At 32.1% G+C, this 72,089-nt stretch overlaps 3 protein-coding genes and 2 long non-coding RNA genes across 5 annotated transcripts; all 5 read left to right on the top strand.

Annotated features, from left to right (window-relative positions):
- Positions 1-1,492: 1,492 nt before the first annotated feature.
- LOC127708900 (uncharacterized) lies at positions 1,493-14,462 on the top strand. The gene is made up of 6 exons (XR_007985429.1): positions 1,493-1,546; positions 2,592-2,885; positions 4,791-4,874; positions 8,388-8,480; positions 11,784-11,862; positions 13,734-14,462. It is a non-coding gene; the product is annotated as an uncharacterized LOC127708900 (long non-coding RNA).
- A 1,158-nt stretch (positions 14,463-15,620) lies between these two features.
- On the top strand, positions 15,621-24,624 carry LOC127708282 (carboxylesterase 1E-like). The gene is made up of 3 exons (XM_052213126.1): positions 15,621-15,668; positions 21,699-23,236; positions 24,159-24,624. Exons 1-3 carry the CDS (start codon positions 15,621-15,623, stop codon positions 24,313-24,315), a joined length of 1,743 nt encoding a protein of 580 aa, XP_052069086.1. The 3' UTR covers positions 24,316-24,624.
- A 7,669-nt stretch (positions 24,625-32,293) lies between these two features.
- LOC127708405 (uncharacterized) lies at positions 32,294-52,744 on the top strand. Its single transcript, XM_052213278.1, has 12 exons — positions 32,294-32,469; positions 36,553-36,621; positions 37,501-37,712; positions 38,808-38,873; positions 39,761-39,844; positions 40,617-40,730; positions 45,598-45,726; positions 46,518-46,667; positions 47,814-47,898; positions 49,671-49,768; positions 50,469-50,955; positions 52,533-52,744. Exons 1-12 carry the CDS (start codon positions 32,418-32,420, stop codon positions 52,559-52,561), a joined length of 1,575 nt encoding a protein of 524 aa, XP_052069238.1. The 5' UTR covers positions 32,294-32,417; the 3' UTR covers positions 52,562-52,744.
- On the top strand, positions 41,898-43,904 carry LOC127708406 (uncharacterized). The gene is made up of 3 exons (XR_007985268.1): positions 41,898-41,935; positions 43,123-43,214; positions 43,658-43,904. It is a non-coding gene; the product is annotated as an uncharacterized LOC127708406 (long non-coding RNA).
- Positions 52,745-57,803: 5,059 nt separating the features above from the next.
- Positions 57,804-71,833, top strand: LOC127707868 (uncharacterized). Its single transcript, XM_052212614.1, has 11 exons — positions 57,804-57,880; positions 59,809-59,880; positions 60,338-60,543; positions 61,350-61,406; positions 65,103-65,180; positions 66,166-66,276; positions 66,854-66,988; positions 67,513-67,647; positions 68,251-68,335; positions 69,990-70,087; positions 70,937-71,833. Exons 1-11 carry the CDS (start codon positions 57,829-57,831, stop codon positions 71,540-71,542), a joined length of 1,635 nt encoding a protein of 544 aa, XP_052068574.1. The 5' UTR covers positions 57,804-57,828; the 3' UTR covers positions 71,543-71,833.
- The last annotated feature ends 256 nt before the right edge of the window (positions 71,834-72,089 follow it).

The raw sequence follows: 72,089 nt of genomic DNA, 5'->3' as shown, positions 1-72,089 counted from the left end.
GATATATGTAAATTTAGGCAAATAATTTAACTTGAAAATTGGAGACAACACTAGTGGACCAATGTTTAAATCTCATAAATCGATTAAGAAGAGATCATAAACTAATACTAAGAGAATCGCATGAATTTATAAAGGAACGATGCCGAGTGCATTGACCGGGTAAGCGTCTTCTGCTTTGCATGCATCACCCGTCAAAATGTCATAATCGGTAATACGACACAATCGGTAAAATTACAGATCCGACTTAACCTCAACAATAATCATCTTGAAACATTAGTTGATGGCCCAATAAATATTCCCGGCAACTTATTCATGTTATTACAATATCTAAAAGAACTTTTTATTAGTCAGCGAGTGAAGAAAATGATTAATATGAAAACTACTTATCATCAAATATTTTGATGGTATATCAAAGGAAGTCCAACTAAAAATCTTTCATTGAAATTCTTTTCCACAGTAAATTTTCTCTTGCGATTTTTTTTAACGATGATTGCATGATATAAATATGGATTATACCACTGCATCAAGTGTGCTACGATATTTCTCCCACTTAAATTTTAAAATTCAAAACTTGAGGCTCGCCGTGCGTTTTAAATATTTCGAATTTTACTGTCGAGAGTGGAGAAATATCGTATTACACGAGGTTTGGTGATAGAATCTCTTTTAGACGATACGAAGAAAAACGTAATGCTACTTTTCCAATGATCTGCAGAAAGATGTGTTCTTTCTGTGTTACGTTATCAAACGTCGTCGCTTTTTTTCGTGATAACCTTTTCAAAAAATGAAATTCATTCGAAAACATGAAATTTGACGTCATAATTGAGTTTTGATTAATGAAAAACTGAGTTCACACGAACTTCTATTTGCTTAAATAAAACAAATTAGGTTAGAAAAGGAAAAATCGGTAAAGAATTAGAGAAAATCTATTATAGAATTTGTTTAACACCTGTAGATAATTATGCAATATCAACATTTTATCAGAGAGAAACTGGTTCAGGGGATCATATGAACCAAAGGGATATAAATGCAAAGGGTAGTACCGATACGGCATTAATGATGACAACAGGTACTTGCTTTAAATAAATTGGATACAGGTAATTGAGAATTTTACATTAAATGTGAAAAGTATAAAGTTATACCTTAACGATGAATAATCGGAAAACAAACATAAGGTTTAATAATCTATAAGCCAAAAATGTATGAATTATGTACTTGAATTGGATTATTAGTGGAAAAGGCAACATCTATCAATTCAACAGTTTGAAAATGATAGACTTTTTTATCTTTAAGCAAGCTGCGTGAATACATGACACATCTGAATGAGACTGATATAATATACAAGAAGATCAATAGTAAACAGAACATACATAGATAAATATGAATATTTCAACTACCTGTAAAAATGACATTGTATGAAAATTAAGAAAAAAAAAACCAATACAATAATGATTAATTAATTGAAAAAAATATTCTCATTAATTTGTAGATCATATTACAAAATCTACAGAAATCCTGTCAGATGAACATGTAAATCCAATAACAAAAGGTACTAGTATCAATATCATTTACTGATAAATGTTAGGCGGAATTAAGCAATGTAAACAATATTTGGCTGTAATAAAACTTTTACTTACTAGTAATGGTATGCAGTAATAATGTTTAATTGTGTTGAAGTTCAGTTACCGTGAGTAAAATTGAGGCGAAAGATACCAAACGGATATTGAAACTCATTCGTCGATGACAAATTGAGAACGCCATGGAAAAAAAAAATGACCAAAATACAAACAACAGTATACAATAATAAAATGAAATAAAATATAGACTGAGCAGCACAAACCTACAAATAACCGGGGGTGACCTCAGGTGATCCGGAAGGGTAAGCAGATACTGCATTATGGTTGTCATTGTTATTGTCAATTTCAAGATTAAGTCAAGATATGACGCAGACTTAGCTGTATCCGTTGTATCCTTTATTTCTATTACTAGTATTGGATAGATGCGTTTAAATGTAACATAGTCACCAAATGAGTTATTCATATAGCGGAATGTGAAGTGAAAGGATAATGCTAGCTTCCTGTCATTCTTCTGAAGAAGGTCATGTATGCAGTCTACCTCCCATAGGAATGCCGAATGTTTTTTTTAAACACGTTCTCTTAACGTAACAAAATAGGACAAATGCTGTCGGTTGTTTTAATAACTGGAATAGGAAATGCTTGTGTAAAGGATAGAAAAGTCATATGTTAAAATACTATTGCAGGTGAGAAGAAACTAAGATAGTAGGTACTCTAACATATCTTTGGAATATGTTAGTATCCACATCTGATTCAAACCGCCTATAGAGAAGGCAGATAAGACAATATATAAATATACCTTTATCCATCTCACATTAACTAGCATCTAGGTTGATGCGAATAACAAACATGTTTGTAGTAGAAAACAGTTGTTCTTATTAAACGAAACTTTCTTAGTTTTATGTTCCTCAAATCTATAATTCAATGATATGACAAGTTTGAAGACATGTTCCTTAAACCTATAGATTTATGATGTAATAGATTTAAATCGAAACTCAAGAAATAAATGTTTAATTTTAGTTCTATGTCAAGGTAATACGCTGAATATAGCATGTCCAAACAACTCTGTAATAGTTTTTGACTATGCAAACTATGGACGTAAACATTCAGACAGTAAGCGATGTAGAGAATTCTTTGGTACTGAGGTATTTGCTTGTGACAGCCACAAGAGAACACTACATGTTCTAAATAATGAATGTGGTGAATCACAAAGATGTGTTCTCGTTGTAACAACGGATAAGTTTGGAAATCAATGTGTGGGTGTTACAAAGTACCTGGAAGTTAGATATCACTGTAAAAGAAAAATATACCACGGTATGTGCAGTTTTTTTTTTAAATTAAAAATGCACACTTGTGTTGCCTTTGTGAGAACAATACTTATAAGTAACTTGTTTTTTTCTGTTGTCAAATTGAATTAACCATTACCTCAGTACTGTTCAGATGCAATAAAACCATAAATGTTTTTGTACAAAGATGTACAAAAAGTTTGTATTGTAAGTCAATTAAACAACAACCCAATGACATAATAAAAAAAGTAAAATAACAAAAATACCGAACTCCAAGGAAAATTTAAAACGGAAGGTCCCTTATCAAATGACAAAATCAAAAGCTTATACACATCAAACGAATGGAAAAGAACTGTCATATTCCTGGCTTGGAACAGGCATTTCCTTAAGTAGAAAATGTTGAACATTAAAGTAAAACACTTTAGAAATTATGTGTGTCCGATGCACTTCATGGATTTAACTTCATCAAGAACTCTCAAAACAAACTTGTAAAAGCAAATAATGCGCTTATATTTTAGGACCTATATGATGAGAGATCATAAAAGAAAACAGAACACCTTCTGTTAACTTTGTCTTAGGGAATTCATCATCGAAATTTAAGAAATGTTTTTTTTTTTATTAAATATGTCAGTGGCGAATAGGGTTGGCAAAATCCGAGTGTTATGAGCATTGGCCAGGCCAGTGGGAAATTCTCGGAAAAACCCGGGATTTACTGGGTTTTACTGGGTAATAATGGGCAATATGAAATACAGGCCTAAATCTCCAAGAGGATTTGCCGATCAATTAAAAATGCAATGAAAAAAAAATATATACAGGAAGACTAAATATTTCAATTTATTAGTTCACTTGTTTGAAATATATATATTCATATAGTGTATTAATTGTTTGAGAAAGGATTGGTCCAGTAACATTAAGACATACATGGACAAATGTAAACAGTTGTTTTTTTTCAATAAGATTTATAGATATATCTCCAAAAAATATATATTGAATTTCCATTCTGCTTAAATTAGTATAACTGTTAACTCAAAAATAAATAGTTCTTTTTAATGATTCAATGGAGTAGAAAATTATTTGACTATATATTGAAAATGACAATTCAAAACTTTTCGTTTATTGCTTAACAGCCTAAATGTCTACACAATTTTAGCATACTTACATGTACATCACGAATATAGATGTAATTATTCATATGCGACTATAACACAGATTTGGTTTCTTTGCATCAATTAGCCTTTATATCTTTACAAGTGTAGGTGACATGTCCCCTTAGGGTGTTTATTTAGCAATATATAAAATTGCAAAACAATTACATTTCACAATTCACTTAAACACTGCACTAATAAAAATGTTTTTTCTTTCAAACTTTGGTTTTTAAACAGCTAGGTAGTAAGTATGGTATCAAAGCATGTGCAAAACTTGTATTCTGCCTACATGTATATAGAGCAATTTTGATAGTTTTTGCTGTTTTGCACTACATGCAAAACGTTTGAAGTCCTTGGGAACTATATAACACAAAATTCAAAATATGATTACTGATGACTGGCAGGCTAATATCGTAGGAACATCTGAAGGATCTTATTTGGTAGATTTATATCACTTTTTGATTTTTGAATTGAAGGAGTCCAAATATGTAGCCAGATTAGGTAATAAGTAGGGTCTTGTTCACATTAGTCTGGCCTCTGTTCTGTAGATTTTTTTACTTTCTTTTGAAAATATCTTCTACAATGTATTTGCCTAATCTCAATGTAAATTTGTCACAAATTACCTAGTTCGAAAGATTTCTTTCAATTCTCTTTAAATTCATTAATAAAGTGAAGCTAGTTTATTATTATCTCATCTACTCTCGAACATAGCGAGGAAAAATCTAGTAATAATGAATAGGAGAAAGTCGTACCTTAACTTAAATGTATTTAAATAATATGTTTTTCAGAGGCGACTGGGGTCCCCCATGACCGATTTATTAGTGAACATCAGAATGTAACGTCTATCTGGACCAATGCTACTCAGACTACAGGTAACGATCAAAACAATATAGGAAACATGTCACAATCATAGAAGACGTCATGTCGTCTTTTTGTATACGTTTATAGGTGATCATGGGTAGAAACATATCAAAATCACTCAAAAAAGCTTTTCTATACTGAAATAAGTTCATTTCAAATAATTCCAATGTTTTATGTTAAGTCATAAAATTATATTTACCGTAGAACGTCATGGCAACTACAAAAGGATATCCGTATAAATCCGTTTCATGACGTCAAAAGTGGGAATTCCTTTATAGACTAAATAGGACGGTATGTGTTGATGAAAGTTTTGATATGGACATAATAAGCGATTTTTGTTTTACTAAACCATAAGATTAATATTGGCTTTTCACTCAAAAACTTAATATAAACTGGTTCAGACTTAAGGGCATACGATACAGTTTTGATCCCGTAATGAAATTTTGATGAAAATTTGCATATAGGCTATTTTTTACCTGATTAAATCAAATATGCAATAAAAAATATACCATCATGTGCTACTTTTTGAGTAAATTGAGGTTGAAATTTCAGATATTTCCTCAAAATTCGGATTTGTGGACGTATTTTTCCTTTCGACAGAAATACATAGCTTTTTTGTTTTAAAAGATATACACAAGCTGTTTTTTGTTAAATTATTTGTAATTTCTGTTTTATATAAATGTTTTATAAATTTGTACATTTTATTTTTACAAATAACTCATATTTATCAAATGTTCATGAATGTAGAAAAAAACGTCATTTTTTGCTATATATTTATCAAATTTAAAATAATTGCACTATTGACTTTTTCATGAAAATTGGTACACATAATCTTCATACGTAATCAAACCAAATGTCATTTTAAAAAAGAAGGGTCCATGAACTCGTTTTCAAGTTAAATCAGTTTGAATGATAAAAATCAGTCGAAAACTGCATCTTTTCCTAATAAGTCACAGTTTGACGTCGCGAAAATAACAATTTACGTTAGCAACGTCATAACTTCTCCTGTAACTGTATCGTATGCCCTTAATTGGATCTGTGAATCAGTTGGTCAAGTTTAGAAATCAATAAACCCCTTTTATCAACGTCATTCAAAATTTTGCACATAATTAAATAAATTTTTTTTATCACTATACAGATTATGGTTTTGAACAAAAATGTTCAATTCTCCTAAGACATTGTTCTGTAGAATATTTTTTTTTGTTGCTTTAGTAACCATGATAGTTTGTGTTTACTCCGTGAGTAAATATCAGAAAATTGACGATTGGTACCACTGTTCTGGTTAAATTCTGACAATACGTGTTTAGTATGTACATGTTTCTACATTGTTGTAACAGGTCGGGAAACTACCTTTAACGGATGAGCATACATAAGGATAATAATGTTAACGCTAATATAATTGTTTATTTCTATAAAAAGCAACTCTTTTTTCATTACCTCATGGACAAATCCAGGAAACACGTTGCACAGAATGATGACAACTACGTGTTAACGCTTTACAAAGAAAACGTGTGCTTACTGACCTAGAAAACAATCACAGATTACCGGAAAAAATAATTCGTCTAACTTGTCCTAATTTTATGTTTACACTTACAGACCGCGGTCTTAAAATAGTGGCGAAAGATACCAAAGAATTTCAAACTCATTAGTCGAAAACAAACTGACAATACCATGACAAAAAACGAAAAACGAAAAACAACAGTAAACAAAGACTGAGCAACACAAACCCCACAAAAAACCGGGAATGATCTCAGAGGTTCTAGAAGGGTAAGCAGATTCTGCTCCACTTGTGGCATCGGTCGTGTTGCTCAAATTAATACAAAATCTGCGATAAGTCTAATTCGGTAGGTCACGTTCGAGGAAAAGGGGACGGGATTGTAGTTACGACAATTGGAACATATCCGTCGTTATCTGTTGAAAAAATATTCCATAGCGGTCAACCAACTCGTGATAGAGTCTTTTAGCATCCCAACTTTGAATTATTTTGTGATAACATTAGATATATGCTCAGATTTACGAAAAATTGTTCCTGTCGTTTGAATTATTAGAACTATAATATTATTTCTATAAAGAAATTTTCAGAAAATCTCGTAAAATTTCTTTAAAATGTGCATAATAGATGTTATGGTATTAAACCGACTTCTGTCATTTCAAAGGTCAATTCCTTAAAAGCAAATTATGACCTTGTGAGAAATTTTTTTTTTTACTTTGTTTCATAATTCATTCTATGATTTCATTCATCCTCAATTTGTGTTTTTGCTACTCAGGGATTCACAACATCTTTACAAAGGCCTGACTGGTTTTGCGATGAAGAAACAATAATACTGGGGCTGTTCCTTTTTTTTTTCACGAATTGGTTCTGTGTCTTGTGTACGTCAATGAGACAGAAACCCATTGACAGAAATACTGTAAACCAACTAAGTTCGCTACTTTGGCAGGTGGAAAAATAACGTGAATATGTAAAATGTTGATCTTCCCTTAAATAAATACATCAGGGAAATTGCAAAAAAGGGATCTGTACAATTTGTCAAGTTCTTAGACTTAATCGTCATGAGTCTATTAACATAAGAAAAATTAGAATACTAATTTACTTGCACTTACTTTCATACCAAATCCTGCCTGTCTTAAAAACCATACTGCTTTGCAGCCTGTAACGCCGCAGCCGGAACATGCTCTATATACAGGACTATGACTTCACGGTGTTCTTGATGCAATGTTTTTGGATAAGCATACACTTACATATGCATCATACGAAATTTTTAATTTCACGTGAAATGAATGTACAGTGCCTCACAAAAGACCACACTTGTTCAATCACTTTGACAAGACGAAAAAAAAAAGTCATATACTGAAATTGGTGAACGATGTTCTTGAATCTGAGCATACAAATTGAAGATTGTAAGCTATATACATTATATTAATTACATTAGCTAAATAAATTAAAGACTATTCTACAAACATTATTGCTTCGCATCACGATGTCAAGCTGTTAATTGTATACGATATACACAACATCTTGAAATTATAACGAAACAAAAGTTAGTTCTGATCGGTTTTCTTGATAATGTTGCTTCTAAATAGATTTTATTGGCTAAAATGGGTTTTAGAAATGGGAATGCCTTACGGAAAGGAAACAAAATTATAAACGAAAGTAACATTATGAGCATTCTAGACCGGATCGATGAGTTATATTATGGGATCACGTCGGATACACATTGTTTGATAAGCGCACGGGGGAAGGGTCTCTTCCTACATAAAGATGTACAAAGACGTGCCGCTGGTATGGGCCACTTTTTTAAATGTTAAATAATTTCACGGAGATAATATAACAATTGGTAGAAATGGTCAAAAATATTATTCTTCTGTTAAGTTGTCTGGATATAGCATGTATAATATATTGTTCTAACCTTTGATACAATAACTGAATGACAATTTGGTCGATTTGGGACTTACAAACATCACAGTTTTTACTCTTTAAGTTACAATTTGATCTTGACTTGTTAAATCTTATTTGAAAATTACAGTCATAAGCCTTGTAAGTGCCGAAGACAAATCAGGACAACTTGCAAAAGAGACAGAACATGTAATGCAAAACGATGAAGAAAGCACCAGTGACGGTATACTAAATTATGGTTAATGATATTGAACATATAATCATATAGCACAACATTGTCTGTAGTTGGTCGAACATCTTTAATTTCTAACTGAATGATATTTACCTAGTTAGCAATTGTCTATTCAGCATTAGAGGACATTTGATAAAAATGAATTGAACAAGAACTTAATGCTAGCTTGTGTATGTCTTAAATATTGTATATTTAGCATTCCTTGTTCTGTTGATTAAACAGTTGACGTGTCTTAATACTAGCCATCGCTTGTTAAATATAAATCATTTTCAAATTCTACCCGTAACTTTTGCATGTAATTACATTTCGTTTAAGCCACGACCCATCAGATGAAATGTATCAGTAATCAACCCTAATAAAAATTACAGCTTGCACTTCTACTCACGGGGATGATTTCTGAAGCATATGAGTTTACACGATGATGGATATATGATTTGTGGAACAGAATGAAGCAAAACCAATCATAACTCTTTCTATATTTGTATTTTAATATTTTTCTGTTTTTACCGTATGTGCTATCTTTAAGAATTTAAAGTTCTATTTTGCAGAGGTTTTAAAGGGGCATTAGCTACGAGATATAAAAAAAAAATTAAATATGTTTTTGTTTTGTTCAATCATTAATGAAAGTGATATAGTGAAATAATAATTCGCTTTTAACAGCCAGTTTGGTTCAGTTTTGTCAAATTAAGCAAAGAAACATCGCTAATGAAGTATTCACTTGCAAGTGAATAGTTCGACCTCATTGAATCCTTATTCATGTGAACTTTAATAGATCCCTATAGCTAGAGATGAGTTACGCATGAACTAGGCGTGTTCAGATATTAAATGGAAACGAATGTAAACATTGGAAGCGAAACAAGGGTAAACCATTTGGTTGACTGATTCGATCTAGAAAAACTCGTTCTTATACAGGTAAAAACGATTGTTAACATATTTTTTTAATCTATTATATGAAATCAAACAGACCTAGAAAAATCCAATTGCACTAGTTCGCAATCTATTTATATCTATGTTTATGTTTATATCGGGTTATGTGACCGTCGGCAGTCTTCGGAGGTCACCTCGATGGTTAATTAGATGGCGTCTAGACTAAAATACACACGAAATGATGATACATACCATCGAGTCTATGCATCGTAAATTGTTTATTTTAGACATTTTATAATTTTGATATGTGTTTTAGTATGTTATTAGTCGAATATAAGAATTTGAGACAAATCGGTGAACATGAATTTGACAGCTAATGCCCCTTTAAGTTGTATTATAATTAAGTTACTGTTTACCCTACGAAATAGAAAAATGAGTGCTACATGAATTAATAAAAAAAACCAAACATGTTCGATAAGATAGTAACCCGAACAAGCGCGGAAAAAATGTTGTATGCTTATATTTTTGTACAGTAATGGTGTATTTACTTCGAGAGATAACTTTTCTTATGTTAATTTCTTCATTTTCTCTTGTTCGGACCGATTGTTTTCCAAAATTATTATCTAGCCGACCCGAATTTATTACTTAATTCATAATTTATGTCCTGCCAAGTTATCGTAACATTTATCTAAATATGGTTCATATATGAAGATTATTCAAAAAAATAATTTTTATATGATTTGAATATCAGGGAAAATACTTATATGATTGGTCGAGAAGGCTTCCGGTAGTGGCTCTTGGAGTTATTTATTTTTGGATAGACGACGTTGACGGAATTACTTTTTGCAACCAATGTAAACTAGTTGGTGGCGATAATGATAACACAAACCGGCTCGACGTTAAATTGTTTTTAAAATGTTTATTTTCACTTCGCGTTCATCGTTAAATTAAAAAGATAAACACACAATATTCATTTGAATAATATATTGATTAATTTATTTTCACCTCAGATATCAAATTTCATGGAGTACATTTTTTTTTTGCGTTAACTATAAAATATATGGGTTGACGTAGATAGAGATATATGGTCACGTTGGATTCTACCATTCGGCAGTAAACCTCAACTGAAAAAAGGTGTTCGTTAGTCGTCTTGGAATATATAAATGCACAGTCAGGTTAGGTTGAAAGTAGAGCAACGCCTTGATGCTTTACAGAGAATGTGGTTCGCGTTCCTGTAGGGACCGCGTACTAGTATGATACAAAAACATATCACCCCTATTACGACTAACAGAATTATCTGCATAAGCAACCGTTAATTGGATACATAATTTGTCTATCAAATTGAAATCATAATCCCATAAAAATAGCGTCAAGCGACAGGCCAGTAGAAGATTTTCCAATAACTTATGTCTGAACACAATACTTTTCTGACACAGACACTAAAATTTTCGTTTTTTATCATTCATAAATTGCCTCGTGTGAGTGTCCTTCATTTCAACATGTGAAGTATTTAAATGGTAAGAACATATTTTTGACTTCCTAGAACAGACGAGTTCATCATGTTCATTACGAACGTAATTGGTATCGTTTATACGTTTAACAACTTCAAACATACAATAGTTGCAACGTGTTGCTCAAAGTAACGCGAAAGAACTACAATGTGTTACTCTAGGGTACGCGAACAAACTTAAACGTGTTTCTCAAGCGAACGTGTCAATATAATTGCATGATCACCCGAATGGCCCTTCATAGTTTAGAGGTCCGGTGATGGCCTGTGGGAATATAAATTATAGCTTATCGTATATTTTTGAGTGGCAGTCAAAGTTTCCTAACTTTTTTGTCACACGACCACTTGGTAGAACCTAGCTATTGCATATATTGCAGCTCGTCTTGAATGCAATGTAACCACATCTTCTAATATCTAAGCACGAATAGTTGGCAAACGAACGTTAATCAAACAACACTCAATAAATCATATAAAACTAAATGAATAGAACTTAGATATTATATATTATCAGAGAAGAGGTTAATATCTTGACTGATTAATTATAACAAAAATACAAAAGCTATGACCTCCAAAGATGCCTTATGATTTTATCTTTTCTTCTATGACTCATAATTACTATAAAAGAATAGACCAAAAAGTTATGGTTTACTTTCATCTATTATTTATTCAAGATCCCTTTTTATTGCAAAAAAATTAAATAATCTATTTAGTTACATTACATAACAGTACACAGAAAGAAATTATAAACATTATATATTCCATACATTTAATTAATGTATAAAAAATAAATAACATGTAATATTGAGTACAGTAATTAATTGACTAGTTTGCAGGTAACCTTGTGCGAGCAAAATATAAGATGCATTATTTTACACTTTTGGCAATCTTTATGTATGTGCAACTCACGCTTTTTGTTTCAGAATTAACCATTGTCGGAATTGTACTCGGTGTTGTTGCAGCCTTGATTATCTTGGTGATAGTGACTTTACTTTTCAAAAGGTTTGTTTTAATACAATACTAAACTTTTATTAATTCAATAGCCAATACATCGGAATTTCAATGATATATAATAAATGTAAAGGAGATGTAGGTAAACCACGATTTTCCATTTGATTTCAGTTAAATTTAAACTTAATTTGCCTGTTGCTGTCACTGCTACGTCATCCTCGTTTCATTTCAACATTGATATATTCCTCCAAAAATGTCAATTTCAACATATGCAAATGTAATTCAAAATAGATATCTAATATTTTTAATGTAGTTTATAATTAGTATCTGACAACCTCTCAGGATTATAAATCTATCTTTTTCAGATGATCACAAGTTTGTCAAACATCTCTTTTTTTCTTCTTCATATTCGTTTGTTTTTCTTTCAAGGATCTTGAATTTTACAAAAAAATAAAAAATTCGTCAAGATAATCCCAATTCAAAATTTGCATATGAGCAACAGCTTTTCGCATATAGATATGTAGGAGTTATACGTCTTATATAAAGATGTTTCAATATGTAAAATATGTTTTTGGGTTAGGCTTTTGGACATATTTAATTTACCTAAAACTACATTAAAATTAGATATTTATGGGACGAAAAATCAAATTTACTTTCAGCTACAAAAATTGTTTGTTGGCGTGTTTGCTAGATTTATTTGTATGTTTGTTTGATTTTTTTAGTCAGCTGTTGTGTATGTTTACACAGTTTTGGTTGCTGAATCCCAATTATTATCACATTAACTTATGTCTGTTTTGGTTGCTCACCCAATTTTGTCAATATAACGGAACTATGAACAATTGTCATACAAGTTGGAGGTTTAGCTAGCTATAAAACTAGGTTTAACACACCATTTTCATCGAAGAGGGCTGCGCCAGGTCGGGAGTATGACAGTTGTTTTCCATTCGTTCCGTTGGTTGATACAGTCTGGCGTTTGGTTAAGACAATTATTATGGACCTTTTTGAGTATGCCTTGGAGTTCGGCATTTTTGTTATACTTTTTTTATATATAAATGTTGAAATGTGTGGCAAGGTACATAGCAGTGACGTCGACACCAAAAGGCAATGAAACTACTCCTTTTTTCAGAACAATCACCTGAATTTACCAACATATTCATTTATAAAACAATGTTAATATCGTTTTGTTCGTGTCGAATAATGTTATCATTTTCGCTGTTTCAGAGGCCAAATTACACCTTCCTTTAAATGCATACTCTACCTACGCTTAAAAGTTAACAGTATTTATCTAACCTGTTTAGAACCTTTTTACCTTGAAAAATTGTACCCGTTTGCTGTGCTCTCTCAAAACATTAAACAATATTTTAACACTTTTAAAAAATATTTTTAAGACAAAAAAACAAGAATTACATTTCACCATACTTATGCTTTATAACTAAAGCGTAAACTTCTCAAAAATTTGTTTGTGTAATCTTCTCTTAACCTGTAACACTATTTGATGAATTTTTTCGAAAAGTAGACGTTTTAAGCACCCATGCAACAATCAACCAATCAAAAAATGTTGTGTTTAACGGCATTGCACATATTCACTTATTATTCCAATGTTCATGATGTTTTTTTGGTTTGGCATAACAATGCATTTTGAAATATTAAAATAAAAAAATAATCGGGTATCGTATTTATTTTGTTTTAAATTTAATATCAGTTATACAGCAGTTTGTATATTTGAGTATTATGAAATACAGAATAATTATTGTAAATATAAGAAGTGGCATGATTGCCGATGAGACAACTCTTCACCAGAGACCAAATGAAATAGAAAATAACCGTTACAACTTAACTATGCTTACTTTTTGTCTGGATTTTGCTATTTATATACATATAATCTAATTTTAAAAGTATATACACATGACTTGATTTTACAGATATAGGAAATCAAAACAACGAAAGGTTACAGTACGTACTGAAGATATTGAAATGAATATAGAATCAGAAAACCGGGATCAGTATGATTATTCTGAAGTAAATGCACAATCGATGGGCAGTAAGGAAAACCAGACGGCTGACAATGGTGTTCCAAACAGACAGAACCAGATGGAAAATGACTATGATGTTTCTGCACATGTGCCTTCAAGAGCAGAAAGTGAACCGTTAACATATGACGTCCATTTGTCCGACAATACATATAACGTAACAGAAACTTCCGGTAATGAACCCAAAGATGATGTAAATAATACTTACGATCATTTTTTTGGAGAACAAACCGAAGATCAGTATGATATAGCTGATAATAAAGTAATGGCTGCAACCCAATGTAAAACAAATGAGGATTTATATTCTTAACATAGTTCAATAAATTCACATTTTTGAATTAAAATAACAACTGGTTTGTTTCCTTTTTTCTAAATCTTATTTATGTCTCTTAACCAAGAACAAAAAGTAAAAGAAATGCTAAACCCCCTATCATGGAACATGTTAAAAATATTGGCTCCTTTAAAAAACAGTCATTAGAACTGAGGGCAGAGGTCTTACTATTTGTTTTCCATGTGTTCATTTATAATAAAAATGTTATTTCTTTGCTATATTATGTTTTGTTTTGTTTTGTCACAAACTAAATATGTATATATGACAATAAAGCTATTTTTTTATGGTCAGATGTATTTATTGATCAAGTTTTGTTTTGTAGAATCAGATTAAAAATTTCTCCTAGTCAGCAATCCATCATTAGGATCAATCTAAAGATGAAGTTTTTAAATTAAATATAAATAGTATTCCATTCGATCATTTTGACGTTTGCTCTTTTCTCTTTGGCTAATAAGCTGCTTCGTATTTTTACCACTCTTATTTCATCATGAACATATTCAAATATTTAAAACAAAACCGATATACATATTGATAGTTACTTTCAGTCCTCGGCTTCTATTTCCCCCTCTAATTCGTGTGAGAATCTGTAGTTTTTTGTACAATGTACAGAGTTCCTTGATAGGTATTGTTTTTAATTGGTTTGCCTACAATGGGGTTTTAATTATATATTTGAACATATTACAGAGTCATTTGTTTTTCTCCACAACTCATTTTGTTCAAATCAACTTATTTCAACTAATATCTATCTTCCTCTCATCACATTAATAAATAGTATGTTCGTCTTCTTTTAGGAATACTGAAAAATGTGAAAATAATCAATTTTAAGCATGATCAATAGAAAATATCATCATCAGAAAAATCAGTTATGAATGAGATTCCCATCATTAATGTTTCAGATAATATATCTATCTATTTGTCTATTTGTTTATTTTTATATGTGCTTTTATTTATGGAATAATTTGAGAAACCAGTTCGACTCATTCACCCTTTACGAAAATATCAACTTTTAATAGACTATTGTTTAAATAGTAATCCTCGGAGGGACAGACATTTAACATGTTTAAATATTCGAAAATATGTGTATATCGAATTGTTAAATGAAGTATTGTACGGGGTGTTCTGGTAGAATACATACAATTGTGCTGATAAGTGTTGACTTTTTCTCATATACCTTAAAAAATTGGAAATTAGCGTTAAATAATTTAGTAAAAGCTTAGGTTACAAATTTCTCGAGCAAAGATGACCTTAGACAGGACTCGGAACAAATATCATACGTGTTTCAAATGTAAAGGTCCGGTCATAACTTTATGATTAAACCTGATGTCGTCTGGACAAATCTCGCCGACGTCCCAAAGCCGTGATATGGTTTTATAATAAATAGGTGGAAAATATGATAAAAGAAGTACTAAAGTCAATAATCCTTCAATATCTAACATTTCCTTTGTGCAATGGTATCATATTCCAAAAAGCAAACAGTAGACACAATTATGGCTTTGGTAGGTATAGTATTCAACCAACAACTGCGACTACCTTAGCTAGCTTCCTTTAGTAGCGAGCATATTTTGATCCTGTTTTCTCCAAGATATGCCATGTTTTTTCTTCGAATTTCCTTATTCAAGATCAATCTCCGAAACAGTGGTAATGTCGTCCTTGCTACGATACGTTAATACGTGATAGTTTAGTAGAGCAACGTCACCGTTGTTTCGAACTTTGGTTAAAGTTAGTTGTCATCCTGTTAGTACCCGGACTTTTCAGTTTATTTGTTGTGTGTTTTACATTTACAACAGATAGCCAAAAGTGGGATAGAGTTGTGCAAACGTAATACTGATCCCACGCGAATACATTTTTGCAGAGTTACAACAAATCCCAAGTTTCCAATTCTATACTTCCTAGTAGTAGCCGTATTAAGTGCATGCATCTTCCAGTTAATGCTATAATAGTTTTCCTAACCAAATAAGTATATTAGTTCATATATGTAAACTATTGGTGCAAGAGTTCTCAATGGCAAAAAACGAGGCAGAAATACCAAAAAGGCAATAAAAAATCATTATTCAAAGAAATAACTAAAACACCTTTACAAAAAACGAAAAAATGACAAAACTTTAATTGTATCTTCAAAGAGAGGATAGGTGCGTTGTTTTTATTTTTTCAATATACAGATATTTTTGGCTTTCAAATTTCAATCCGACGCAAGAAATTTGTTTAATGCTTTTTCATTTAATGCACATGTAATAAAAAGCGCATTAAGTTATAAGATGTATATTTTAATGGTTTTTCCAATCGCTATATCGATGCCTCTTCTGGTAGACGTTTATTGTCCTAGAGTATATCCAGTCTAGTAGTCAGAGCTTCTGAGCTGATGTGAAATATCATTAAATATGCACACAGGAAAGATTGAATAGTCCAAAAAGAAATGCACTGATTATAAAGACTTATATGAATGATAATACGTCCTTTAAAACAAGATATTTACAGCCACTTATCCTTTTATTCATTTAACGTAATGAACATAAACAAATAAATCTTCATTTAACATATACATTCAGATTGTACCAATTTAATTGCTACACCAGATACGCGTTTCGACAATTAATATCTCATCAGTGATGCTCGAAACCAAAATATTTGCAAATTTGAATTTAATCCAAAATTTGAATAACTTTACCTAAAATAAGCATTATGAAAATAAGGAGATGTGGTTTGATTGCCAATTTGACAACTATCCACCAAAGTTCAAATGAAGTGGATGTAAGCAATTATAGGTAATCGAACGGCCTTCAACAATGAGAAAAACTCATACCGTATGGTCGGTTATAAAAGCCCCCCCCCCCCCCCCACACCACATGAAAAATAGAAAAACAATTCAATTGAGAAAACTAACGGCCTAGTTTATAACAAAACAATTAACGAAAAACAAATATGACAGACATGAACCAACGACCACCACTGAACTACAGGCTCCTGACTTGGGACAGGTAAACAAAGAATATGGCGGGGTTGAACATGTTTGTGAGCGCTCAATCCCCCTCCCCCCTTACCTGGGACAGTGGTGTAACAGTACAACATAAGAACAAACTATAAAAATCAGTTGAAAAAGTCTTAACTCATCAGATGGATGCAAATAGAAATTCATCTGATAGTACTCGCAGTTACTGACAGCTAGTTCAAAGCCAATAACAACTAATGAAAAAAATCATGCATCTAAGACTAAAATATCAATCAGTACACATCCAACATCCAATGGATTTAGTGTAAAGACGTCATTATCAGTCAGAGAAAAAAGATGACCTTGTGCAATGCCAAACTATAGGTATCGACAGATTGTAGAAGTTTTGAACTGATTTGGTCATTAAAGACGCTCAAATTCAAGCTTAAATATGAAAAATCTATCAAAATTGCCAGAAAACGTCACTTTTCAGATGGTTTTTGTCTAAATGGAAGTGACCGCATTCGTGTTCAGTCTCAACCTGTATATATATTATGTTTCATCATCAAATACAACATATATTTCAGTATAAAGACTGAACACAAATGCGGCCACTTCCATTTTAGACAAAAACCGTCTTAAAATTAGCACAAATTTCCGGGCTCGGTTTACAACATCACCGTAAAATTTAGGATGTGCTATTCCGTTTAAAATAATTTTTCTACAGGTACAGTCAAACTTGCAGACCAAATCTTTGTATCTATGAAAGAATTTAGTAAAGGTTTTAAGTGATTTGTGGTAACGAAATCCATGACTTAATAATTTACTAGTAATACATAGATTACGCTCATTAAAATCCAAAACGTCACTACAAACACGAGCATAGCGAACGAGTTGGGATCTATAAACACCGTAGGACGATGACAAAGGAACATCACTGTCCAAAAAGGGAAAATTAACAATAGGGAAAGAAAAATCATCCCTTTTGTCGTACATTTTTGTGTAGAGTTTCTGATGTTGGTTTGATTAATAACATTTGTTATCTTTATTGCATAAACATGAAATGTTAAGCCTGTGTTGATTTAAATGATGTGTGGATTTTATTGAAGGCTAACCACACACATGTACCTGCAAGTACACAATACAAATGAAAGTCTATAAGGAAACAAAAGTCATGTAATATCCTATACATAATAAAACAAAAAAAAAGGACAAAAAGTAGAGCCGAACTCGGAAAAAGAATCAGAGCTATGCATGATAGAGATAATACATATTTAAAAATGACTTCCAAATTTCACAACAGAAAATTTCATATAACTATACCCGTATTTTCATTGATCCCCATTTATCATCATTGTGGTTTAGATAACATTTACTGCACCAATATTACTGCACCATATGTGTATTTCGACAAATGATGCCAAAATATTCGAAAATCAAAAACCATAACTAAAAAAGAAACCAACATACTATTTAGATAGCTTCGGGCGTCCCTTATGTCTACCTTGTATTTAATTAATATTATCATTCGAATGTATGACAAATACATGTCAGTCTATCTATCTTACATTGTTTTGTTTTCATGCATACGGACAATGGTGTTCCACCTTAATTATAACGAGTGGTGCTAGTAAGGTCGCACTTATGGTAAGACGATTCCAAAGTCTCACGGCATGAACCAACGACAACCACTGAACTACAGGCTCTTGACTTGGGACAGGCACATACAGACTGTTGCGCGATTAAACATGTTTGTTAAATTTTCATGGTTAATGTATCAAAGCCTTTTTATGTTGGATCTACAGGACACATAAATTTTACATTGTCAGATTATAAAAGGAGATGTGGTATGATTAGTTGATCACCAATGTTAAATATCCACCAAAGACCAAAGGACATGGATGTTAACAAATACATGTCATTCTATAGGGTTGACCTTATATCGATTTGTTTTCATTCATACACACAATGGTAGTCCTCCTTAATAATAACGTCGCGCTCATGGTAACACGATTCCAATGTGTTACGACTTTGAAGTAATTATTTTTTTTATTAAATTTTGTGCTAGTCTTATGAAAAATTTAGCAAAGCTTTCCCTTTATGTAAAAACATAGATATCAGTTCAGACGTTTCGTATATTTTTTTTCATTCTATTTACTTACCTCTAACCATTACGTTTTCCTGTCAATTTATCGTTCATATTTTATAATAAAATTGTAATGTTCATTCATGTCCTATTAAACTAGAAACCTAACTAAATTGAATATTCCCATTGACTAAATTTTTTACACGTCATATTGATGAAATAATTTTAAATATTAAATTTAATGATTATCATTACGTCTTACCGTTATATCATTTGTTTTGAAACTGTTGTTTAACTGTAATCATAATCACAAACAGTACGGTACAAATGTACATGTCAATTAAGCTGGTTATCTCCCTTGCAAAATACGGGTATCTGAGTTACCCTTGTTACAGGGAACCAGTCTGCGTTTCAATGAGACAGGAGCGACACATTAACCAAAAGACTTTTAAGAGTCACTTTACAGTTTTCATAAAAATATAGGTGTCTTAATATAAAATGTCAACTTCGATGTCCTTGCAACCACGCGAATATCGAACCAAATGAGCTGATTGTAAATGAAGTTAAAAAGTTCTAAAAAAAACCTACTATTTTGCTGAACGTTCATTTTAAAGGTCGCCGTATGATGAGAAATGATCAGAAAAAGTTAGTCACCAACCACTCATCATTTGTTTTTGGCATGTTTTTTTTTTCTCTCAGGAAATATTTTTTTTCCAACTTGAATAAAAACAAACTGACTTTTTCAATTAAATACAGGAACAAGCATTTGTTTTTGAAACTCAATATTGAATTTATTGGGGGGTTTTGTTTGCTAAATTTTTATGGAGGCGAATTAATTTTTTTTCACTTCCCTTCGGAATTTTTTTTTCTAGCATAAAACAATTTATCAAAAAAACCCATTGTCCTCCCACAAAAGATGAATGGTTGGTACCTCACTTAAGACTGTAGTCTATTATTGGCCCCTTTTATCACAAAGGAATACGGATACACATGTACTGATAGTCCTATTTATTAACAGATAAACCATATTAGTAACCCGATGATAACGTCTTTATCACCTAATCATATGTGCAATTATACAATTGATTATAATTGTAAACGTTTCACAGACTACATTTGATCTTTGTTTATATGTATAATAATGGTAAGTAAAATCGTTGAATTTATTGGTTTTATTTATGAATTACCAACATATAGAATTAGAAGAGAATTTACATCATTTATTACTTAAGCTTTAAAACAGCTAGGCTAATTAACGTGTTTGTGTCACTATTTTTTAATCGAGCGTCACTGACGAGTCTTTTAAAGACGAAACGCGCGTTTGACGTACAAAATTTTAAGCCTGGTACTTATGATGAGTTTGTGTACTCAGATATGTCACGTAACTGAAAAATCATCTCATGTTTTGATTTTTTTCCTAAAATTACGTTTACGGCTTTTACTGCAATAGTACAAGTTTAAAATGAGTAAATATTGTATTTCATAGACGTAAATACAGGTTTGTTGAACAAATATAATTTTATGTGTCATACAAAACAGAGACGTAGTGATTAAACATTTCGGAGCTTCGATGGGCGACTCTAAATAGTGAATAAAAATAACACTTTGAATGTGGTGCGTTCGAAGCGATTTTATGGAGAACCTAAAACCTCCAAAAATAGCCCGGAATAGTACTGAAAATGGCGTTAAACACCAAAAACCAATCAATTAAATAATCTAGAATAAGTGAATGAGTTATAGATAAATATAATGAGAAATTATATTTTGTGTAACATGTGTTCTGCTGAGAGTTATGCACTAATTCTCAAGAAACCGAATCGACAAATAAGTATAACCTTTCCACGAATTTTCATCTTTGGGTAAGATTTCGCGCGTTTTGTCTCTCATCCGTTCATCTAATATTGCGTCTGCCTTTTTAATGTTATCTCATCACTTGCAAATTTTATAATTTGTTTCTAATATAAAAATAAGGAGATGTGGTATGATTGCCATTGAGACAACTATCCACAAAAGTTGTAAGCAATTATAGGCAATCGTACGGCCTTCAACAATGAGAAGACCCTTATACCGTATAGTCGGCTATTAAAGGCCCCGACATGAAAAATATGAAACAATTCAATTGAGAAAATTAACGGCCTAATTTATAAAAAAAAAACATTTACGAAAAACAAATGACAGAAATGAACCAACGACAACCACTGAATGTACTTATCTAACATGATGAACGAATTAATATAATTGCTTGCTTAAACATAAAGAATTCTTTCTTACCTCAAAACAAATTATTTCATTAACTAGTTTTACCATAATGTATTCCAATGACTCTCATTTTTCCTACCTAAAGCAAAAACTATAAAAATAATTAAAAAAAAATTGAAAACAACACTTTCTAAATTTGATCCGTCCGAAGCACTTTTCTGGATTTACCTTCATCTTATGCTCAAAGCCAAATATTCGAAAGCCAAAGATGAATGAGAACCGAAACACTATAATATTCATGTTTTTCCTTTAAAGGCCAGACAACTTCTCAGTTTAGCTTGTCTGATATGTTTCTTCTCCGATGAGATTTCCAGTGTTCCTGTTACAATCAAAACACGACTTGGCAACATTACTGGCATAAAGGAACCGACACCAGACTATACAACATCAGTCTATAAATTTTATAATATACCATATGCCAAACCACCTGTTGGAAATCTACGATTTGCCAAATCGGAGCCATATGGTCGATGGAATGGAACACTTAATGCCACTAGCCTTGGTCTTGCTTGCATGCAATCACCAGAACCATACCCTATGTTTACTTATAACGGATTCTCAGAGGACTGCTTGCAGTTGAACATATATGTTCCAAATAATATATCATCTAATATTAAACGTTCGGTAATGGTTTGGATACACGGCGGTGCCTATCAATTTGGATCCGGAACACTATATAACGGTACAATGTTAGCTGCTAGGGGAGACGTTGTTGTAGTGACAATAAACTACCGACTTGGAATATTTGGCTTTCTTTCATACAATGATACTTCTGCTCGGGGAAATTTTGGTCTATGGGATCAAATCTTAGCTCTTCAGTGGATTCAAGAAAATATTGCAGATTACACCGGTGATCCGTCTTCCGTTACAATATTTGGAGAATCAGCTGGTGGTTTTAGTGTGTCTCTTTTGTCAGTTGTACCAAGCATCAAAGGATTGTTTAAACGCGTCATTGCCGAGAGTGGTGTTGCAGATTCATTCTTTGCTCTAACTGACGACTCAAAATTAGTGTCTGTTGCTTTAAGTGATGCTGTTGGGTGTATTTACGACCCAATTACCAAAAATTATAATGCCCTTTTGAATTGTATGAGATCTAAAAATGCTGGGGACATACTGAAAACTCTTGATACATTGGCCACGGACATAGAGACATCCATACGAGTAGCGATTCCTCTAGCACCGGTTATTGATGGTGAACTGTTTAATGACTTGCCCTCAAAAGTTCTGTCTAACAAGAATTCGCCTGAGTACGCTATGTTTCGGTCTCTAGATATGATAGTTGGAAACTGTAATATGGAAGGCTCTCTTTATCTCTTAACAACAGTAAAAGAACAAGAAAAGTACAAATTTAACATTACAAATGGAATTCCAAATTCGTTTCTATGTAAACATTTTGCGCCCTCTTTATCTGGATTATATTATCATCATAGCCTAAAAGTTTCTGAAGCCATTTGTAATGAATATAGCGTCCAAGACAACATTGATGAACAAAGTCGGCAAGTTTTAGAAATGTATACAGATTTGTTCTTTATAGCGCCTTCATTTTCTATATTAGAGTCGCACTCGAATAATAATACATATTCAAAATCATATCAGTATGTGTTTACGCAAAAAAGCCCTCTTCCATTTGGCCCAACCAGACCAACCTGGTACAGAGGATCTGGACATGCATCGGAAGTTGTCTTCCTATTTGGAATTGAGGATTTGCACTATTCCCACCTTCCAGTTTCTACCGATCAGTTTGACTTAGCCTTACGTATGAAAGATTATTGGACAAATTTTGCAAAAACCGGGTAAGTCGTTATTTTGAAATATATTAATTAATAATATTAAACTTATTCCATTTATATGAAAGGTTAGACAGACACTTGCATATATAACAGGGCCAACATGTGAACCATTAGACTATAGGCTCCATGCCTACAACAAAGGTATTAGGGGTCTTAACAAGTGTTTTGCGTCCGAAGTGCTTTTCAGGATTTACCTTCACACAGAACACTCAAAACAAAGTATTTCAAAGCCATGGATATAACTACTTGATTACCTAAAAGACCAAGGGGACCTTTAAAACTCTTGGCCAAAGATAACACTCTGAAAACGATAAAAGACATCAGGTGTCAGGAGGATATGATTTTCTGCTTCTCCTGCGACAGCTGGCGCATCGTTGATTAGTGTAAATAATAAGTTAGTATGACAAAAAATATCCCATTCTATCATTTGCCTTGTTTATAATTACATTACATGCATGTTTCATTAGAATCTGTAATTTTGATTATCTGACAACAATCGCGAGACACTCCAAGATCATATTCTATTTCCTTATAAAATACAACAGCTATGACTGCACGTGCTATCCGTGACAATGTTAAAACAGTGCATTGAAAAACAAACAAAAAGCTTGATATAATTCTTAATTTTACGGTTGTAGCATTAAAATGTAATCATAAGAATTGAATAAGGTTGTAAAAGCGTTGATCGTGTGCATAGTTTTATTATGAAGCGCGGAAGCTTCATACAAAATGTGCTTCGGTAAACGCTTTTACTCCCCTATAAAATTATAAAAAAGAAGCATTCAATTCTTAAACAAGAAGATGTTTAGGTATGCATCGATTTGACATAAGGAAAAATCAAAATAGAGTGGACTTTTATTTCTTCGTGGAATGTTGTTTTTTCTTTCTCAATATTATAATATTTTTATAATCTTTCATATTTCAGAAATCCTAATTCCAAAGAAACCGATGTTCATTGGCCGGAATTCAATACAGAAACTAAATCATATATGCAGCTGAATGATAACAATTTAACACGCAATACTTATTATAATTCGGATAGGGTTAAGTTTTGGTTAGTTACTATCCCAAACATGCTTTAGCGTGATACAACGCGGCGTGACGAAAGTTTACACAAAACACTAACAAAGCGGAAACAAATTTTTTTTTTTTTTTACTCATTGCTCTGGATTCCTCTACCGATAAAAAGTACCAATGACAAAAAAATCGTATATTCGCCAAAGACGCACAACCATGCAGCGTCATCAGTCGAGCGTATGATATTATACGTGTTTCATCAGACCTGTATTTTACATGTGTTTCAATAGATTCGTATAGTATACATTACTGTTTATGGAAAAATTAAAGAAAAATGTATGTTGATCTATTCTGATTAAATTGTGAACAATTTATACAGTGGTTTGTTTTTCAGTTACAAAGCAATCATAAATGTTTTAGAACTTCATATTATAAAACAAAGAATACTTGCTGGACACATTTTGCAGAATCTTTCATTTTTTTTAATTTGATCTCGATCTGAATCAATGTCTCAAAAATTAAAAAAAAAAAGAATATATTTCATTGAAATGATCCATCGTGTAGATAAATGTCAACGAGTTGGAACCTGATAATCCGAAATATGATATGATTGTCATTGAGACAAGTATCCACCAAATTCCACAATAGCCCAAATGACCAGTATGTAAGCAACTAAAGGTCATCGTACGGCCTTCAACAATGACCAAAACACATACCATAGAGTAAGCTGCAATGTATAAAAGGTCCCGATATGACAAAATAAATTGAAACAATTGAAACGAGGAACCCAACGGCCTCATTTATACAAATTGAAACTAACGAAAAGCAAATATGACAGACAGCAAACAATTAGAACAACTGATTTACATGCTCATGAATTGGGACTGACACATTAAGATTGTGGCGTGTTTGAACATGCTTATGAGCAGCGCTGAATCCTCCCCTTACATTGGACAGTGATGTCATGAACAGCACAAAATAAGAACAAATTGTAATAAACTGCTTCGCCGAGCGCAGCTGGATACGACCGCAGAGGTCCAACCCTGAACAGTTGGGGCAAAAATGGACACAATATTCACGCTTGATACAGGTCTGAATTTGGATTGTAATTAAATATTAGACACATTATAGGATTCTGACACAGAATAAATGTAGTCAAAGAACTTGAAATTGGTTGTATGATTTGAATTTATATTCAATTGAAGATTTCTTGCTGTTATGCAATACACTGTGCTGTTGCGCAATACTTAGTAAATCTGTTTTCAGACTATATACAAAGAATTAGCAAAAAAAATTGTGACCCCCAATTTTTTCTTTGGAAAATTGACAATTCCTTAAATCTTGAAGGAAAAAAATTGACCCCCCCCAAATTTTTTTTATCCCCCCCCTTTTCCAAAAAAAATAATATTTGAAGAGAATATTGTTTTGAGGAAAAAAAATTGCCCCCCCAAAAAAAAATCCCCCTCCCCCTTTCCAAAAAAATTAATTTTGAAGAAATTTTCTTTTTGTAAAATGTGGTACAAATTAATAGACATCCATACACTTAAACAAAAGTTATTGTCTGAAAACTAGAAAAATGCTCGTTTTAGACCCTTTTTGGCCCATAATTCCTGAACGGTTTTGGGCAATTACCCCCAAAATAAATCCCAACCTTCTACTAGTGGTATTGAACCTTGTGGTACAATTTCAGAGCAATCAAAATACTTATACGCAAGTTATTGTCCTGAAACTAGAAAAATGCTTGTTTTGGCCTCTTTTTGGCCCCTCATTCCTAAACGGTTGGGACCATCACCCCCAACGACGACGACGTGATACCAATATGCGAACGCAAAAATTTGTTGTGGTCGTATAAAAATTAGTTGTAAAATGGCATAACTCAACAGATTGGTACGACGCACAACAAACATTTTAAATACAAATATACCGAACTATGATTACTCTCAGTAACTGAAAGTTAGTTCAAAACCAAATACAACTAATGATTAAATGTCTCTGGCTTGTCTAAACGGCTTAAAATATGATAATACGTTATGTTTGTTATTCTGCACATGCGTATATTCACCTTATTCTAGATTAGAAATCTTTATCAATATTCAAAATAAACTTGTACAAATTTACAATAGTACTTGAATAGGTAATAAATCTGAGTATCCATTGAAGGACCAATATAATACAGCTTATTAAGTATCCAATAATGCAAGTATTAAAAGTAAAAGTTGCTCTTGCAGTCATGATACTCCTCGCTTAATCCGTATACATTTGAAAGGTGTTCGCTTTTGACTGATGAATGGAATATGTTGAATTGAAATATAACAAATTTGTAAAAAATCTTTTCTTTAATGTTTGTGTATGATTTTGTATGCAAGTGTTCAACGAAAGGTCGTTAGTAAAGTTTATTAACATTATACAATTATTTGCACAAGAGACGTTGTATGTAGTTTCGGACAAACGTTTTGTAATCTTCCGGATATATTATCAGGTCGAAGCTGTCAAACTAAATAAACACTTGTAGAGTGTAGGATCTAGATAGCTCTGTTACTAGGATTGTAAAGCAGTTTAGTTTTTATCAAAACATTTTTAGCTACAAAACAAACGGATAATTACTTGTAGTGTTTGTGACTAATATTTTTGTTTGGTTGTACCTCTATAATTTAGGAAATAATTACAGGTATGTATTGAATTAGTTTTTTTTTTAAATAAAGGCTCGTTGTCACTATCAAAGTTTTCTTGTACAAGTTTTCTTGGTCAAAGTTTTTGATGGATTTGTTAATAATGACAACAGTCAAAGAAATCTTTGATCAAACACTTTGACGGATGGACTTTTACAGAATTGTCCAATAACAGTGCAGTTTTTTCTTTTACCAAGTTTTTGATTAAAAAAAAACTTTGATAATGACAACCTTTGACTTTGACCAAGTTTTACCTGATCAAAGAAAACGTTGATAGTGACAACCGGGCTTTACGTAGAATTTAAGATGTTTAAAAAAAAAACTTACGCAGAAATTCAGATTTTGTATCCGTTCGCGTTACTCAGCTATTGTGTACGTGTTGTAAGATGTATCATTACAGTTATATTTAAAGAGAGTCCAATAAAAACAGACAACACCACGGCCAAAAAAAGAAGAGAACAAGTCAAACAACATTAACAATACATGTATACAGAAAAACTAGATATTGAACAATAAGTGCTCCATTAAAAACCTGGGATAATCTCATTTGCTCCTTAAGGGTAAACAGATCCTACTCGACTAGTTGCACCCGTCTGTCGCCAAAAAATATAAAAAAAAAACAATAAGGAGATATGTAGTACTTCTTAATTTGACAGGGGTCACATTGACGGAGAAGTTGGGATAGTTCGTTGACATGCATTTGTTCAAATGACTTCGGTCAATATCCGTCACCTGTACAATAAGGGTGCGAAATTGCCTTCGAAAAGTTAAAAACCATGTCATCTATTTCAATGGTTCCTATGGCAAGCCGTTTTACTATTTATTCTTACTTCAAGATATCTCATATAATATATAAGATATCTTATATAATCTAATTTTTATTAGGTATCTTATATACTTTATAAGATATCTTATATACTTTATAAGATATCTCATATAATTCATAAGATATCTTATAAAGTTTGTTAGATATCTTGAAGTTAGAATAAATAGTAAAACGGCTTGCCATAAGTTCCTATTGAATACACCTTTGGAGTCGTATGTTTATTTTCATTTGTTTCAAATGATTTGAAAATGACGTAAAGCTCAATCAACCAATCAAAGCAAAGAGACGGGCAGCACAAACCATATGACCTATCGAAGTAACCGTAATGCTTCTCTCTTTAAAGTTCGTCATACAATCCATGGAATTACAGTACAATGAATCTAAAAAACAAACACGATATAACAAAGTATACAAAACTTATTAAACTATAAACTTTGAACTTAACTAAAGGTACATTGTACATAAAATTGAGAATGGAAATGGGGAATGTGTCAAAGAGACAACAACCCGACCATAGAGCAGACAAGAGCCGAAGGCAACCAATGGGTCTTCAATGTAGCGAGAAACTCCCGCACCCGAAGGCGTCCTTCAGCTGGCCCCTAAACAAATATGTATACTAGTTCAGTGATAATGGACGTCATACTAAACTCCAAATTATACACAGGAAACTAAAATTAAAAATGATACAAGACTAACAAAGGCCAGAGGCTCCTGACTTGGGACAGGCGCAAAAATGCGGCGGGGTTAAACATGTTTTTTGATATCTCAACCCTCCCCCTATACCTCTAGCCAATGTAGAAAAACAAACGCACAACAGTACGTACAGTAAAACTCAGTATATATGAGAAGTCCGAGTCCGATGTCAGAATAGGAAACAAAAGAAAATAAACAAAATGACAATAATACATAAATAACAACGGACTACTAGCAGTTACTGACATGCCAGCTCCAGACCTCAATTAAACTGATTAAAAGATTATGTCTTCATCATATGAATATCAGGCACAATCCCTCCTGTTAGGGGTTTAGTATTATACCGTCATAAAATATATGAGAAGAACATAACCCGTGTCATACCAACAACTGGTTTTAGAATAAATGTGTTTAATTCCGATGCAAAGACCCTATTAGTGAATTAATATTAAAGCCTAAATATGCAATGACCTGACAACAGTATCGTAACTATATCCCTTCTTAATAAGTCTGTTTAAAGGTTTTGTTAGCTTTTGAGGTGAATACTGACATTTTTGTGCTTTGTAAAGAATATTACCATAAAAGATTGGATGTGAAACCTGAACGTATAAGATATCTGCATGTTGAGTTATATTTACGAATAATGTCCTTATACCGATGATAAAATTTAGTTAATGTTTTGACTAGTTTATGATACATGTATCTTTAGTGGGTAAAGCTTTCTTTATCTTTGATACTTAAAGGTGCATTCGAGTGTACGTGACAAACCATGAATAATTACTACTTCATTAATTTCACCTAGTCATTTAAGGCACGCCCGACCATGGAAAATTGATCAAATAACGTAATAATACTTTTAACATGTAGAATTACACTTAATTCAGTAATTAAACGGTCGTACGTGAGTTCTTTCTGGTGGTTCTTGTTGCTAAATTTTAAGTGAAGCGGTACTTTTTGACATTCACCGATAACCACTTCCTGTGTCTTCTAAATGAATATACCAAAAAAGAATTTACACAAAAGAGGCACAATATATCACGGGAAGTCAAACACCATAATTCAATGGGAAAAGTAAGAACCATGACCAAAGGAAAAGCAACAAAAAGACAAACAACAGCCTATAAAGCTTTACACAAGATTGAGCATCTCAAATACCACCATTAACCAGCTGTACTCATGTGTTCCGGAATTATTCAAATTTCCTGGTCCCTTAATCACCATATTGGTAAATTTCGACCCCAAATATGAATTGTTAGTCGTCTGTTTTATAAATTTTCGTTTGCCAAAGTAACAGGCATTTCAAAGCGGTATAATAAAAACCTTGAGCAGCAGTGGCGGATCCAGAAATTTTCATAAGTGGGGGCCCACTGACTGTTTAAGAGGGGACCCGCTCCAGTCATGCTTCAGTGATTCCCTATATAATCAACCAAATTTTTGTCCCCATAAGGGGGGCCCGCGGGGCCCCCTGAAAAACTCTCTAAATCCGCCCCTGGGCAGTTCAATTACGTTTTAAAACTTTGGCGTAGTAAATTCATTGCAATCTATAATAAGTTTTCGAGATCTATTTTATTTTTTTTTTAAACTTCACAACTTGTCAACAGTAATATGCACTTGTTTCATTAGGGGTATAATAATTTCATCTACAGCGATTGCTGGACTATCAACTCCAAGGTTGTGAGTCAACTCCGAGGCTGTGAGTACGAACCTCGCTCGTGACGAAGTATATTAAACCCCGTTCATAATTGACACATTTTTCCTGTTTAAGGTCGGTGGTTCTCTCACCAATACACCAATAACAATATCCCGCCATGATATAGCCAAGGTCGCTTAAAGTAGTGTTAGTCAACAACAAACAAGCAAACACTTAGTCAGAAAAAATACGTTTGTAAGTTGTTTTTATGGTTTTTAAGATAATCTTAAGCTAGTTTGAATCATTCTCCCTAATTTTGTATCATTAATTATTATTATGAAAAAAAGAGAGGGAGAAGATACCGATTGGTCACACAACAGCCATAAATCGAATGAAAACAGACAAAACACCATGACACCAGAAAAAAAAAAACAAACATCAGGCCACAAAACACTGCACAGAAAAGCTTAAGATTGAGCAATTCATGTGCTCTGAAAGGGTCAGCAATTCATGCTTACAAACTTTATTACTATTCTCAAAATAAACTGTCCATTATTAGATGATCCAAATGCTGGCAAGTGGATAATAGTTTAGAGTTTTGGACACGAAAGTTATGTCCATCAAAAATATTTGACAACAAAATGATTAGACGTATTATCCAATTTACTTCTTTTTACTCTATTATCTGTTTGAAGAATTAATTTTATAAAGGGGGAACAAAAACATTCAAACGCCCATCTTAACGAGATGGGCATATACATTCCTGTTTTTGTCCCCTCTTTCCATAAACCAACACGCTCGGTCGTCTATGATCTCAATTGTAGCCTATTCATCCAGTAGCATTTTTTTGAGTTATTAAAATAAAAATAAACTTATAGAGACAACTTCTTCTGAATTCATTTCACACTATGGACATTTCCTAAATGTCTCAAACTTTACTCAAATGAGCAGCATCACAGGTTTGTGTGTGTATAAACATTTTGCTAAATTGTAGATGCCAAATTATATATCGGAATAGTAATATTGATTCTGTAACAATGTAAGCCTTGGCCAATTTGGAGTATATATATATATGCATAAAAAAATCTATTTAAAGGACATCCTTAACTATAGAAAATTTTACTGGAATCAAAGCTTTATGATTTCGCCCGACTTTAAATTCATTCATTTTGGTTAAGGATATTCTTATATACAAACTTTTTAAGAAAAACATTCAAAATTTGCAATTTTGAATAGACAGAGATTTTGGCAATATATAATATAATTTAATTAGATGGACAAATGCTATTGATATTGATGTCACATATTTTAATATATGTTGTTTAGGCTATCTATTTAATATTCAAATATTGTAGGTTTCAATGCTTTCTGATTTTTCTCCTGTAAGTGAAAACAATACAGGAAAAACTCGCCTACCTCTTTGCTACTAAGTCATCTTTGAAAATCATTTTATATCCGCAAGCTGTTTATATACTAGTTATGACATCAAGGGTTCCCGAATAACGAAATCGATATGTTTTTATAACCTAGTTGGCCAATTCGTCTAGAGCATTTTATACAGTGCAGGCGATGTTTTCTCGATGAAACCGTTTTCTGAACAGCTTACGACTGCAATTCCAAACAATCCTTTCTATTTCGTTGGTCTCAGATCTATATTTTGATATACTTGTACTAGTATGTACATGTAAGCGTGATTCGCTTTTTTCAATACTAAGTTGGTAAATGAATTAAAAGAAATTGCAGTCCTCTGAATTTGTGGTTGTGGCGTCATGAATAAAGGAGACTATACCTGACGATTGCTCACAGAAAGAGCACAGGTTTTTAAGGTCATTGATATTATAGAATATTACATTTTTAAAAAACAGGCTACACTACTGTACATGTATTCGGTGGGTTACTTTATTTGTTCATTCTTAAAACTTATCTATTACTGTTGATAGTTAAAAGATGCAATATCTTTCAATAGAATGTTCCCACGAGGTCAACAACTTGATAAAACGATATAAATGTACAGTACATTACACCGACATGTAATAATAACAAACGATTACACTGTACACCAGATCGCTGAAAGTTTCAAAAAATATCTTAATCTAAATCAAATGAATAAATGACAAATCAATACACGTCACCTAGTCCCCAGATCGATACATTACTGAGCGAATTTTTCATAGTTTGTACTGATAAGGATAATAGTATAAAAGCTCAAACAGGAAGTGTGTTATGACTAAAACAATGCATGATAGTTGTCCTATTTGTTGTTAAGACATGGGATTTATTTTGACAGTATTTCACAGATCTCCAGTTTCCGATTTCGATATGAATTAGCTTCCAGTCTAGGAGATCGGAATGTCTCGTGGGTTTCTGTTGGTATATTTTGTACTAACAGGAGTTTCAAAGGGTGAGTACTAACTTGTTTGTTCAGTTGTTAGATATTTAAGCTGATATAAAATCAATGAAAAATGAAACAGCTAGTAAACTATTTATTTTTGCAAGAAAACTATGATTCAGTTGAGTTTCACAATTCTGTAAAAAGGAATTCGAATTACACCAGTTATCAAGTTGGTCCTGTTTGCCAAGAATTTATTTCATACCAAAACCATTTTCAACAATTTTTTATACTAAAATTTAGAGTATCACAACTCCATCTGTGGACTGTGAGGTTATGTCTACATTTGGTGATTCTTGAACATATGACAAAATTATAAGTGCCTTAAGACTGCAGTTTTGATAAAGTTTTGGAAATTTGAGCACTGATCCAGGGTTGTTTAAGAAGGACAAAATCAAAATTCTGTTGGAAGTAAAGGTTGCAAATTAATACCTTTTATTCTTATTACATGTATGATGAATAATGTACAATATCGTATCTAAATATAGTAGCTTTCCACCGAATACAATCTTGATCTAACTTAAATATACAATTGTTGAGCGTATTCAACTTTAAGAAAGGTTTCAGTATTTTAAACTTTCAGTATTCAGCCCTGTGAGTGAAACAATTATAGTTCTACAGGGAATTGCCACTCTTTACATTTCACTCGAAACACTCCGGTTATATTTGCCTCCTCCAATAAACTAAATGTAATGGTCTTACACATATTTGTAAAAGTACACATTGTCAAATGATAAAATCGTCTCTGTGGTAGCGTCATGCTCTTCGACTGCGGGAGGTCGTATGTTCAATTCCAAGTCGGGTCAAAACCAAAGACATAAAAAATTGTATTTGCTGCTTCTACGTAAGTCACGCGGCATTAGTAGTAAGAACAAAGTATCCGGGTAGGGTGACATGTCTTCCTGTGGACTGTTACCTTGCGAAATAGCACCTTAAAGTTTCGGCTCAGTATGTCGGCCTAGTACAAAACAGGGTCCATATTTATATCATAATAACATGTTCTGGTCATGTATAGACGTTTAGTTTGACGCTGGACGTTTTAAAAATAGCCATCCATCATCATAGCTGTCAAATAACGATATTTGCTACATCTTTTTTTATTCATTTTACTGGATATATTAATATTTGTCTATTTCTCCTTTCAAAGTTGTGTACTAACTTGTTTCATTAAAATTCTATAGTTTTTTATAATGCTGAATCATCGTTCTTATCCTCATCAAAGGATGCGTATTCAATATTTTTTTGTTTTTATATGTACATTTGTATTTAGATATTATGTACATTTGTATTTATGTATTATGTACATTTGTATTATATATTATGTACATTTGTATTTATGTATTATGTACATTTGTATTCATATATTATGTACATTTGTATTTATATATTATGTACATTTGTATTTATATATTATGTACAGTTACATTATATATTATGTACATTTGTATTCATATATAAACCAGTGTGATACGCAATTAAATCTACAACACATGTTTTAGAATATAGTTGTTTTAAACAGACTACTTTTAAGTATTAAAAGATGTCTAGATTTCTGAATTGAAAAGAAATTTTCAGTTGTTCATGGTCCAGTTTCTTTATATTCCCAAATTGTTGATAACTCCATTTGATAGTTTTACATGATAAGCATATCATTTACATGTGAAATATTCTGTTTTCTCTCTCTATTTTACTTAATCTATATATTATAAACATCGGAATGCATATTTAATAAACATTTGACATTTTTGTCTGTCCCAGGAGGCCTAACATTACAAAAACCCAAAACTAAAAACCATTCCGATTGTTCGTGTATTACGGATAAAATCGAATCAATAGATATTTAATATGTAATAAATTATACCTTATATGCAATTGCAGATTGATGTTACTCCGGATAACTTACTTTGTCATGGCATGTCAAGTGGTCTGAAAAATAATAAAAAGATAAAAATTTATGACAACGTAACAATAAAAATCGCTTGAGATATTTATGGTGGAAGAATTTAATAACAAAACACTTTAGTTTATTTACTATAAATTAAGCAAACGTTGATCGACTGTTATTTGCTTAACGTCTAGTTGCAAATATGTCATATATATTTAGGATGAGAACAAAATTAATTACCACTGGTTCAATTCATAATCATTAACAATGCAGGAATCTGATGTTCAGTAGTTGTCGTTTGTTGATGTGGTGCATAAGTGTTTCTCGTTTCTCGTTTTTTATATAGATTAGACCGTTGGTTTTCCCGTTTGAATGGTTTTACATTAGTAATTTTTGGGGCCCTTTATAGCTTGCTGTTCGGTGTGAGCCAATGCTCCGTGTTGAAGGCCGTACTGTGACCTATAATGGTTTACTTTTATAAATTTTGACTTGGATGGAGAGTTGTCTCATTGGCACTCATACCACATCTTCTTATATCTATTGTGACTTGGATGGAGAGTTGTCTCATTGGCACTCATACCGCATCTTCTTATATCTATTGTGACTTGGATGGAGAGTTGTCTCATTGGCACTCATACCGCATCTTCTTATATCTATTGTGACTTGGATGGAGAGTTGTCTCATTGGCACTCATACCACATCTTCTTATATCTATTGTGATTTGGATGGAGAGTTGTCTCATTGGCACTCATACCACATCTTCTTATATCTATTGTGACTTGGATGGAGAGTTGTCTCATTGGCACTCATACCACATCTTCTTATATCTATTGTGATTTGGATGGAGAGTTGTCTCATTGGCACTCATACCACATCTTCTTATATCTATTGTGACTTGGATGGAGAGTTGTCTCATTGGCACTCATACCACATCTTCTTATATCTATTGTGACTTGGATGGAGAGTTGTCTCATTGGCACTCATACCACATCTTCTTATATCTATTGTGACTTGGATGGAGAGTTGTCTCATTGGCACTCATACCACATCTTCTTATATTTATTGTGACTTGGATGGAGAGTTGTCTCATTGGCACTCATACCACATCTTCTTATATCTATTGTGACTTGGATGGAGAGTTGTCTCATTGGCACTCATACCACATCTTCTTATATCTATTGTGATTTGGATGGAGAGTTGTCTCATTGGCACTCATACCACATCTTCTTATATCTATTGTGACTTGGATGGAGAGTTGTCTCATTGGCACTCATACCACATCTTCTTATATCTATTGTGACTTGGATGGAGAGTTGTCTCATTGGCACTCATACCACATCTTCTTATATCTATTGTGACTTGGATGGAGAGTTGTCTCATTGGCACTCATACCACATCTTCTTATATCTATTGTGACTTGGATGGAGAGTTGTCTCATTGGCACTCATACCACATCTTCTTATATCTATTGTGACTTGGATGGAGAGTTGTCTCATTGGCACTCATGCCACATCTTCTTATATCTATTGTGACTTGGATGGAGAGTTGTCTCATTGGCACTCATACCACATCTTCTTATATCTATTGTGACTTGGATGGAGAGTTGTCTCATTGGCACTCATACCACATCTTCTTATATCTATGATATGCATGTCTTTGCCTTATACTACTATACTTGTTTCTTGAGTTTCATTATCAAACCAAAAGTTTTGAAGATCGAATGTTTAAAACATTTTAGAATGGTATTACCAAAATGAACATAATCATAAACAGAGAAACCAGCGCCATCTATTTTGCCCTTGAATTTAAGTAAGTTGCAAACACTTTTTAAAACAATGAGAACAGTATTCATCAACTATAAAATAATCATTCAAATCAAGAGTCAGTATCACAAAGCTACTTAGGTGAAACCCTCCGCAACAGATAGTCCATCAGAGCTGAAGTGGGATCGAACAATATTCCGACAAAAAGAGTGTTCAATATTTGCCCTGACATGAGACAGTATAGTACTGATCGATAACGCAGTAACCGCCATAAAAAAAACCACAAAAAAACCTACAACTTTGGAAATTATCAAAAACGGTAAATAAAAGAAGTGTTGAGTATACATTGCAAGAGGTGAGTTATATGTCAATGAGACAGCAACCTAAAAACACTAACGAGAAAAAAAAATGACATACACCATGTTCTATTTATTATCTTTATTTCAGTTTTGTGTAACTGTGGAACATATATAAGTAACATTCCTGAAGTAACAGCTGTAAACGAGACTCATACAGGTGATAACTGTTTTATTTGGGGGGGGGGGGGGGGGGGGTTATTTTTAGGAAATCTATTTTTGGTAATGTAGTCTTATACGAAACAATGATTCTCTTTTGAATTGTTTCACATTTCGCTATGCCGGAGTCATTTGAAGCTTGCAATACGGTATGGGTTTTGCTCATTTGTGCTAGCCGTAAGGTACCCTGTAGTTGCTCACATGCTAGTCCTTCTCATTTACAATCATACCACAACTCCTTATTTTTTATATTAGGGTTATTTTTATATAATAGTTAATTTTATATTAGATATAAAATAAGAAGATGTGGTATGATTGCCAATGAGACAACTTTCCACCAAAGACCAAATGACATAGAAGTTTACAAATGTAGGTCACCTTACTGCCTTGAGTTGATTTTATACTATTGTTAATTATATAAAAGGGTTATTTTTATATTACAGTTATTTTCATTTACGATTTATTTTTATATTTGAAACTAAACCGCGTTGGTAACAGTTATAGTTTTCTGCCAACTATGTTAATACTTAATAAATCAATATGGAACAAATAGTTACATGACTTACATGTCCATGTATACTCACAAAAAGTCTTTTATTTTGAGGTTAAGATCCGTTAAGGACACACCCATTCAATTTTAATCGCGCTCTAGGTGTAATTAAATTTGTTTCCTTTCAACTGTTTCCATAACTTTTCGTTTTTTTTTCAATATTTTTTTCTTTCTAACACAAAATCCTCTCTCTCTTAATCTCCTTTTACAATAGTTTTTTTTTCCAAAAGATTTCAAAACGGAATATTTGTCCTGAAAATGCATGAAATATTTACCGGTAGACGCTAAGCAAACAACTTTTGATTGATCGAACATACTTTTGTATTTCAGGTGTCATATGGAATGTCGCTGTAGATCCATCGACAAATTGGACATTTCATGCGACTAAAGTGAATATTTTTGACATTACTACTAATTTGGATTTACAGCTGAAAGTTGAGAATTATTTCGATTTCACTCTATCATCAGACACTAGTGCTTTACTTTCATTTAAAATATTAAATAATTCTCTTGACAAGGAAGATACGTTTTGGAGGAATACAGTAAGTAGATGGTATAGTTTTAGTACAGAAGGATTCACAACAAAAGCTTCATTTGTTTTGTTATTTTTATATCCTTAAAAAAAATGGCGGTTCGACATTTAAGATCTAGCTTTCGATTTGATGAAATGTGTTCAGCAATAGACAGGTGTCTTCACAATATGTCGAGCTTAAAATTGTTAGTCTATACAAGTTGTGAATACATTTTACAGAAACAAATACTTGCCATCAACACATTAGAAATTGTTTGCAGCTAAAGTCATTTAATAACTACAAAGTTGGATATCTGCTTCCTCCCATTGATCTTCATTGTAGCGAATCACCTATATCTCCTAGAAGAGAATTGCTAATTTAAAATATGTGCGCCAGTATTACCCTATCAATTCAGTTTAAAATTAAGGCTTTTGGTAAGGACCAAAAGAGAGGCGAAAGATACCAGAGGGACATTCCAACTCATAAGTCGAAAACAAACTGACAACGCCCTGGTTAAAAAAGAAAAAGACCAACAGACAAACAATAGCATACAAAACACAACATTGAAAACCATAGACTGAGCAACACGAACCCCACCCAAACTGGCTGAATAGAAAAAAATAAGCATTTTTTTATACAAATTTCGTCAGCTAAGGAAGCCAGTACTGATATGCAAGATATCCGTCTTGCTATTTCCATAGTCGTGTCCAGTACCATGAAACGGGCTTTTATAAAACTGGTGATTTTTTTAATAGCATATGGTTGATATTCGACATGTGGAGACTATAACAGTGAAAACGGTTTTAAAGTTTTGTTCACTAGATTGAGTAAGATTCCACATTCATATCAAGTAGCATGCCAAAGTCTGTACATTGATCGATTCCTTTCCGGAACTACTTTCCTTCCCTACATCTATCAGTGTAAAGTAGTTTGAATTGTCAGGTAGGTTGGTAGTTTGTAAGCATGTGCCATGAACATGAAAATGATAAAATAAATAGCAATGTTAGACGGCCGATAAAGGGCATGTGAGACATTGATATCAATTTTGTCTCCAGTATTTAATTTTTAAGAAGGTTCTGCTGAAGCAAATGCGGCATGTTGCATTGTTTATTTTTTTTTTTTCAGAGTAGAGGGGAGCTAAAAGAAATCCATTTTAAAGTTAACTGTTTTGGTGCTGACAACGTGCCAAAGGTAGATAATCTGACATAAGAGAAGATTTCCAGTAATAAACAATGTATTATTAGAGGTTTAATTGAAAAATATGAAACACCATTTATTGGTTACTATTCGTGAAAATGATAAGCAAAACTAATAAAACTACGATTTAGAAGTTGACGAAAAGCTTATATAGAGTGCATGTACTTGAGAGAACTTTTAGTGATAATCGTATATAGAGTAAATCGGCTTTTAAAGCTTCATAGACGGGAAATCATATAAATTTTAATCACATGTCTATGCACTGCGAACAAAAGACCGACAAAAAATCGAACCAAATTCATCAGAATTTATTACATGAAGACCTTGAATCCTGATCCAAATCGACCCAATCGTAAAGGATGATATTAACTTCATATGTCTGCATGACAACATAATTTCGTATTTCTGCATATGATACAGAGTGATTTATGAATTTATGTTTATGAATTATTATGTATCAAAACTGTAATGTGATTTACTAGTATATGGCAATTTCAATACCTTTCCACAAATGAATAAACAGGACATTCCATGCGCAAAACAAAATTCAATCAGAATAATGCAATGTGTTGTCTTTTAGGAATAAAAAGGACATTCCATGCGCAAAACAACATCCAATCAGAATAATGCAATGTGTTGTCTTTCAGATACATTTACGAATTATTTCATTTTGGTAATGGACTTCCTGCATGTTTTGCAGTGATGTATCTAAATTGTCTTCTAGCGCAGAATGAATATTTGATTGTGCGTACAAATATTTAAAAATTTGCTTAAAAATATTAATTGCTTTGAAAGTTAACTGGGTTTCACTAATTTTTCGCCTGCAAAAAAACACATGACATTGGCCATATTATATTATATTACATGTACTCATTTTTCAGGATATCAGAATTATCATCGAATCTGTCAATGAATTTCCACAGCAATTCAACAATTCGTTTCCCAAAATAATCAAAGTTGACGAGGTAATATAACCATATAATGTAAATATTTCAATATCATTAAAAGGCAATCATATGTCCATTCCTTTGGAATTCAATGTATAGCTTGTTTAATCTACATAAGAAAATAAAATAATAAAAGCACCCATGAAAAATAAAATGAATAATAATAAAGATATGTTTGTTGCCATTTAAAAAAACAAACTATTATGTTAGATGCTTTCGGGAAAAAAAATGAAACCTTTTATTGTATGCTTGATTGTAGGGTCTAGTCATTAATTTTATCTGACAATGCCAATAGCATGTTTCCTTTACCTGTGTTTTGAAACTTAACAACTTAGTCTGTCGTGCACATACAATATATATGACATTTCGACAATATTTTCCCAGCAACTGCAAGTCATAGCTTATTCACATAATGCGGGGTAGAATGAGTGAACAAAAGCTCATAACATCTTCGTGGATTTTTTTTTCTAGTAATATTGTATTATTCATTCTTAAGTTTAGGAGAGTTTAGAATGCTAGATGGCATCGGGAAATTTCTTTTTTGTTAAATGCAAGGAAGCAAGCTGTCATTGTTGTATACTAAGTTTTGAAATAATCATTCTCAATCCTTCTGCAAAAAATTGTGCAGTGGACTATTAATATCATTTTCATCATTCTCTTTTCCTTTATTTCCTTTTTTCCTTTTGTTACTTAATCTTTTACAATGTCGTTGTAACATAATAAAAGATTCTTTTCTTCTCTTTTTAATTTTCCTATATATATATATATATATATATATATATTATTTTAGAATACGAAAAATGATACGCCAGTGTTTTGCATATTTCCATACCTTATTGACGCAGATATTCCTACACCTCAGTTGAAGGACTTCACCTATACAGTAAAATCAACCAATGGCCAGGTACAGACTTTATTTTAGTTAAATTGGATTTCAGATCAAACTGCAATATTAAAAAAGAAGATATATAAATATACGTTTTAAACTTTAATTCATGAAGGATTAGAAAAAGTTTGATATGATTGACAAAAAGTATGTATAAAATACATTCAAATAACAAACGGTTTAAGTTAGTTTATCATTTATACAATAACATTTCTCAAATGAGATACATGTATGTAAATATTTAATTACCTCATAAAATCCACAGTAGTTCGAACTGATAGTTATAAGGGGTTTGAGGAAGAATATCTTAAATATCCACTACAAGTTTTACGGTAACCATTACGAACTGGTTGACCGGTACCGTGTGTTTTGTCTCAACTCAAAAGACACATGTTTTCGCGGTCATTGATCTTTAGATATAAGAATAGTCGTCTGATCTGCAATTTTATCGATTATGTCCTATTCCCGATTATGACATTTTGACTGCTTGTTGATTCGCATGCCGTAGACGCACATCCTGTCGAAACAGCCGATCTCGTTTCGTTTTGAGTTCATGTGATTCCAAAAGGATTTTCCCAGCAGGCACTCAACGTTGAATAAACGTTGAAATGAGGTTGAAATGGTGATCAACATGTATTCAACGTTGAAACAACGTTACATTTTCAACGTTGAGTAATTAACAAATATTCAACGTTGAATTAACGTTGATCATTTCAACGTTGAAATCGGAACGTTGATTCAACATTGAATAAACGTTAACTTATTTACTCATGGTAGGCCTATATTAGGCCTATATAAAAAAAAATCATTAATTAAAGGCAATACATGCATGAACGTAGCAGTATATATTTATAAAGAAAAGAATAAGATAGAGTTTCGGTTTTCACAAAAATATCATGATAAAATGAGATCTCAAATAAAACTGAATTCTGTGTATGTGGGAGGAGGTAAATCGTTTGATACTGAATTTCTAGGTAAAAAGAAATAGAATGCATTAATTTCATTTCACATAATATGAATGAATATTTTGAACATGTTAAGGAATTTAAAATAGTTGATTATTAACAAAAATCATGATTTTTTTTTATATTCATATTTTCGCGGGATTTGAACAGGAAGTTAGATTGCCCATGCGCAATATTTAAACCCGCATCTTTCCTGTTTTGAAAAAGAAAGAACAGCAAAGACCAAGTCGAGGAGAATCTTTCCGTTTATCAAGTATGGTAAGTAGATGTTTCTATGTAGACATCACGGTTTTTATATACATGTATGAATTGTATTTAAAAACTCTGAATTTGTATCAATATTGCACAATTAGAGAAAAATATAACGTCAACATTGTATCCCTGAGGCTGAGAACAGATCAGAACACATGGAAGGGCCATAGTGAATATATCATCTGGCATATACAATTTTATCCAGTTATACTATTTTTAAAAGCATTTAATGTGGAAAGCATTTTTATTTACATTGAGACATTAATATGGTTAAAGATTTTAATTAAAAGGGGGGATATACGCATGGGTTTACATAATTTACGGTGATCAGATGAATTTCCAAACATGTATACTATATATATATGTGTCTTTGTTTAGTTTAACTTTACGGCTTGGTAAACTACATACATTTTGACGATTATAAACAATCAACTTCGACTGGACAACAAAGTATTGAACGATCATGTGATGGAAAAATCATACTATTTTTACTTGTACAATAACATTATATAATTCAACAAAATAGTATTATTTCACGCTATGAGAAGATAACTATAGAATTTTCATTGATAACTTTTGACCTAATTAACCTTTCTACAAAAGTATTCTATTTTTAAAACAAGTCAGTCTGACCCTTATCTGATCTTCAGGTGATCTCTGACTGTGTGTAATACGAGAAATGAGGTTAACATTCAATTTGCATCTCCATGTGCGCACTTTCAATTATGACTACTCTTAAATCAACATGACCATACATCAATACAAAAAGACGACACAACTTTAAAGAAAACAATAACAAGGAAAGGTCTTTTATTTTTCTTTAGTTAAATAATTGCTAAAAGTTTCTAATGTATGTAATAATGACATTATTACATGCATTAGAAACTTTTAGCTATTAGTTAACGAAGAAAAATAATAGAATTATCACCTGCTAGCCAAACACAAATTCAACAATATGTATTCGACAAAGACAATTATTTATGTGAAGGGTAGACTATAATATTACACATACATGTATAACACACTAAAAAGAATAAGCTGAATTTAGTATTAAGAACATGCGTTTAGCATGATTGAGAACATACATGTACAAAGTAAATACTATCATGTAATGTTTCTCACTGTATGTGTATTGAACCTTGCGCTGAATGTTAGCAGTCCATTATCGTAAACATGTATTATTTATTTTACAGAATCTTGTCAAACAAATCAATGGCTGAAATGCATCAAGTGGAGCAAAATCAAAATTCAGTTTTGGGAATTCCAGTCTATAAAATCATTGAAGGTAGGTTTTTTGTCTGTATATATCATTTGTGTTCAAAGTTTAATCTTGTTCGTTCTATTTTTGTTAACCTTACAATCCATATTATGTTTCAGTGTTTGTCTTATATACAGTATTCTAGTAAAGCTCTTTATTTCATGTTAATAGACTTGTGCAGTCATCAATAAAAAAACGTCATGGGTAAAGTGTTTTCATGGTTATCAATTACATAGTCAAACCTGCAATCTTACAAATCTCGAGTAGATGCTTCTTCATTAACAAAAACTACTAATAGTAAACATTTATGCATATATTTTTTTGTATTAATGATTACCTTATTACAATATGTGTTTTGTTGTTATGGTTTTATTTTTCATTGCTTCTAGAAATAAATTGAAAGTGGCTCAAATTTAGAGTATCTTTTCAGGACATACAATTTATATGTATTATCATCTTATCTTTTCCAGAGGTTAAATATGCTGCAAAAGTATAAAGATGTCACTGAGAAACACATATCTGATAAAGATCCCTCCTGCTTGAACTTGAAGTCTGCCTCAGAAAGATCTCGAAGTGGTGGAAGAAAGTTGACATGCAAAAAGGACAAAAAGAGACAAAAGATAGCAAATGAATTTATAAAATAAATCTTGTATCAAAAGAAATATCATTGTATTACTAAATTTGATATTGTTCCTCAGTAAATTTGTATTCATTTAATTGTTTATACCAATTATAGGTGTGAGGGTAATATATATATTTACACGTATATACAATCAAGGACAATTGGTTTTTTGTGGAGAGGTGTCTGATTTAATAGCAGTCATGCAGCATCGTCGTATTTTCAGAAGTATTGCTATCATCCTGAACACAAGTTGGATCTAATAATGTCTTCACTCTTCTTGGGATATACTACTTTTAAGAAGGGCTTAACATTGGTCAGTCGTTTAATATTTAAAGGACTATTTGTTTAGAACTATTCAACATCTTCTTTCTGTTTGGTGATGCTTTCTGTGGTGGTAATAAAGTGTATGTCATAATTTTTATTCAAATTCATTGAATGATTTGTATTTTTATAGCTATTCACAACAAGAAAAACTACAAGTAAGAATATATCAAAAAATGGCAGGTGTCCACTTGTATATCAATTTAGATAATTATGTTTAGTTATCTTGAAATACAATTGGACACACACAATAATTTCAGCTATTCCTTCTTGTAGTTTTTCTTGTTCCTAATAGATAAATACACATTTTTCAATAAATTTAACATTTAAATATGAGAGACACAGAAGCCAACAGGATCTTAAGATATGACATTTATGGTCTAGATTATTGACTGTACAAGCACGGAATGTTGTATCAGTAACAATTGATGTATTTATTTAGATGTCTCCAATTTAACTTATCTGTCTTGGTGAGAAAAAAAAACATTAAAAAAAAACCTGTACAGCCAGGCTGCCTGTCTACATCTAACAACAGCACAAAAATTGGAAAGCAGGTATAAATGTGTATGTAGCTTTATACTAAATTTTATTAATGAACTTTCAACTACTATTCAACCTTAAATCAACGTTGAATGGATGTTGGAACCTCAACGTTGAAATTTCAACGTTAATTCCAATTTTCAAAATCAAACATAAATTTGACATTGTTTCAACGTTGAGAAACAACCTTGTTTCAACGTTGAATCAACGTTGAGTGCCTGCTGGGTTATCACTTGATTTGTTTATTTAAATGTATTTAACAAGATTTGAACACCGGTTACCTACTGTTGCCTCTTATTTCAAAGTCGGCCAAATGATATATAGTAGTTTATTTTGAGTATTGTTAAGATTTTCACCGTTACAAACGGAAGTCTGTATTTGAACAGAATATTAAAAGCATAATTATTAAGAAATCAAGTGGAAACTTTTTCCAAATTGGTCTCCTAACAAATTGCCCTTCCCCGAGATCAATGCTTTGAGTGATTGGATAGTCAAATACGATTCAAAAGCCAAATGTTATTGCATTTACTGAATAAAATGTATTATCAAATATATTTCCAATAATGAAACAACTTTAAAAAGAGAGGCGAAGGATATTTAAGGAACATAACTCGAAAATAAACTGACAACGCCATGGCAAAAAACGCGTAAAAAGACCAAAAGACTGTATACAAAACACATCACAGAAATCTAAAGACTGAGCAACACGAACTCGTATCCCCTTTGGGATTATATATTACATGAAACTTCATACATTCTTGCACTTGCAGTTTCATGTAGACGAGCCTTAGCCAGTTATTCTTACGCATTTACAAAACCAACCAAAACTATCTAGGGTTTCTATAAAAATACTATATTTTTTATCCAGTAAATTGAGTATCTGGAATTTTTCTCTATGTATGCTATTGTAATGTTTTGTTTCTTTAGAATGATGGTACATCATGGTTTTACATACCAATAGCATCCTCGGATAGCCTTCGAGTCAAAGCATCTCCGGACTTCGATCAGCTTCATAAAAATAACATGACCATTTTAACTTTGACAGTTGTAGTTAAGGTATGATAAGTAAACATTCTACATGTAGTATACATAGTTTATAAATAGCTTTTTAGATTAAGTTTTCAGATAAAATATTAATATGATGATTGTACGCAATAAAGTGAATGAACTTGATACTTATATTTCATTGTATGTATGCAAATATAGTTTTTCTTGCAATAAAATTGAGAATGGAAATGGGGAATGTGTCAAAGAGACAACAACCCGACCATAGAGCAGACAATAGTTTTTTAATGTTCATATTAATTTCGTTTAAGAATTTAGGAAAAAATTGCATAGTCCAGTTTTTCATATATGTTTAACATTTTTCTACATTCACTATTGAAAATGATATTTCTTATAATATTTAATTTCTAATTTTGATTTAGACAAGACAATTCAAGACTTTATTAGGGACTTACCACTGTGACTTTTACATATAAAATATACAGCATAATAAAACACAAGTTAACAACAAGAGCCACTTGATAAAGAGTTATGAGAGACTATAAAACAATTTAGTGTAATACAAATAAAGTCAACCATCATGAGTATGAAACACATTCCGCTTCAAAACAAATCAACATAACTAGCATGATTCAACGTCATCAGTACAATTAAACACACACTCTTTTTCTATATCGATAACGCCCAGTTTCAATTCTGATGGGAAATACACCACATCTAAATTTTGCAAAAGCATTTTTGTATCTACCATGTATTGTTAAAGTTTACTACGCATGGTGGAAGAATGGTGATGATAACTTTGTCTTTGTTCTGTGTAAATATTGAATGACACCTCATTTTAGGCGAATGATGAATCTGGTTTCGAAATTAACACAACTCTACAAATAGAAATAGTTGACGTCGATGACCTACCGCCATCTTTCCAGTACCCTGGATGCCAAAACAATTGTTCAGTTACTCCATATGAAGCATATACTGGACCCTTTTGGCGGGTATATTTATTTCGAATAATAAACCATCACCAATGTACAAAAATACTTCTATATCTCAAGGTTTCAATACTAGTAAACGTAACGTCATGTACAGATACAACTGGTGAAAGAACTCCGATTTCAACTTTTCACAGGAATGTAGTTTCATGTGCTAAGTAATATATTTTGTTAATTTTCAGTTTTCACTGATTGACAATATACGGTTCTTAATTGTACCTGAACCTCATTTAAATCAGCAAAATGAATAATGAGAACATTTCAAGCATAACTACATATTAAAAATTGAAAGTACGTATAAAAGGCAAGAGCAGAACCATGGTCATGTGCTACGATAGATGACACAATGTAGTACATTTTACTAAAAATGTTCAATTGTACTACATGTAAGGCTGCATCTCAGATAGAATTGGATATTTAGTTAGGCCCAGTTTTGTTTTGATTCCAACAACACATTTGATGGGTGTTTTACCTCTTAAACTTTAATCACGAACATGATAAACGTTTTTTTTTTATATGTATAAACCTATTCAGACTTTAATTGTGCAACAGTTCAAAATATTTACAATAGTACCAGAACTTTGAAGCCAAATTATAATTTTTCTCGACAACGTATTATAACTACCAAACATCGTAATTGAAATAAAAGTAAGGAGATGAGGTATGATTGCCAATGAGACAACTATCGACCAAAGTTCAAATAAAGTGGATGTAAGCAATTATAGGTAACCGTACGTCCTTCAACAATGAGAAACCCCATACCGTATAGTCGGCTATAAAAAGCCCAACATTTCAACCTCATCTACATGTATGCAAACAAACAGCACTAACCACATGTGTTTAGAACTTCTATAGTAAGTCTCCAAGATGCAAAGCAGAATTTCTTGTCATTTTTTATACGAAACCAACAACATAAAATATATAATGTCATATACATTGGAAACACTTTTGTGATTGTGATGGAGCTGCAAAATATTTCATAAAGATTATTAGTTACAAATGAATAAGAAAAAAATCAGTATTGTATAGATACTCATACAATTTATGGTTGCGTTATCGAAATCCATCTTAATAAGTTTATAGTAAAAGCAACTTGACACAGATACGCTTCACAAAGGACAATTCTTGTATTGGTAATGTTTGATTTAGGGACCTGTGAAAGTACAACCAACAGATATAAAAGCAAAGGACCAAGATTCTATCGGCTCTGTTATCAAATACAGCATAAAGCAATGTAAGTAAAAATGTAGCAGTTTTATTCTAGTTATAGTCTTACTCTTTTATGGCTGAGTTGGACAAAGTCTAAAATAAACTTATGGTATGGTGATGTCCCGGACGGGCGTGAAAAGTGGGTATCTTATTTGTGTAATCAACTCCTTTAATTTTCAACCAAGATCGCTGAAACTTCGCAGAAAGATTGCACAGTCACTTTTTGAAGTTGTGTACCTGCTATTATGGAATTGCTTAAAGATTTTTTCTCCATTTTTCAGGCCTTGCATGGGAACTTAGTCATTCGTCAGCAATATTTACGAAATATGGTACCAATTTTATGTAATCAACTCCTAATAAAGGTTCCAATTCAAATCTTTGAAACTTCACAGTATAATTGCAAATATATATTAAAGTTTTGAACCTGCTATTATGGATTTATTTGAATAATTTTTTTTATTTTTTTTTCCGGGCTCGGGAACTACGTGAATTTTCAGCAAATTTTTTCCGAAGATGGTAACAACTTTTGTTTAAACTTTACAAATAGTCTATCGAGGACTCAGGTTAAGCACCTTCCATTATGGAGTTAATCAAAGATTTTTGTTTCATTTTTCCGATTCATATTTCATTACATATATAAATGTTCAGTATGGACCTTTCTCCATTGGTTAAAAAAAATTTGCACAACCCAGACATTTGAGTTTTTGATCCATTTTTCAATACTTTTCCAAACGCTTTCACGTAAATGTCTATGAGTATAATGAAAAATTGAATATATCGCCTTGATTTAATGGTTTCAACAATTCTATACATATGTTTCTTGTAATATGTGCAGAAACAAATAAGAAAAGTCTGTAAAAATTGGGAACGAGGATAACAGGAGGCAATCAAGACCATTCGTGACTATATGCTGAAGAAAAAGACGAACAAACAAGCAGCAGTCGATAAACACAAAAAATTAAAAAAAAAAATGCAGATAGAACATCACGATCCCTATAAAGATAGGAGTAAAAACAGGTGCTTTTGAAGGACAAGCAGTTCCTGTTCCGACATGACTTCCGTCGTGGTGTTACTGACAAGTAAAATTCAGCGTCAAGGAAAGGAGGGCGGGATTATGGATATGACGAGTGGAATAAATCCATGGTTTTATCTGTGAAACATATATTTCCTAACGGTTGACAAATACAATCAATCAGTCAAATCGATGATTGACTTCAAACTATTTAACTCTTGTCTATATAAATGTGAGATCGTGATTGATTAGTCTTCTTCTACAATATTGTTGCCAAGTTTTACATATCAGTAAAATATTGTTTTTCTCAACAGACATTCGTTCACTGACGTCTTTAAACATAGTGTGTTGACATTTTTTAAGTGTTGTAGAATTTTCTTCTTTGCAAAAGTCAATTTTAAAATCCATGACGATTACTTCTTGACGTGCTAGTAATACGAAATCAAAAATGAAACTTAAGATTTCGGTTGTTAGAATAACTTTCTAATTTACCAATGGTATCAACAGCAACTTTAATGTCTGTTTAAAGACTTTGTGATGTTTTATTTTATTGTTATTCTATCAAACCTTTAAGATCAGAGTTCAAATGTGCAAAAATATAATGGATAAGAATATCCCTGTCTGTTGGGATATTCTTTGCAATGGTAACCAGTAAAAATGTCGCCAATATCGTATTCTGAATTTCAACAGAAACCGACAGGAAACATTTGGTACTATATTATAAATATATGTAATTAATATGAAAAAACATATAAAATGTTGTATTACATATTTGTAATTTTTAGCTCCAAACAACTACCATTCTAGCTTTGAAATCGACCAGAGTAACGGTGCAATTATACAGATTGGCGACGTGCTGACAGTAAATGTTCTGACAATAGTGGTAAGATAGACTTCCGTCCCTTTCATGGTCTTTACTTGACATCAGCAGAAAGAAAATATTTATCTAACTACAATCTAATTTTGTTATATTACACAGTACCTATTCTATACACCGGATACTATGTGGACAAACAATGCCTCTTCGTGGACGTCGATGCCACTCTTAGGAACAAAACACTCGGAAAGTACAATTTTTAAGTAAAACAAGGATATGGACCCAAGTAATGCGCAAAGGAACTGATCCTTAGTCTTCAAATGAATTTCACAATTGTTTGCATGCAAATGTATTTTTACATTGTTCAAATAAATCAAATCGTACTGTTACATTACATCTGATATAATAGGAGCCTAGTCGTCCTTCAGTAGAATTATGTCGATTAATTGTGTATTGCAGTATCTACGGTTAACGCTTGCTGTTTATATATGATATTACGTCTGGCGTAATCGTGGTGAAATGAACCTGTTTTTCATTAATACTTCAAAATTAAAGAAAAACTATCATTTAATTTCTCTGAAATATGAGATTAATAAGAATTGAAGTATAATTATTTTACTTTTTGTTGTATATCAATTTGTGAAAATCGTGATGTTTCTGTTTAAAAATTTGTTTTATTTAATTTGACCTAAGGCACTAGCCCACGAATATGGCTATTTGAATGGCAATACTTGACATAAATACACATTTTTTCATGTGATTTCAGGCAACAGAAGATACTGCTAATGGTTTTTCGCAGTCTGCAACATTATTGATCAGACTTAGTAATAACTCTTCATACCTTCCCGAAGCTTCTAAGGTGAATGATGATTCAAGCAAGTTAAGATTAATAGCAATAGTTGTTGGTGCCATTTCCTTGGTTATTATTGGAATTCTCATATTTCTTGTGATATTCGTATATAAACGAACAAAGAAGAAAATGACTGTTGTTCCTAAGGAACAGTCACCAGATGCCACCGTTGAAGAACTAGTATCAGATAGACCGTCAACGGTTGATGAGAAAGTAAATAATTGGAAACAGACTATAGATCCAATGCAATGGCCGACAGTCACTAGCAGACGACAACAACTTGATCCACTTCATTTGAGGGATGAATCCACTGAAACTGAAGAAAGTAGTATAAGGAAGAAAAAACCTAGGAAAAAGAAAAAGAAACTAATGGAAATATTTGATGGAACAAAACAATACGATGGTAAAGCTGATATTGAATTTTATATGGAACAAAATAAGAAAAAAATAAAGCGATCAACAAAAAGTAAAAACAAGAGGCCTGAAACTGGACCTTTATTTGTCAAAAGTGACTAAGTAATGATATTTATCATATATCTTTTTAACGCATAATATATGTTTTATAAGCTTCTTGTTTGTCCGAGTAATAGTATATTTCAACGATAGAAAAAATATTTTTGGTAAATGTGTTTTATTCAGTTGTTACGAAAGTCACCGACCATTCATTTTTTTTTCTTTTTATGTTGTTTTTAGGATGTGGGTAGGTTTTTTTCTCGTGACAATTTTTTTTCAACTTTTACTATAAATAAACTTTTTTTACATTAACATTAAGGAACAATGATTTTTTTCGAATCACTGTTTATTTCATTTTTTTTTTACTAATTTTCAATAGAAACAAACTTTTTTCTTTACTTCACTTCTGAAACAAATTATATTTTCAGGAAATTTAGTATCGGATAATTCTTTTTTGAAATGCCATGACCCCACTAGTGGTGCTTAAGCTGCATATTCATTATCATGCATCTTTAAAAGTCCTCAATACATCTATCAATATTTCTGTTGAGAAAATCCTGAGATAAATCCTGGCTCATACATTAAATGCTTCATAAAAAATTAAGAGAAACTATTTTTATCTTAACTTCAAATTCTGCTATACATAGATGATGTCCTCCCTGAATAATGGTCTTTATTTTGATTGGACATCTACCAAAATGAAATATATGATAACAAAGGTACAGTTCAGTCGGCATTGTATCTTGACTTTTACATACGATAATCTGGAGCTTTAGTTTCCTAGAATTATTTCCTTGGTTACTGTATTGGTTATAGTATATGTAGATTGTTTTTGGTTTTTGTGTTTTAAGTTTCTGTCTCGTTTTTATTTACATTGAACTTAATTTTTTTTTATTTGATCAAATTATAAGAATTATTAGCTAGTAACAAATCTTTTCTAGAGTACTAAGTTACATTAGTATAATGTATCTGTAAATGTCAGACATTTCAAGTCTTTAACTAGTTCTATATCAAATTATGTCAAGCAATACATAGTCCATCTGGTGACTGAAAAGTAACTAATGAAAAAATCACTTTCATTAATATATTTGACAACGATTAATAGTTTGATGCATATTAGGATAAATGTTTTCTGTACAATTAATTAACGAGTTGAAAATAATCATAGCTAAATTGGTGCCGGTTACATGTCAAAACTTCTATTGCCTTGCTTCAAAATTTATCCTAGACTCTTTTCAATTTATTAGTCCATGCAAATTAATTTGAATTACTTTACAGAACAAATCATATATTTAAACCCCATCTGCAGTTGTTTTTCTTTTGAAAAATATGAAGTCAATGCACCGATTTGCATTCAATTTTGCATTAGTCCAAGTATAAAACAGACAAATATTGGTTTGAAGCCAATCGAGATGCAAACCAACACGTGTTGATAATATGCATTTAACTTCAGATGATATTGGAATAGAGCAAATAAAATCCAAATTATTCATATGATTTTTAATTGACTAATTTCCCTATTTTCAGAGTCTTCAAATGGACTATGCCAGTTGTGATTGCCAGTATTATGAATGATAATTTCAGTGCATGTTATTGGGAGTGGAAATTTAAGATCTTTTAACCCAAAAATGACATTGTTTGTTATTTCATTTTATAAGACAAATAATTCAAGGTTTATTTTTATTGCATTTATTGTATTTTTAATTTATTAATGTTTACAAATAAAACATATTTTTGTATCTTTTTTCTTGTGCATCTTTTGTTAATATAATTATGTTACCCGATCGACAATGTCGGGTGACATATTGGTTTCCTCTGTTTCTTTTCTTTATTATTATTATTATTCATGTTATTCTTCCATCTTTTTTGTCCGTGTACCATGGAAACCGCAACAATGTCAAACATTTCAAAATGCTCCAAACTTTATGAAACTTAATATAATTGTTAACTAGCAAATATAGATGAGACTTCTGACTTCTGACTTTGGAATTTCCAAAATGGCCGCTGTTGCCATGGAAACAGCAAAAATATAAATATTTAATGCTCCACTTAATAAAAGTATGTCTGAGCTTGTATACAAAACCTGCATGAACACAATTTTTTAAAAGAAAACATATTTATAGATTCTCCTTACTATAGACGTTACCATGGTTACTGCCGCATCATCTTTTTATATATTTGCTAATGTTAAGTTGAGCTAACGATCACGATGTTTTTGTGGTGCTCATCTTTAAACAAAGAAAAGATGTTGAAAGGGTTCTATTGGAAAATCTATCTATATAGTTTTTATGATTTCTCCATCTATGATTAATATGAGTTAAAGGAAACAGGGGTATACGCCAATCAGACAGCAATCTAACGACAAAAATAACCACAAACATCTAGGAATTAACGTACAATAGAGAACATAAGTTCGAGTCCAATCAAAACACCAATAAACAATGATTTAAATTTGAATCCTCACAGGTGTTTACAGCAAGCTCAAAGTACATCTGCTAGTATGAAATAATGCCGTCCTAAACTCCACTCATATATTGGTAACTGTGAAATTTATTATGTACCGTAATTTGAAGTTAATCCTCTTTTATCTTCCATCGAGAAATATTCGAACAGTCTAATACTTATCGTACTTATGTGTAGTAGAAAAAGGTAGTTTATGTTTGCATGTGTGTGGCGATTGCAAAGCCAACTGTCCTTTCTCATAGTTACTTCTATGTTAATTTTCAGGTTTCTACATCTCATAGCGTAGGACGAATGTTTTTGAGTCCATTACGCATGAATATCAGATACAAATCGCAAAACCACTAGTAGATTTGACACATACAATTTGAGTTTGGTTAAATATCATGGCTTATATAGCTGTAGTATGGAGAAGGTTTTACCATCTTCTATTGTGATCAAGGACATTAACTGAAATCTACGTCATAGTTTCTGTATATATGAAATAAATGTATTGTTTTTAGATTTCTTTATCTCTTATCGTCCGTTTCAGAACAGTGAACAAAAGTGCTTATTTCTATATGACATAAGGGAAAAAATAAAAAAAGAGCATTATTTGCTTTAAACTAGCTTTCAGTAACTGTGAGTACTTTCATATCTGTACTTTGTGTCTTTTGTGCTTGTGTTAATTGATTTGTGCGTTGTATCGATCGGATGAGTCCAGCACTTTTTAAAGTTTGTTCTCATTTGTGCTGTAACATTACTGTTCCATGTGAAGGGAAGGTTGGGCGCCGGCAAACATGTTTAACCCTGCAACATTCTGTGATCCTACCTTAAGTCAGGAGCCTGTAATTCAGTGGTTGTCGTTTGTTGCTGTATATCATTTTTGTTTATTGTTTTTTACTTAAATCAGGCCATTAGTTTTCTCGTTTAATTGTTTAAAATTTGTCATATCGGAGACTTTTATAGCTTGCTATGCGGTACAGGTTTTGCTCACTGTTGAAGGCCGTATGTTGACTTATATTTGCTTACTTCTACGTCATTTGGTCTCTGGTTGAAAGTTGTCTCATTGGCAATCATATTACTACTTATTTTTATGTGTATTAAAAAAATCTTGTCTCCGTGAATGGTGATAGAGTATTTGCTATGGGATAGAGTAAATTATCTCCCTCGTATTAACCAATCAAAATTTGGCATTTTGACATTAAGTATAATAAATTAAATTAACCAAAATATATGACAGTACAACAGCCCATACCAACCACCAAAAACCGACTCCTTCGAAAAACAAACTTACAAACAAAGACAAACAACACATGTTTAACATTTATACCTATTATGCATGTTATGTCTGTTTGTTTTGATCACACATTGTTGTCAATATAATGGAATTCTATGCGACGGTCATCATGACAAGTAAGAGGTTTAGCTGCATATAAAACCAGGTTTAATCCACCATTTTCTACACAAGGAAATGCTTGTAAGAAGTCAGGAATATGACAAATGTTTTCCATTTGTTTGATGTGTTTAAGCTTTAAATTTGATTTTGCCATTTGATAAAAGACTTCCCGTTTTGAATTTTCCTTGGAGTTCTGTTTGTTTTTGTTATTTAACTTTTTTGGTATAGTCTGATGTGATACAGGCACAAAACGCACAACATAGTAGATAGGGTGAATTTTTATATCATTAATTGTATGACGGCCTATATTTTTTATTCAAAGTGCATGCTATAATTTGTATAACATTGTAAGTGGATGCGTGAACATGCCCGTCTTATCCATGTTATCTTAAAGACAGATTTGTGTACGTTACATCAGCATGTTTGTTTGTCAATAACTTGTAAAAATCAAATCTATATCCAAAAACGTGTCATGTCACTTATGTCATCATATCTACAGACAAACGTTGAACATTGACCATAGTTTGAATATTTTTGGTCTTTACACAGCTTAAATTTGTTATGTTTTTTTTCTGATCAGCGTTGAACTCGAGTTGTTGGTCGTAATTAAAATACAGTTCCTTCAAATGTAAATTTTATAATATTAAACAAACTTTATCTAAACGTTTTTCAAACATTTTTACCATTTAATCAAACCATGCCACTTGATATTATCAAGGTATTGATTTCTTTATCTTTTCCGATATTTCATATATCCAGGTACGAGTTCCCTAATTTCTACCTGTCCTTCTTTAAGACTACGCCTATATATGTTTTTCCGTAGAGATTAAAAAACGATACATTTGCAAAATTCTAAATTTGACTTTTTGTATTTTTTGTCTATTTTATAATAATTAACTTGACAAAACACGTTATTTCTTCAATTTATAAAAAGTTATCTCCCCGTAACGACGGAATCAAAGGACAAAATACCTGGGACACAGAACTCTATCTTTTTTGAAAGTAGTCGTTATGTTATGTGATAAAATAATACAAATATTTCTATTTAAATAGGATTTAACAGAAAAGAAAATTTGTCAAATTGGATAAATGTGTTGGCAATAGTCCCGCGTTCCAATGTTGTCATGTTGGCGGTAAAGGAACTATAGATTGACGGATTTCAGGATTGACTATGTTTTGAGTAAAATATGGATAACCTTTAATCAAAGAAGATTTTTTTTCGTCCATTTATTCAAGTAAGCTTAATTTAAGAAGTTATGTTTTAATTATTTTTTTACTTTTAGTATTTGGTTTTTTGTTAAGTCTGTTTTATTCAGACGTGAAATTTCTTGTCCTTCAAGAATTTCCCACCTATATTGATTGTAAGTTTATTCGAAAATTAGTTTTATTATTATGGCAAAGGTTTGCATATTTTTTTCTATTTCGAAAACTTTAAGTATTCCTTTGATGGATTTGTCATTCTAAAATGATTTTGATTTTCTGGCTTGTAAATATTATATACAGTGGCGTAGCACCAGTGTAGCATTGTAAGTATGTACTTACAAATGATTTTATAAAATATTTTGTTTTCAATAAGAATTTTACTATAATTGTTCATCTTCGGGGCCGCCTCTAGACCCCCTGATTACACTGATTCATTTTCCATAAACTGATATAGGTATATAAGACATTTTGCACGTTTTGTACATAGAAATGTGCGTGGTGATCGCTAATGTGCTTGAGTCACAAACGAATTTTTTTTTGTTTTTGTTTGTTAAATGATTCATACATATATAAAGTATTCTAAACTACTAAATTTTACACACATTTGCTAAGTGTTACCAAGTAATCCTTTTCAAAGATGAGAATATTTAACAAAATGGTATCGTTATAGATGATATGTATCATTGGATTATCTATATTTCCAAAGTCGGTATGAAATTTTTAACTAAACTGCCAAACTTTTTTTATAACTACGACCCCTTTCTTTCATTTTTGCGTTTTTTTTTCATCGGAATTATCTTGGACAGTAAAATCTCCATTCGATCATAGGTACTTTGGGATAGGACAATCTTTTTCTAGCCCTCCCCCTTTTTTTCCAAAATCCGTCTTTTTTTTTTTTTATTTCAATTACTTTTGCGTTTTTCTGTGTTATATTTACATAAATATATTAGAAAAGCATGTAATTGCTATTTACTATCAATTCATAATTTACTATCCACAGCGGTCACTGATAATATACATTAACAAATTGTCCTGTCCCCAAGTACCAATGCATTCGACAACAGTTTTCCTTTTTTTTATTTTGTCATTATGAGTTTTTATATGATTTTACATTACCAAATATTTGCTGGGTAAATAAGATAACGAGGATTAACATTTTAGTATCAAATAACTTTTCCAAAGTGAAATTGTACAAACATTTATATCAAACTGATTAAAACTTTCGTATGTTAGAAACATGTTTAATTAGGTTCAAATTCGATCCCATATATACATTCATAACGAAACTCTAGTTCACAAAGTGACAATGCACATATGAAGTGTCTCGTCATTGTGTATTCGCTTTTCAAAATATATAAAAACTTTATTGCTTTTGCAAGTTTTTTTTTATCTGCCCAAGAACCAGTTTAACATGTTAAAGTTTTGGCAGGATTTCAAGGAGTGATATATTTTGTCATAACGTCCTGTTAAAAAGCAATTATGCTTAAGTCAGTATTAAATTAAAATACTAGCTGGCAAAGTTGACCTTGAACACATTAGGCGTTTCTATTTAGGTCCTGCTGATTTTAATGCTCTCAACCATTTCATGTTATGGCTTGAAACACATTTGGTCATAGCGTCACCTGATGGAGATAATTCCAGAAACACGTACCGTACGACTTAGGAACTTTTTAACTGGACATTTAAGTTTTTCATATTTTTTTCATAAATATCTAAATATAAAATACTGAACTGTTTTCCTTTCTTTGTAGATATTTCACATGGACACATTGTTACGCCAACATGACTATACTACTCTGCATCGTATTATCTGGACTAGCTTTTATAGATGTTGGTAGGTATTCGTGTAAAAATTCTGCTTTTTTATGTGTATTGGTACAGGTATCTTTTATAGTTTATTTGAATATAAAGTTGATTCCGATGTTCCAAACGTTTTTTTTCCTTCTAGTTAATTGCAAACAAAGTTCGTATGTCGGACTTAAATTGCCTATGTTATTCTTTTTAATACTGTTTGAGTTGATGACCAGACTCAGTGCGTAGTATTGTTACATGTACTATCAAAATAATGATGGCCTTCATTTACTTTAAAGGGCCCAAACGCAAAACTCTTGATCTGATTATTCATGTTGATTGCATTAATTTTGTTCTTCTTGTGAAAAATTGAGGGACCAACATCTATGTAATTATTACCTAACAAGACAAATCAACCAACGTAATAACTATATTAGTTTATGAACAATTTAATGAAATATTTTTTTAAATTATCCACAACTAGTTGAAAAATTATAATATTTCTCACCATCGGTTTTTTTCTCACAGAAGAAATATGTGTTATAATTTCAAAACGCTAAATTACACATCAATCTCCCCATTCTTGATATCAAATGAAGACCAATCTATCTTATTTTTAAGAAGGACTTAAATATAATTTTGATCAAAACCCCTTTGTTGTTTTAAGCTTTTGGTCTTTATAATCTAAAACAATTCACTATAAGTTAAACATCTAAACCTATAAATATATTTTTCTGTATAGTATGATTTAAAATTGCTACAAGTTTATTGTTCAAAGAAAACATAATTAAATACATTATGACATCTTTAACTGAATAACCCAAAGGTTTGACTGGTGATATAATAAATATCATGCATGGGCTTCTCCAAAACGATGCTGAAGAGGGACATTTTTTTGGTTGTACGGGATGAATAGATACACAGCCACGTTCAATAGGAATAGGGACGTTAAATCAGATGCCTTGGATACAGAGAATGTAAAGCTTTCTGAAAGTTAAAGAACTATTGTAATCACTCTTGATGGACCCGATGCTGTGAAAAATTTCTATACCAATCAAACTACTCTCATTTTCCAGTGACAATACAAACGTCTGCCCTTCATCCCGAGCCTTCATTCCAGACGTCTGCCCTTCATCCTGAGCCTTCATTCCGGACGTCTGCCTTTCATCCTGAGCCTTCATTCCGGACGTCTGCCCTTCATCATGAGCCTTCATTCCGGATGATCAAATATGTAGACCTTACCTATTGAATTTTTTTATTTGTTATTGTCCTAAATACGCATGGAATATTTGCCACTGGAAGTTAAGAAGACAGCAATCTATTAAAGAATCTTTAGCTGTAGTCTTTATAAATAAGAAGATGTGGTATGAATGCCAATGAGACAACTCTCCATCCATTATCTGTAGTCATGTATGTTTTTTAAAAGGGGTTGAAATTAGCCTTTTACCTTGCTAGAGGAAGTTTGCTATTTTTGATAACGTGCATCATAAAGAATCAGTTTGATGTATGAGCATCTATAGTACAGAAATCAATTGCAGTTCTGAAACTTGATAATAAAACGCGATGCCCGATATCATTTAGACAACAGAAGAAAGAAAACATAGATAATTATCGCTCCAATATCTTCACCAGTTTAAATCAATTTTCGCAAATTAAACGGAAACCACATAATCACTCAAAACTATATATTTTAAATGTTCATCAGACGATATTACAATACACGTCTAAGCATTGCAAACCTTTTTCTGGTTAGGAGTGCGTATACTTTTGAATGTCGTGTTACCTGCATGAACGGATCCAATCCTCATTGGGAAAGGAAAGAGGTATGACATGCATGAAAGATGTTTACAGAACAATCTATATTATGAAGGAAAATTTGCAGAAAGAACACACATTTTCCTGTTTTATCATTCATTGCTGGAATATCTGTAACGATTAAATATATATCAAAAGTACCGTAAAAAATTTCAGTTACTAGTTCAAGCTGTTCAGACACGCTGGCGAAAATTCATTACCAAATAAGACTCAAAGAAGTTGAAACGGGTATGTACGAAAGTTTAGTCATAGTTATAGATATCTGACCATATATTATTCAAGGCAATATAACTAGTTAAAACCTTGTTTTTGTAATGATAAATGTGTTTATGTACATACAAGCTACGCAATTTAAGATTTAACTCAATTTTCATGCTTTAACCGCTTAATTTTCATGCAAATAATATTAAAAATATAGATGTAATGTCTCAATGTAAATTTTCACATTTTTAAGTTTCACATTTTATTGATATATTCGATGTTCAGAAGGTGATCGTCAAAATTACATTTGTGAATGGAATATTTGATTGATTGATGTACGTGAACCGATGTATACATTATATGAGCATAAATCGACAATTTTGGTTCGCAAAACACCATTTAATCAGTTATCGGTTAGTTTATATTATATTCATTTTTTGTACATTGATAACGTTAAGCAACATTATTTTTTTTATTCATACAGGTCTTCAGTTTAACATTAGTTACAACTCTTCGGAAACTGGTAATTGGAATTTGGAAGTCAAGCAGTTAAACGGTATAACTTCAAATCAACGGAATAGAGAATATGTCCGCACATTTTTCAACTTAACTGCGAATAATGAAACAAACATTTTATCCTTTTATGTTACAAAGGAGCTTGATTTGGAAGACTTTAATAAGTATATTCGTGTAAGTTTTTATCATATATATGTAGCACAATCTTTAATATAAAAATAAGGAGATGAGGTATGATTGCCAATGAGACAACTATCCACCAAAATTCAAATAAAGTGGATGTAAGCAATTATAGGCAACCGTACGGCCTTCAACAATGAGGAGAACCCATAGCGTATAGTCGGCTATAAAAGGCCCCGACATGGAAAATATGAAACAATTCAATTGCGAAAACTAACGGCCTAATTTATAACAAAACAATTAACGAAAAACGAATATGACAGACATGAACCAACGACAACCACTGAACAACAGGCTCCTGACTTCGGACAGGCACATACAGAATGTGGTATGTCATGGTATTGCACCAACAAAAGGGAAATAGTCTTTATATCCATAGCTATTGGTGTATGTGAGTAACTATTAGTATGCTCGACAAACTTCGTTTTTCTGTTCTAAAAATTTTGATATGTTCCGATAATGTACTTTATCTGCGGTGGAACTAATTCTATACGGATATGCATCGTTGAAGGGAGCTTTATATATCGTCATTACAAACTTTACTGTACAGTTAAGCCAAATTAACACGTCGGTTTCAATAACTTTATGAGAAATGTTATTTCTTTATTTTGTCATGCATATGAGACAATATTACATGTACATTACGGAAATGTCAGCACTGTTTATTTTTATAATTATAAACTGCTGTTTATTGTTATTTTTCTAATTTCTTCTCTCTAGTCGCACTTTTCTTGTAAAATTTTCTGACAGTTATACTGAAATATTTTTAAAGTTGGATATGTTATGGGTTTTTTTTTCAGATTAATATTAGTTCTATACAACTGGAGTTCAAGTGTTCAGAATATGATAAGAGAGAGGTAAATAGAATGCAAATGATTTACATATAACAACACACCTGTAGGAATAGTCACTGGATCTTTAAATCACGTTTGGCAATGTGTTTTCTTCGTCAAAAGACTCGAAAATGTAGTTGAACACCACCGTTTTATTTTGCTTTATGCTTTCTAATTTGGCTACCGAAAACTATATCAAAGGCAGGGAAGGTCTCAATTTGTTTACTCAGTTCTGTGTTTGTTTTTGTTGTATTTTTACTGTTATTTTTTCTTTTACTTAAATACAATTTAACCTGTTTGACACTATATCTTTAAAGGTCACAACATGTATTCCAATGTTGTTTTTTGTTATGTTGCTGTCTCCTTAGTGTGTACCTTACCATTATTTCTCCAAGTCATTTTGATAAGAAGCAAACACAATAAATGGTAACATAGTTCTACCTAAGACTGTTGGTTCATGTCCGTGCAAATACAATGTTCGTATCATGGTATTACAAGTATTGACTGGGGCATACATATTTAGTCGCTTGTACTTCTCCAGTCTGGCACTAAGACTTGTGTGCTAAGGGAATGTCCATTTTACAGCGCGCTGCATGGATGCATAAATACGCAGTTACACTTTTAGAGAATAAGGATACCTGAGCTCGGAGAGTTTAATGCTTTCTGTAAGAAAATTGACTGCAATAACGCGGCAAGGGGTCAGAAAGCGACCTATTGCTAGTTAAAGTTTACTCATCCTATCCAGTTTACCCTCTTTTTCTCATTTTATGGGATACTAATGTATATATATCCCAGTTGATACGATATTCCAAATCTTACATTTCCTATCATGATTACCTTGATAGAGGTTTGCTCTTACAAGGAAGCTATTAAACCAAGAGTTCAAAGTGGTGAAGTTGAAATCATCCCTTCGAAATTATACGGACACCATTACGAGTTGGTTGACCGTTATGAAATATCTGTTTCAGAGAAGACGACGGATATTTTCAATAGTGGTAACCACAATCACGTCCTCTTTTCCTCGAATGTGACCTACCGAATTAGAAGTATCACCGGGCTTGTACTTTCATTAGCAACACGACGGGTGTCACATGTGGAGCAAGATCTGCCTATCCTTCCGGAGCACCTGAGAGTACCCCTAGTTTTGTAGTTTTGTTTAAAAGGAGTTTGTGTTGCTCTTGCATTAGTTTTTAGTGTTGTTCTTTGTGCTTTTGTTTTGTTTTTAATGTAGGTGACGTCTTCTCTATCCTTTGTCATGAAAAAAAAGTGTTTCAATTTCAAAATTTCGCAGTTCGGTTAAGTTGCAGGGTTAGAAAATTTACATGACCGATGGTTAATGAATAATGTGATGTCTTACGATTATTTAGGAATAATTCGTATATTATTTGCATATTACGGAATAGTTTATATGATTGGTCGAGAGGGCTTCCGGTAGTGGCTCTTGAAGTTATTTATTTTTCGATAGACAACGTTGGCGGAACTACTTTTCGTAATCAATGTAAACAAGATGACGGCGATAATAACACAAACCGTGTGGACATTTATAATATTTATTTTCACTTCGCGTTCATCGTTTAATTAAATAATAAACACAAAACATTCATTTGAATGATAATAAGATAATTTTGTAGTTTATTTTTCTCAGATAGCAAATTTATGGAGTACATTTTTTTTGCGTTAACCAAAATAACTATTCATGCGCCAGGCCAATTCAATGACACAACTATACAATTTACGTGTGATGGAGGTTACGAGTGGGAAATCTAAATTCCTTATCTCAAATTTGAAAGAACTATAAGGATTAAAAGCATTTTTAAAGGTATTTATTGGTGTATAAACTGGACCAAGTCACTCACAAACATATTATAAAAGTCCTTTTGGACTTTTATTTGTTTGTGAGTGACTTGGTCCAGTTTAGGCGTTTAATCCTATAGTAGATTACCAATCTGCTATTACATGATGCCTAATCACTTGACATAACGTATCAACATATTTTATTTGAGTACCACGACGGGTGTCACATGTTCAGTATGATCTGCTTACCCTTCAGGAGCACCTGGGATCACCCCCGGTTTTTGCGGGGTTTGTGTTGTTGCTTAGTCTTTAACGAGTTTGAATGTCCCTTTGGTATTTTTCACTCTCTTTTTAGCTCACCTTTCCAAAGGAAATTTGAGCTTTTGCCATCACTTGACGTCCGTCGTCGTCAGTCGTCGTCCGTCGTCGTCGTCTATTGTCGTCGTCGTCCGTCCGGTGTAAACTATTTCAAACATCTTCTCCTCTGAAACTACTGAACCAATTCCAACCAAACTTAAGCTGAATGATCCTTAGGTATCTAGAATAAAATTTGTGTTTTATTTTCTGTTTTGTCAAAAAACATGGTCGCCATGGCTAAAAATAGAACATAGGGGTAAAATGCAGTTTTTGGCTTATATCTCAAAAACTAAAGCATTTAGAGCAATCTGACATGATATAAAAATGTTCATTAGGGCAAGTTCTATCAGCCCTGAAATTTTCAGATGAATCTAACAATCCATTGTTGGGTTGCTGCCACTAAATTGGTAATTTTAAGGAAATTTTGCAGTTTTTGGTTATTATCATGAATATTATTATAGATAAAGATAAACTGCAAACAGCAAAAATGTTCAGCAAAGTAAGATCTACAAATAAGTTGAATGACCAATATTATCAATTGACCCCTTAAGGAGTTATTGCCCTTTAAGGACAATTTTACACAACTTGTTTATCATGTTTTCTAACTTTAAAAAATCTTCTCCTCTGAAACTACTGAACCAAATTAAACCAAACTTAAGCTGAATGATTCTTAGGTTATCTAGAATAAAGAATGTGTTTTATTTTCTGTTTCCTCAGAAAACATGGCCGCCATGGCTAAAAATAGAACATAGGGTAAAATGCAGTTTTTGACTTATATTTAAGAACTAAAGCATTTAGAGCAAATCAGACAACAAGTAAAAGTATTCATTAGGTCAAGGTCTACCTGCCCTGAAATTATCAGCTAAATCGGGTATCTGATTTTTAGTATTGCCCCTGAATTGATGATTTTAAGGAAATTTTTCAGTTTTCGGTTTTTATCTTGAATATTATTATAGATAAAGATAAACAGCAAAAATGTTCAGCAAAGTAAGATCTACAAATCTTCTCCTTTGAAACTGCTGAATCAATTTCAGCCAAACTTGGGCTGAATGAGTTTTAGAGTATGTAGTATAAATTCTGTATTTTATTTCCTTGTACGTCAAGAAACATAGCCACTATGGCTAAAATGGAACATAGGGGTAAAATGCACTTTTTGCTATTGAAGAAAATATGACAGATACAAAGAACATTTAAATGGCATTTTTAAGCCACTCATTAATATATATTGAAAAGCAAAAATATTGATCATTGATGAAAGATTTAAGCAAAAAATTACAGGTGAGCAATGTAGGCTCTTGAGAGCCTCTTGTTCACAGTTGCAATCAAAATGTCTCGCTCTTGGACGGTCTAAATGATTTTTATTTGCTTATTCTCGTCCTGACTATGCCGGCATGACATATTTGCCGTGCTAAATTTAATTTATCATCGCTATGAAAAACTATTCTACTCTTAATACATTAGTATATGTTTGCCTTTTTTTATGCATTGTAAGCTGGATCTGCATAATATGATTTTATGATTTTATGAATTTATCTGTATTGATAATGTTTTTTCTTATCCGTCATGCAGATACCGGTTCTGATTGATGCAGTGAATGAATTTCCACCTTATTTCAAGGACAGGCCATACAATATAGATATGACAGAGGTATGTTCTTACTTTTTGAACAAAAAGTGTCTGTACATCTATAATTGTCTCTTGAATACAGTCCAATAATGAAATAACTGTATATTTTACTTACAAATGTATACTAAGTCTAATACATTTTAGACTATTTTATTATATTATGATGTGGCGTTCAAGTACAGTGACTCTTCGTACACAAGCAAGATACAATTATATATTAAAATCTAAAGTCATATATGATTGCCAATGAGACAACTTTCCATCAGTAACCAAATGAAGTAGATATTAGCATTTATAGGTCATCGTACGCCTTTAACAATGAGTGAGTCCAATACCGTATAGTCAGCTATATAAGTCACCGACATGACAAAATGTGCAAGAATTCAAATGAGGAAACCAAAGGCCTGATATTGACAACACAATACACGAAAAACAAATATGACAAACAGCAACCACTTGATTTTAGGCTCCTGACTTGTATTAGGTACATGAATAATAGGGCGGATTTGAAAATGTTTACGTACGCTCAACCCTCTCTAATCTGTGACAGTGGTAAAATAACAAAACAAAAGAACCACTGTCCAGCTTTAAAAATAATTTGTCTATGTACACGCATAACAAAACTGAGAATAAAAGAAGGAAAGACCGTGTAAAATCCAAATAGTGAGACCAGAGAGTTCCCAAGTGGAAATTATATGCCATTCCACATGCATTATTCCAAAATTCATACGTATACCATAATAGCCAGTGGCACGACCAACTAAATGACTTAAGGATTTTATTTGAGTAAACTTAGGTGATATAGATAAATGAACTATGGCAAAAAATACCAAAAAATTTGCCTGCTTACGAGGTAAAAGGGCAGGTAATATACAACATTTTACCATTGAAATAGAAGTTTTGTCAGCTGAGGGAGAATGGTAATTCTAAAAAGAGTTTTAACAAATGAATGTAAAGCAAGTACATACAAGGGGTCGATTCTGTTAACTGAACTTTTTCTCTGCAGGACAAGCCAAATGGAACAACCATATTTAATGTTCCAGAACATGTAGAAGATCGTGATGTTCGTAGAAATGGCGGCTTTAATTTTTATATAGAACCGTACAAAGTGCAGCCGGTATGTCTTATTTCGTTACTTTGCTGGATTTTAGATTGTGTATAGTACATTTAATTAAGTTGTGCACTGTCTGTTTGGTTTTTTTACGCAACCTTTGTACATTTTAGTTAAGATAACAATTTCGTTATATGTTATTAAAAGAGATCTTGAAGACTTGTCGAACTTAGATAGATCGTAGTTCACAAGCTCATCTGAAGATTATAACAAGAGATGAAAGATATATTATACATAGGGACATGTATTGCAAAAATGAGTGAGACGATACCAAGGAGGTCTTAAAACAAAAAGTCGAAGAAAACGAGAAGGATGCAAAGAAGAAAGGGAGGACCTGGGGGATTGGAAGGAAGGATTTGAGAAAATTAGTGTCAAATAAGAGGAATTTGATAATCATACGCTTGTCTCAACCCCTGCTGTCCTACAAAAAGGACATCGCACATGTTCATTATTTGTGTACTTACAATTTGCCTCATATAAGAAGTACAATACTTTCCGATATGCTTAACATAAAAAAACTATTTTGACAGGATTTCAGGATATGTGACTGTGAGTTATCTTGTATAATTATTGTATTATTCAGAGTGTAGACGGCAGGGAATATTTTCAAATCAAATTTTCATCTAGCGGACTTGTTACCCTGAAGAAATCAATAGATTTTGACGATTTGTATAGTAGAGGCAAACCAACCTATTTTATGCTGAATTTAACAGCAGAGGTAAAATATCAATGATTGGAAATTAAATCAACATTTTCAACACGTATTTCATAATATTATTTTCTTTTAAATTTACTTTATTTTTGTTCGTATTAATCTCAAATCAACAAGGAAAGTATAAGCTATAGATATATATCACTTAAAACTTCAAAATATTATAAAATTAAATGCAAGAATTGGCAAGAGAAAATGGATGCATTTAATTGTTGGAAAATAAAACTGTTTTTACGAGCTTAAGTAAAAAGGAGAAAACAAGCTTTCTCTTGTGTCTAGAACAAATTTTTTCGGACCCTATACATATATAATTTTAATGCTGCAATTTAAAATTGGCGATTTAATATTTAGTAACAAGAAAATAACTTATGTGCATACCAAAAGGAAGACATGTAAAACTTTGAATTTGAATTTTGAACATCGGGATACGATTTTTGTATTGGATAAGATTATATTGTTTACATCTTTAAAATGATTGACTTCAGAAAGAATAAATTAGTTAAATAACTTGATATACTACTTTAAAATAGGATACCACATATCTAAAGTCGTGGACTACTTTGAAAATCACCATCAGAGATGTGGACGACCAGAAACCTATGTTCAGTATGTGTGTGCCACCATGCAAGGCTCAATATAGAACAAACACACAGGCTGGTTATAGAGTGAGTTTATACTTTAGTAGAGTATAACGATGTATTTCTTCCTTAACAATGGAACTTTTATGTTTATTTTTCTTTTAATTTGGACCACGAAAGAAAAGTTATGGCAATTCAAATATTTCAATACTGCTATAACATACATTTAAGTCTAGTAACATTTTAAAGATGTAGCTAGGTACTCATTAACTTGTTTAACCCCGTGGCATGTCTTGAGACTGAAGTTGTCATAAGTAATATCTAAGTGTTGCCCTGTCTTTAGTTTTCTATGTTGTGTTTTGTGTACTGTTGTTTGTCCGTTGGTCTTTTTTCTTTTTTAGCCATGGCGTTGTCAATTTATTTTCGACTTATGAGTTTGAATGTCCCTTTGGTATCTTTCGTCTCTCTTTTATAGTCTTTGGAAGAAAATTACTTTTATAAATTTGTGATGGAAAGTGTAAAACGGATAGAAAACTAAAGTTTGATACGAAATGAAATATGTAATCTTATTTTGGTTTTAAAATTGGAAGGTGGAAAGGCCAAAAATTTGGAAACACATCCCGACCTCCCCAAAGTGCCATTCCAGCTTCTTTGTTATCTTTACAGTTATGTCGATTTTTTTCCTTTTAGGGAGTTCTAGGAATTAAACCTATGAAAGTTTTGGCAAAAGATCCAGATTCGTTCAACAATTCTATCGTCTACACGTTGGAGCCAGGTATGACTGTATTATATTCCATCCCAATCCTTATAAATGTTGGGCATTCTCTGTGATCAAATATTAACTCATTTGAATTTAGCATAACGACATAATCTTATCAATATATGAATAAATCGTAGCGGAATTAGATAGTTTTCAAATTCATTCTTCTACTTTAGTATGCAAATTTGAAATGCATATGTATGTATGTGGACAGACAAGAAAAGAAAACAATAACTTTAAATTCATTGATTACGCTATCGCACAAAGCACAGAGCCATCTTTTCCTGATTTGTGTTTGCTCTATATGCTGGCCAAACTTAAATATGTACCACATATTATTGAATCACAGCTTCAGATGCATACTTTGAGATTTTGATAGCATAAAAGAGAGGCGACAGATACTAAAGGGACATTCAAACTCATAAGTCGAAAATAAACACACAACGCCATGGCAAAAAATGAAAAAGACCAACAGACAAACAACAGTACACAATACACAACATAGAAAACTAAAGACTGAGCAACACGAACATCACTAAAAAAGGGGATAATCTCAGGTGCTCCGGATGGATAAGCAGATCCTGCTTCACATGTAACACACGTCGTGTTACTCATGTTAGTACAAACCCTGTGATAAGTCTAATTCGGTAGGTCACATTCGGGGGCATGGGGACAGGATTGTAGTTACGACAATTGTAATTCAGTATATCTAGAAAAGTGACCAAAATTGCTGAAATCTACAATTCTAAAAAGATTTTGGCGAATTTAGAGTGATTAATTTTCAAAAATAGAAAAGAATGACATTAAAAAAAAAACAAAAACAAAAAAAAATGAAATTCAAGCTATGTGTGTCTTTCAGATAAAACAAAATCCTTTGGATTGAAGTTTAATATAAACTTTCAAACCTGAACTATTGTTTCAAAACTGTCTCCATAGCAATATAATATAACACTGAATAGCATTTTGATTTGGTGACTGCTGATTTTTGTTTCAAATCACGTAAATTCTTTGATATACAAATTTTCAAGATTTGGATTACTTTTGAATTTTGACTCGGTGATCCCGCGAGTGAAATGCGGGAAAATGTCAATACTTAATTCCTATCCATTCTTTAGGAAAACCAGAACAAAACACTAAAATATTACAGTTTCGCTGTGATTTGAATGCTTATTTTTCTATTGCATGTGTAGTATCAAAATATTAAATCCAGTTTTTTCGGCTTTGAGCGTTCCTGATGAAGGTCAATCCAGAAAAGCGCTTCGAACGCAGGGAATTTATAACGTGTTGTTTTCAATTTTTTTAACAGCACTGGGTCGATACCTCTGCTGGTGGACTATCAGTCCCCGAGGGTATCATCAACTCAGTAGTCAGTACTTCGGTACTGACATGATTTATAACATACTATCTGAAATTGCCCGTTTATAAATTTTGAAATTATACAGAAACTAAGGTTTCAACTCCCTCAGGCAAAGTTGGCCTTATGATGGATTTGGCTATATTTTTATAGATCCTTTTTGGTTAATAGCTCTTCAACGTTTTCGGTCCTTATTCTTCCTTGGCTTTCAAATATTTGCTTTGAGCGTTCCTGATGAAGGTAAATCCATAAAACCGTTTCGAGCGCATGAAATGTATAACGTGTTGTTTTCAATTTCTTTATATTCTTTTTAAGTGCCATATATATATTGGAGCTCATTCTCAATAGACAGCAGAACTGGCAACATCACTCAAATTTTGAATGTGCTAAGTACTGGTGTACTTATTATAAAGGTATTTATAATAGTCGATTATTTCAATTTTGATATTTGTATTGTCTGTATTATGAGCGTGATGGGAGATGTTCACTTGTTAAGTGTAAGAATTGTTATATATTTTTCAATTCAAATATGATATGAACCTATATTCATTTCAAAGATAATTGACTTTGAATGAAACATTTGACATGATTTTACCTTTTACTAGTAATATTGCTGTTTTAAGGTGGCATACAACACTACAGGGAGATACTCTTTAAAAATCAGCTGAACGTTTTAATCACGTTCTATTGTTATTGAAATATTTAGCTTCTCAATTATCAAAATTAGTGTTTGTCAAACTGCTATGTACCCAATGAAATTTTTCCGATATAAAGTGTGTTGTTTTTTGAAATTTTTACATTTTTGTCAAAGGGTCAAAATAATATTTTGTCAAAATTTTATGAAAATTAAACGAGTTTAATTGATTTTAGTCAAGGTGTTTGGTACCACCATAAATATCTAATCAATTGTTATTTGAATTTTTTTTTTTTATAATTTAATAGTACTACATGTAGATTCATAATTAACGTAAATACAATTTTCCCATGATCCACGTAAGTCAATGGACAACAACAAATTAAATCTCACTACAAAGAGAGAAAACACCATATAGTCAAAAGAAAGAAAAGAAAAAAACGCAAACAAGTCCACAAATCACGACACAAACAGCTAACGATCGAAGATATATGAAATTTTGTTTCTAAAGTAGGTCATCAGTGTCTTACAGTTTCATTTCCTATTTGGTTTAAGTTTTCACTTCTTCCAATTCTGTTTTCTAATGTGGATTTATAAATTGGACATGTCTGTCTCTCTTTTTTGATAGGCAACAGAAGATTCAACTAAGCAGCTTTTTGATGATGCTACACTTTTGGTCACCCTTGGCAATGATACATCGGTAACACCTCCCCCTATAGGAAAATCAGTGAAGGAAGACTCTGGTAATTTGAAGTTGGTTGTCATCATACTTGCAGTTGTTTTCCTGCTGATTATTATTGTGATTATTATCGTTTTTGTAGTATATCACAAGAAAGTTGCCAAAGCAGTTCGGCCAACGGATGACGGAAAGGAAGGGTCAGCAGATATTTCTCACTCTCAAAACTGGCAAGCAATGAGTTCAGGAAGTAAAACGGAACTGCTAGCAAGTGATATGCTTAATCCTGCTCTGATGGCAACAATACAGGGGAGAGGTAACACCTTGGTACCTTTGACGAAAGATTCTGCAACAGGAACCGGAAAGAAGCGTTCGCGTCGGCGTAATAGGAATAAAGAACCAGAAATATTCGATGGAACGAGAGAATACGAAGGAAAATTAGACATGGAATTTTTTACTGATGCAAACACAAAATCAAAGATTAAACAATCAACAAGAAGTAGAGATACAAAAACCGATCCTAAATACTGGATTACAATTCCAAACGATGATGAGTAATTTTTATAAGAATGTTCAAAATGGTAGCCTGTAGTAAATATACCTGTATGGTTACAATATGCTCATCTTTCTGTATAGTGATTTGAATGACGTTAAAACAGCTGCTTTGCAGGAGAAAAAGTCTGTGAGTTGTAAATGTGATTGGACGTATTGTCTGTGATATATTTATATAACTACTTGTGTTTCATTTAAGATAGTGTGAAGTTTTCAAAAAAGGAGATTAAAGTTTGTTTTTAAACTTACTTAACGCTTGCTATTCACGTCTCATTAAAAAAAATCTTCATAAAATGACTAAGTTTTCACCTTTTTGACAATATATTAGGCGTTAGTTTTCCCAAATCAAAAGGTTGAAGTAGTTTGAATATCGGCGCCAATTTGAAGACGACGCATGTCAGCTTCCAAAGTGATTGTGCTTCGTGTAAATTGTCACCAAGCCTTTTCGTCGACATTTTTATTGTGATCCGGTTTTTTTTTATAATTTCAACATTTCTTTGCCTCTACAGTCGAATATATTCTGCTTTTTAATAAACATATACTGCATGTTTCC

The sequence above is a fragment of the Mytilus californianus genome, unplaced genomic scaffold (genome assembly GCF_021869535.1).
Source record: "Mytilus californianus isolate M0D057914Y unplaced genomic scaffold, xbMytCali1.0.p SCAF_7, whole genome shotgun sequence".
NCBI classification, from domain to species: domain Eukaryota; kingdom Metazoa; phylum Mollusca; class Bivalvia; order Mytilida; family Mytilidae; genus Mytilus; species Mytilus californianus.
Note: the sequence above shows the minus strand (reverse complement) of the source record. Positions and strands in the feature narration are given on the sequence as shown.

What these genes read in the sequence shown, in the direction of transcription:
- LOC127708282 (XM_052213126.1), top strand. Translation starts at nt 15,621, where the DNA reads ATGGTATCATATTCCAAAAAGCAAACAGTAGACACAATTATGGCTTTG. An exon ending in TAGACACAATTATGGCTTTG is followed by an intron (nt 15,669 to 21,698) that starts GTAGGTATAGTA and finishes TTTCCTTTAAAG; the next exon opens with GCCAGACAACTTCTCAGTTT. An exon ending in ACAAATTTTGCAAAAACCGG is followed by an intron (nt 23,237 to 24,158) that starts GTAAGTCGTTAT and finishes TTCATATTTCAG; the next exon opens with AAATCCTAATTCCAAAGAAA.
- LOC127708405 (XM_052213278.1), top strand. Translation starts at nt 32,418, where the DNA reads ATGTCTCGTGGGTTTCTGTTGGTATATTTTGTACTAACAGGAGTTTCA. An exon ending in TAAAATCAACCAATGGCCAG is followed by an intron (nt 40,731 to 45,597) that starts GTACAGACTTTA and finishes TTGTTTCTTTAG; the next exon opens with AATGATGGTACATCATGGTT. An exon ending in TGGAACAAAACAATACGATG is followed by an intron (nt 50,956 to 52,532) that starts GTAAAGCTGATA and finishes CCCTATTTTCAG; the next exon opens with AGTCTTCAAATGGACTATGC.
- LOC127707868 (XM_052212614.1), top strand. Translation starts at nt 57,829, where the DNA reads ATGACTATACTACTCTGCATCGTATTATCTGGACTAGCTTTTATAGAT. An exon ending in ACAATATAGATATGACAGAG is followed by an intron (nt 65,181 to 66,165) that starts GTATGTTCTTAC and finishes TTTTCTCTGCAG; the next exon opens with GACAAGCCAAATGGAACAAC. An exon ending in CGTCTACACGTTGGAGCCAG is followed by an intron (nt 68,336 to 69,989) that starts GTATGACTGTAT and finishes ATTCTTTTTAAG; the next exon opens with TGCCATATATATATTGGAGC.